The sequence below is a fragment of the Amblyomma americanum genome, chromosome 9, assembly GCF_052857255.1.
Source record: "Amblyomma americanum isolate KBUSLIRL-KWMA chromosome 9, ASM5285725v1, whole genome shotgun sequence".
NCBI lineage: Eukaryota > Metazoa > Arthropoda > Arachnida > Ixodida > Ixodidae > Amblyomma > Amblyomma americanum.
The window spans coordinates 110089938-110162026 of record NC_135505.1 but is presented as its reverse complement, the minus strand read 5'-3'; the positions used below and the strand labels follow the sequence as shown (position 1 = coordinate 110162026).

At 47.6% G+C, this 72089-nt stretch overlaps 1 protein-coding gene across 1 annotated transcript; it reads right to left on the bottom strand.

Annotated features, from left to right (window-relative positions):
- Positions 1–35483: 35483 nt before the first annotated feature.
- Positions 35484–45766, bottom strand: LOC144103591 (TNF receptor-associated factor 6-like). Its single transcript, XM_077636266.1, has 2 exons — positions 45479–45766; positions 35484–37191 (listed from the first exon to the last, which is right to left on the bottom strand). The coding sequence occupies exons 1-2, from the start codon at positions 45764–45766 to the stop codon at positions 36079–36081; spliced, it is 1401 nt and encodes a 466-aa protein (XP_077492392.1). The 3' UTR covers positions 35484–36078.
- Between the last annotated feature and the right edge of the window lie 26323 nt (positions 45767–72089).

Below are 72089 nucleotides of genomic sequence, written 5' to 3'. Positions count from 1 at the left end.
AGCGAACATGTGGGCATTTTTCTAAATTAAAAAACTGATATGCATATTACATACGGAGGGCTACACCTCTCTCAATAAAAAGGGAGCCTAACAGTAATAGCTAAAGAGATAACTTATGAGTATTAGTTAACGAGCCTGCTAGTTAGCACGCCTTAGCAGTATTCTGATGTGGAACACCACTCACAATACTATGCCAATAAAAGCGTTCCGCTAACTCATAAAGCCTATTTTTAAAAATTGTGGAAATTCTTAGGTGAAACAATGTATATATTGTGATGCGGACGTGAGGCAGGACCAAGGATCGCGAGAGGCAGGGGCCAAAATTAATCAAGGTAGCACAGAAACGACTGCGTTAGCGAGACTGCCAGCGGACCTCGCTCGAGCAAAGAGCGTGTAAGGTGTCCAATGGAGTTATGTACAGAAATACAGAACAGAGGCGATGCGGCAGCGCGGGCTGACAGCAAGTTTCGCATGTCACTCGACGACAGCGCGCTGACGCGGAAGTTCCCAAGGTGTACACACTTGCAGGTAAATGCCATGCGCCAAGCTGTGCAGAGTACAGCAAACCATGCAATACGCGAAAATTAATACCCCAAACCGGTGGAGTTGGCCAACGTCATCATCATTCCTGATTGTTTGACACAGTTACAAGGAACTATAGATAAAGGCCATGGAGGAAAAAAAAAACAGAGGGAGCTCTTCGATAGCCTTGAAGCCTAGTCATAAAATGTAACAAAGAGCATCGGTCCCCAATGTTATCACGCCACGTGATAGCGTGCGGTGATATCTATCCCCGCTGCACACGCGCATGTGCCGACCAGTGCGACAAACAGACTGCAGTTCAACCTCCTTGCTGCAGACGCCCGTGCCTTGGGCCGCCGCAGTAGTGTGCTGCGGGACAAATAAAGAACTATCAGTACAGTTGCTGTCTTAGCAGCACATTGCCGAGGCTTTTATAGCTGGTAAGTCTGTGCAGTTTTACTTCAGTACGAGTACTGTATCTGATGTAGTGTGCGTCTGAACATCTGGATTCTTTGCTTTAGAGACGGCCACTAAAGCACTCTCTCAAACTTTCTCACCTCTGTACTATTTGATTTACATTTTACCCGCCACATCTGCTATGGCTCAAAATAGTGCTCCAATAACTACAAATAAAGAACTAAAATGAACAACAACGGACGTTATGGTTTCCTATCTACTTTAAGCGAAACAAATGTGGGCAAGTTAAAATACCGGGTGGTTGTGCTATTCCTTTTGAGAACGAAATCTGACATTGTGTACACACTAGTCAAGAAAAAATAAAAACAATTATCACATATGTTGGCAGGCAGATAATCTTCACATGGCTGAAATGACTTCTCTCTTCGGAGTAGTCTAATTAGGCAAAACACGTTAATGTCGATTCCAATGAATATCAATCAGTCTTCCAATGTGGGGGTACATTTTAGAGCAACGGAATGCCATAGCGTTTCCTTTTTTAAGGAGGCTTTGCATTTATTTCTAATCTTGTGACTGCTTCTTATGCCCTTACCCAGCAAACTTATCAAACTCATTCAGGCTGCTGCGTCTTAGTGCAGAGTTAGCTGATTGTTACCTCTGCATGTTTCATCGAAAATTGAGTCGCGATAATAGTATACCTCCAATGATTTTCTTGTGCAGCTCTCTGGCTGCTGCATTCCGCTGTAACATAGAGTACGCTATCTGTTGGAGCTGGTGATGCACACTTCTATTGAAGAGGAGGCTACCTCTTTTTCCTGGTGATGCAGACAAGTAACGACTAGGAGGTTCTCCGATATTGCGAGCAAGTCACCGGGGGCGCATCAGATAGCGCATCAACCAGGTCACTTCAGTATCCTGGTGCTAATGTTTCTATTGAAATAAGCTCAAAGCTTGATATCTACACCGTTGAGCACTTTAAGCATGCGTTTAGCCCCTCTTTGCTGGTGAAATCGCGAGTGTTCGCGCTCCTCAATGCTGGTCTTAACTCATAGTAAACACTGTATCACTGTGTGGGATATTTTGGATATTCTAGAGAGACAAGCAATCACATCCTTAGAAAAAGGTCAGACCAAATGTTCATGTTATTATTATTATTATGTTCATGTTATAGCGCTGTAATTGAACTTTGCGCATGCTAGCCTCAGTTGCCGATATGACATAAACTCAACAGACCAGATAGAGTGCTTTCAACTTTAAAAAAGAAACTGCATGCAGCTATGATGTTTGTCGAAGTAAACGCCAGCATTCAGTTACGTTGAACAATTGACATATCTGCAATTCTAAGTTGCTGTAATGATTATAAGGACAATGATGATGATGATGAAGTGTATCAAACTAGACGATTCGAATCACATAGAAAGCCTGAATCTTTGCAATGTCAATTAAAATTATGGAGTAGTGTTGGCATGGCCGCCTATTGAACCCCATGGCAGAGCACGCTGGGGCACGCTGGGACGACGGCCTGAAAAGAGAGACACGGACGCAGACGCGACGTTGTGACAGGCCCTTCTATTCAGAGGTATAGGTATAACAGGTGTAGGTATAACCACGGTATAACAGGAGTGTGTTCTAAAAGTTTATTTTTTATCAACTACTGATCGGTGCTTGTAGTTCACGCCATTCAGAAATGTTCAAACTTCGCCCCCCACCATGAATAATTTTTTGCGGCAGAAATATTTCAGGACAGCATTGCGATTTTGGTGGTGAAATTGCAAGATTTTATTCAACAAATCTGAGATGGTCGAGCGTAACGTACGGGTCGGTTTGGCATGGAGTGATCCTTTTATCTCGACCTTAATGTGCACAACTATTGAGAGAACTTAAACTTTACCTAAGCTGAATTCTGAAGTCCTGTTTACAAAAACCTGCACTGTAGCACAAAACAATCCCAATAAAACATTCCTCGTTTCCATTGCGATACGTGAACTGCTTACCAGAGTTAAACAAGAAGTAGCTCGATGCATTCAAGTTCGTGGCAGCCAGGATTTCGGGCAATACGATAAATAAGCTGCCATTCGGTAAGCTTTTTTAACCATCGGACCACCGTGAAAAACTGAGTATTTACCGGAATATTAAGTGCTCAGTGTGACCAGTAGTGATTTTGAAACTGCTCTTCCTGCTAAATTTTATCAGACGGGAATGTTAGCGTTCTGCGGGAAATCATACACCTGTAAATGTTATTTGCCTAATGGGTCTGGCTCACCCACAAAGGCAACGTGAGCATGAAATGAAGCATGCGTATCGTGAACTATATGTTTTCTTGTTTATTTTCTCCACGACCGAAGCGGTTACCAGCGGCAGTTTACCTCCTGCTGCATTGCGTTTTCCGATAGAGACGCTGAAGTACATGCCACTAACAAAGCAAAAAAAAAAAAAGAACAAAGTGAACATAACGCGAAGTTACTTTTCACTGTAAACTTCTTTTAAAGGCTGCCTTATGAAGCACTCCTGCCGTTTCTTTTATTGTTACGCACCGTCTATCCTTCTCACTCGCATACACTTCGATTTTTCAAACATTTTCTGTTTTCTATTCGGTGCGGGTCACACAGGGCCACTTACAGAAATCTAGTTATACATGGTCAAACATATGAAGTAAAAAAGGGCTTAAAATAACCCAGATAGATATTCTTTCCTTAGGACAATGTTTCACTGGGCTTTTTTGCAATCCAATTTCTTAATAATAGAGCCGACTAACAGAAAATAACCCTACAAGACGCGCTTAGGAAAGAAATAGAATAGACGGACGAGGTTTTCCATGCTGGACAGGTTAAGCATTAACAAAGATATGCTTTAATAGATGCCAGAGGAAAGAAGTGGTTTCCATCCGAAATTTCTGCCAGCCGGGCTCACGGCAGCACTTCCCATTTAATCCGAAGCGTGTCCTTGAACACGTAGCCGTTGTCCCTGATAACGCGAAGATTAAACGACGGATATGGAAAAAAACCTGTTGGGTTTCTTGATATTGTAGGCTTTTGCACCTGTGTGCATGCAGGGTGTGGCTTAATTTCAACGAAGAATCGCGCCACACCTTCTCGTTGGTCTATAATCCCCAGCCGTATTTTGTGCTGGAATGGCCACTCAACAGCGTCGTCGTTGTCACCCTTCTGCAAGAGCATCCTTACATGAAGGTACATTGATTGACTATCCCTAACGAATTCCACTCCAGGCGATATGCAGTAGCCACACAGGTACACCTGGTCGGTCTCGTACGCAGCCCAGCCTTTCTTCAGCGCGTTTTCTTCCAGAGATTTCACTCCTTTGACGTCAATGATCACATGCTCTCCTTGTGGTTCATCGGACGGAAGCAATGTCTTAACGTGGTCCACAGTCTTTTCGCTAGTCTCTAGTGTTTCACCTTTCTTTTCATTAATTGATGCTGCAATTTGAGAGCAATTGTCGTATATCTCTCTCGTTCCGGCAGCCAACTCATGCTTGATTTTTTCTTCCACCGCCTTTAGATTTCTAGAAAAGTTATCATTCCACGTTATCAACTGCTTTTTCAACTGCTCGTTATCACTGGCGATTTCGTGCACACCTGTTGTGACACTTTCTTGAATTTGGGTCATTACTTGCAGAATTTTTCCTCTGATAACTTCTTTAAATGTGTTTATCCCGTGAGAAACTTCGTTCAATCTATCATCAAGGCATTTTACATCAGTAACCAACTGTCCTACATTGGTTCTCATTTCCACCGTCTCCTGCTGAATGACTCGTTGGAATGATGTTGAAGGAGCTGCGCCCTCCGTGTTGCTCATCTGATGGCCAGACTCTGGTGCAGGAGGCGTGGACGGTGTTGCACAGTCCGATCTCAGGTGTGCGCACACATCGCTGCAAAGTACAGAGGCCGAACACATGGGGCACCGCGCAGAGTGGTGTCGACATTCTTGCTGGGAATGCTGTGAGAGCAGGGAAGCCGCCACCACAGTTCCACAGCCATGTTTTGCGTTCCAGCATTTAACCTGCAATGAATAAAGCAAGAATGTTGAGAAAACTGTACTGGAAGTAATAATCTGGCGGCGGCTGTTCCCCATCTCATATTCCTAAACATTTTTTCCTGTTTAAGGTGGTGTCAGTTTCCTTTATTGAATTAAGTACTCGAGTGTTCCTGCGCTTTGAAAACGAGTAATTGCGGCAACAGTTATTTTTGTAGTCATTCAGAGGGCGTCATTGTCATCGCTCCTCATATGTGCCACTTGCAGGGAGATTCTGCTGAAGTTATCCAGTTTAGGAGTCAGTTTTCGGCGAGCTTTCAAGGAAGATTGGCTTAAATGGCGCATTGCAGAAGACAGCACTGATACATGAACCTTATTTGAAGAAATAACTTTTTTTTTCTCTGTCTGAAATTTCCTAACACGTTTTAGTCGTGCGCTATTCTCTTATGCCCGCCGTAGTGCAGGGAGGCGGTCAGCTGTAATCGCACCATCGGTAGAATGCACCTTATGCCCTTAGTCCCTTTCTGAGCCCATGCGGCATGCTGATGGCCCAAAGGTGGATGGAGTGATGCGAGAGGGTGGGAAGGAGGGAAAAGGTAAACGGAATGAGGCGCCAACTTTGCGGACGAGCATGCACACACCTCTCTATGTCCCTACGACATTGTACTCTTAAACAGATTGGGCGAGCGAGCTTTCATAGTCCCGTGCACTGGTGCTACCGTAGGCTGAATGAAGTCAGTCTTACGGATATAGCACAAGAATTCAGGTGGCAAAATTGATATAAGGCGCGCTGCGAGACATCTTATACGCCAGCAAGAGCGGCGCACTTGGGCTACTAGTACGAACTTTCGGCGGTTTGAAGAATTTGCCCAGGGAATAGTTAAACACTGAGTATTTTTATATATGAATAAAAGATAAAATTAGAATAGCTTATTGAAGACGAGGATAGTAACATTCCTATGCACGGAGCACTGGGGATATAACTTCTAGATTAAGATATGTGTAAGTTACATGTTAAACGAAGGAAAAGGTAGCTAACGAAAAGGCCGAAAGCACAAAATGCGAGCTGCCGGGTGACAATGAAAATGAACAAAAAAAATCTGGGGCTTTCGCTGCACAATCTGCACAGAATGGATGTTCTGAAGTTCGAATATTTTGCATGGTGGCTGATCCACAGGGACAGGCTAGAAAGCACATTCTTTTTTAAGGTTCTCACTCATACCACATCAGATATGCAACTCTGTTAAGTCCCACACAGCCTACAATTACTAAACAAATTCGTGCCTCCGTTTGTTAACAAAAATCTGCCATTTTCTACGCAGTCATTCCTTTACTGCTCCAAGGTTCACTGTTGGTGTGAAGCCCACGTGGTTGCATCTACCCATTGTAACACAAACAGCGTTGATAATTACTTTTATCCCTCGGACCTCTCATGATTGGAACCACCTTCCTGCTGATTTTTCTTATGACATGTGACTATGCATTTTTTGCAGGCTTTCTTCACCTAATTTTCACGTGATTCAGTGATGCCGCAGTTCCTAAAATTGTGTCCCTGTCCATTTGTTTCTGGTTTTTAGCCTTATTACGCGCTTAATAATGTCTACTTCTGGTTCGGACTTTTCTGCTATGAACATTTTCGCATGCACTATGGTTTCCGCTTTTTCAGAGCGCTTTTTGTGATTAATTTACACACACGCCTATGCTAAAATGCAAAGTTTCAGTGTGCTTGCAAGTAAGGAATAAACACATAAGACTAGGTATTCCAACGTTAATTTTTCGTAGACTGCTACTTCATGCTGGCTTTTTGTCATATGGCAGTTGATCGGTTTCATGCGTGTTCACTGGCACAGCTGACCATCAATTTCCATAACTTTCGTATAATGCATAAAGTACTGGTGGTCTATCCCTTAAGGCCGGAAAGTAGTAAACTGTATCAGAGATACATAAGGTCGCTATGTGTCCGATTAGAATAGCGTCCGCGACAACCTACACTTCTGAGAACTGACGCCAGCAATACAGTGCCATAGGCCAATCCTGATTGCTATTTACCAAATAGAAACGGTCCATTAGAAAATTTCTTCTTAAATACAAACACACGTAATAGCTTCCCAGTGGCGAGGTCTATAGTAAGGCAATTACGAATCTAACCGTAAATAATATATCCGCTTCCTCGATATCCTTGTCAACCTAATGATGAGTGGTATTACGATGTGTTCTTAAATGAAACCTAATTACAACGGGGGGGACCTGAATTCACTGTCATCGGTCAATTCTTGACGGCAATTAAGCGAATGTGTAGTGTGTAATTGATGAGTTAATGAATCAGAACAACGAAAGAAAAACGAAAATTGCGTTCAAAAGCGTCGAACTGCTAAGATTGGAAAGGCAATCTGTCCTGAGGCTAACTATCTGAGCATATCATCGCCCTAATACCCTAATAAAAGAATCATAAAATTGTTAAGAGTCGCATCAGGATCAGATGACGCAGCAAACGACACACGCTATCGCGTCAACTCATAAGCGACGCATAGGAGTCTCCCAATGTTCTTTTATTGTTTCTTTCATGGGAAGAATAAATGGCATTTTTCCGTTCCGTCCTTGTTTAGAGTTAGCCCCATTGGTGGCGACGGCATTGGTATTGCATCATTCTTCGATTCCGGAAGCAGCTGATAGTCCTGGCAACTGAGTCCCATGCCGAGTCCCTGCGCCGTGATTGGTGGCACGCATCTGCTTCCCGCAACACGGCGCTTCTAGGGAAGATGGTAGCCAGATGTCGAAGCTGCTTGTGTGGCCAGTTCCCATCTACGTTTAGGCGGGCGTGAGGTGTGAGTGAGGGTAGATACATTGTTTCGGAGGATTATAGTGTGAATATGGTTTGTTAGGTGGCGCACAATTCAGTTTTGGCACGCATTCCCAAGTCCCAAAATATCTTCACCGCACGAGTGCACCACTGCCTCAAGCAGAAGGCAGTACTGTTGGTCGATGAGATTGGTAACTTTTTCCCTGCAAATAGCCTGAACCTGTGATATACTGTGTGCTCATTTTCTTTTTTCGTAGTTTGTAAAAGCTGCGGTCGTACAATCAGAATACGCAAAGTTCGGGTGAAAAAATTAGCGCGATACTTAAGCTCCACCTTTTTGGGCATGGTGTTAAAAGGTAGGCAGTTTGTTTATAAGTTGTCCAATTGCCAATAACCGTGGAGAATAACAGGAGAAAAATGCAGGCTGACGCGCCCTCATGCGCACGGATGAAAGATTTTAACGAGGACGGCTTTCATAGCTAAGCACGAAGAGCTTTCAGTTGAACTCTGAAGAACAGAGGGGCATTTGATAAAGCCAACACATTGCAAGCATCAGGAGTAGGGCTCGACACGTGCGTCAGAAAGCGCACGTGCTGCTTCTCCTTAAACACGAGCGGTTACGTAACAGCTCTCCACCGGCGGTCTCTGCAATGTCTCCGCACTCCATGCGGAACTTCGAGATGAGACACTTCGGTGCCTCATCTCGGGGGGCACGACAGCAAAAAAGATAAAAAGACTGGTTCCGTATTGCAAAAGCAGACATCGATAGCTGCTTTTTTTTTCTTAAGGTCGTCAGCGCTTGACTAACGGAGCTGACCGTTCAATCTATTTCATCTAGCTCATCAAACATCCAGATGAGCCTGCTGTGAAAGTCAATTAAGACAGTGCGCGAGGCTACTTGTCGGATATTCTCAGATAAGTAAGTTCAGTAACAATCGTTGCGTTTTCTTTACAAGCTAAACAAAATAACATGACATATCAAAAAAAAAAACTATTGCGCACGACAATTCAACCTTGACTCTTAGATATCTGCATGTAGGTAAGATTAGGACTAGAGTATCATGCCGCAATAAAGGTAAGGGTGGCTTTAATAAAGCAGAAAGACCTGTATGTCTTTTTTTTTTAAACCTTTAAGAGCTGCAAGTAAACTTTATGGCTCTATATTGCGTCTTCTTTTGTACGCCCTCTATATCCTGGATTCATAATTCTTCAAAAATGAGAGCAACGTTCACTAACACCTTGTGACAGCTTTTACCTGCAACGGAAAGTCTGCCGGCCCATATTTTTTAAATCTACCTGGCTACTGCCAGCCGACCAATTGTTCATCGCCTCGTCACGGCCCTGCTCCGTGGAAAACCAAAGAGATCAGGCAGTTGCAGAGAAGGCTGTAGCTTGAAAGATCGTAGTCTGTCAGCCCTTTCCAAACTGCACTCGTTACCACGGCCACCGTTGGTGCCGGCGTAATCGGCGAGTGAAATTAAGCGGCACTGAGCATGGTTGTTCCTCCTTTCTCCTACAGCGTGTGTCGATGTATTAAGGCGAAAGCCTTTAATGGCTCATACTCGCGCGTCCGGTGTATGGCTGCCTTCAACGAAAAACTCAGCCACTAATCAGTATAGCAGAAAACGATTGGTAGCATCACATAGAGAGGACAAAATGTAATCCCCATGCCATGTTTGATGACTGTAGAGTGATTAGTAATAATTATAGCCATTTATAGCGGAAAGAAATAAAGAAAACGCCTAAATTCGTAGATATAGCACAGACGTCGATATAGCCACGCGAGAGGGTGACGTCACGAGATCGTCATGGTAACGGCGCGCGCGCTGGTGGCGCCACCTGTGCGACACCATCAGAGAAGCCAGAGAAGCAAACCGCAAGCACAAACAACGTCGTGTAGATCGAAAATGTCACTGGTATGGGATCCTACGAAGCTAGAATCCCAGTCGGCGAGGCCAAAGGCTTTCACCTTGCTGCACTTTAGATTGGCCAAAGTGCTCCCATAATAACTTTTTTCTTTCTTCGTCAGGTTGATTCTTCGCAAACAACAGAGCGAGAAGAACAAAGCACTCAACGAAAAACACAGCTTGCAGAAGGAATAAAATGAAGGCCAGGTTGCACTGTATCATATCTTTATCCATGAACATACTTGAACAAAACGGCCCAGGAACAGGGACAGGAAAGAGGAAGACGGGACAAGCGAGCTTTTTCAACACATGGAACAGCGCTCCACGTACATCAAATAAAGTTCAGTAACACGTCGAGTTGAGCGAGTTGGTAAAATCTGTCTTGTTATTGTTCCTGCGCTGTTTTTGTTCACGTATGTACCAACTTGCCGCGTTCCTTTTTATCCAGAATGGGATTGATTTCCGTGAAAGTGAGAAAAAAAAAACGATTAGTCTCGGTCGTGAGCAATGCCAAATGAAGAGATTACCCTTCCAAGAGGGGAAGATAAGCAGACATTTTGCTGTTGCGGTCTATACTAAGGTTAGGATATCACTAATTCAATCTCTGGCACAGGGGTCTGAAAGATTACGCAAAAGCGCCTATCCGGGGAAAGCTCTATTCAAGGCATGGTCATATTTTAGACTGCTACATGCGAAACCTGGGAATCCTGTCTAAACGGAGCGCAAGACGCGGAGAACACAATAACCAGGCAACAACGCGTTAACGCGGAACCCTGAAATAGGGCCGCACAGTAGAATGGAGTACAGCTTTTAATGCGGGAATGCATTTTACGCTGACATCTGCAACTACCATTGTGCGTCCACTAAGGCTGCAGATTATTCATGGGTGCTGTAATGATACTCAGAAGAATTTCAAATATTATCGTGTGTTGTTGACAGTATTCCTTCAAGCATTCATCAGGTGAAGCAGTACTAACTGCAAATGGATTTTTTTAACTACTACATGCAATAATGACATTGCGATGGCGAAAGATTACTAGTGTTGGATAGTTTCTTCGGAGTGCGCCCCCTGACAACGTTTTTGATAAGGACCGTTGAAAAACTTGCACCCGCAATCGACCCCACTTCTGTTGGCGCTTTCATATCAGAGACGCGAGCGCCATCTCTAGGGTTTCTACAGTACCACATTAGTTTTCTTGGTTTTATCTTCGCCACCGTTACGCCCATTGGCTGCGCTTGGTCACGTGAAGCGTTTGCTCCATTACTGGTCTACGGCAGTGTTCCTGTATACGCTCCCTCAGGGAGCATATACAGGAACGTTAGTATACGCTTGCTCGCTCCTCGCTTCCAGTGCGCCGGTGCGACATCTTCAAGCCGAGATCGTGCACGTATTGCAAAGTTCGCCTGCGCTTTAAGCCTGCGGTACGAGAGGCCAAGATGCTCGGGGTTGAGCTTTTGGCTGTAGATCCCGGCTGAAACTTAAAGCCGTTCTTTTCGCGGTTACGCGTGGGAAAGTCAGATAAATCCGACGTGCCGCTTACCCCCTCGTAGTTTTGGTTTCTCCCGCGTGTAATATGCGGTTGTGCAATGTAGACTGCAAACTTCCTTTTATTGACTTTATCAATAAAAGTTGAGTGTATACAAATAAAACTAGGCAAAATCTTGAAAAGCCCTAGATGCTTTTTCATTGTCTCCACATAAGTTTCTTTTTCGTTGCGGCATGCGCACTTCAAAGTTTTGTCTTCAGCCACTTACTCTGTTTTAATGTGTCGTGATGAAGATATGGTCGTCCTGGTGGTTGTGGCATTTTCCGTAGGTAAAGTGATCGGTACTGGGAGCACGGTAGCTTTACTTCATGAATACGTATCTGATACGCACGTGATAAGCTGTTTGCCAACGCGTCTTCAACGTGCCCGGCTAAGGTTATGGTTACAAATGCTACTAAGCCGTCTTGTTTCATTGATACAGAAGAGACGAAGGCGCAATTCACCTTTGTACTGATTATCAGTACGTTTCTGTACGCACGCTAGTCGCCGCCTGCTGACGCTCCTCAAGCTGGAAGTAGCGGACGACGTGCCCATCTCGCGCCCATGGGTCCGCTCTGCGCTCGGCTGCCATTATCTAAAAACGTATAGCAACGTTTTTAGATAACGTTGGATAAAACAAAGAAAACAAACGTGGCACTGTCAAAATCCTTGAGATGAAGGCGGCAGAGGAAGTGGGGACGATTTCCGGGGGCAAGATATATTCAAGTTTTCCAACTTTCGTTGCATAAAAACATTGGCAGCGGCGCCAAGGATTGCCGCCGCCACGCAGCCGCTCAAGCAACAATCGAGGTGGCGGCGCCATTGGCGCCACTCATCCGCGATGTGGCTGAAAATGGGGTATCTTGGGACAGCACGCATGCATTCCTGCAGTGGAATAATCTGGGCGTAGCACGTATTAGACTGCAAGTTTTTTGTAAGCAGTCAAAGTGACTCATTCCGTCTTTTCCTTCCTCTTCAAGTGTGTTGAGGTGTAAATTCTGTCCTGTACGTTTTTAAGACTTTTTCTTGCAAAAAAAAAAGGTGGGAATGATGGTCCAATACAAAAATAGACAGCCAGCTTAGTGACTCACCTCTCGTCTCAGGAGCTGCTCTGGAGGAAGGTCCCTCCACTCGACATCGTCTTCGTCGAGCCACTCCAAGCCGTCGAGCGGACAAACGTGGGAGCCATCTTGGTGACACTGCTCGTAGCAGGAGTCGCACAGCACGTGCATGCAAGAGGACAGCAACGCGGTTCTTTTGCGCACCAGTCCGCAGGCACTGCACACCCTGTTCGTCGGAATGGTCTTGACGAAACTCAGAGGTCTCCAGTCGAGGTCCGGGCTGAAGCCGACCAGCGTGTAATGGGCAGCTGCAGGAGGCATCGCTCTTCCCGCTCGCTCGCTGCTACGGCCCCTGAAAAAGTGCATTTTTCCGCCCTTCTTGTGCGGGTTGTTATCTCTTTTCTTTTGTAGGCGGTCCTCAAGGCGACTATCACAGCGACGATCGCTGCCTTTCATAAAACGCATCGCCTGCTGGACCCGTTTGGTTTTCGTTATCTTCCCTGCTGCATCCGCCAACTCCTTTAAAACGATAGCTTGCGGGTGTTTTTTTTTCTCAAGAAATTCAGCTAATAAAATAGTTCTCTTCACCGCGTAACAGGTAGAAAAGGAAATTTTGGAGCGGATTACGAATTGAAACACCCGGTTTGAATCGTCGTAGTTACTGAGTCAGTGGTAGCAAGGCCACCCTAGTTCCTATTTCAAATATTTCAGGGCACCTGGCGACGGGAGTTCAACTGATGTCTGAAACATAAGGTCCGTTCGGATCGCCTGCACTCGCTGCACCAGTTCTGTGAAGTTGTGAAGCGGTGCGGCTTTTGTGCCTGGAGCGTGCAGCGGCAGTTCGGCAGTGCAGCATGGCACTTACTGGTCTCAAAACGAATAGTCGGGTGCAGGCCTGGCCACCAGCTAGCCTTGAGTCGCCCACCTCCACGGCCGCCAACATCCCACACCGCGTGAAACATTTTCGAACGCAACATCGCAGCGAAGTGCTGCCATGAACCAGCCTGGATCGATGCATATGCACCTATCAGCAGCTGCTGCGAACGCACGTGTGTCTTTTACTCACCACAACAGAGCTGCGCGACAAAAAAAAATAGCGACGCGTCCACCGCGATTGTGACGGCCGGCGGGCGAGCACTTTCGCCACTTTCGTACTGTACGTGTTCGCGCGCCTGTCCACGAGTAATAGTTCACAGCACGCAGGCACACCAGCACAGAAGTATTGACATACACAGTGTTTGCCATCGCACGTGTGGGGTGGCTGGAGATTCGCGCGGTTCACTGCGCACGCAATGCGCAAGAGTCGCCGCAATTACTTAAGCCCGGGATACATGCGACGTTTTTTCCGAGCATGTTCGCGCGGCAGAAAACGTCGTGGCGGCGCGACGCCCGGCCGGAGATACATGGAGCGAAAAAGCGGCAGCCCGCCGCCGCGTATCTCTCAGGGCGAAAGCAATATGATCAAGTGTCAAATACCGTTCGATGAGGAGCTCTTTGAGAGCAGCGACGCTGACTCCTTATTCAGAATAACGAAATTGTTCAGTTTGACACCATTGTACTGATTGCAGCACGCGTGCATAGGTATCTAGAAGGTTTTGAATGCACGAATGCATGCGGTCGCGTACCTTTCGATGCCCGTTCAGCCGTGGCTACCATCGGCTGCGGTTTCCTTCGGCACCTTCGCTTCAGGGAGGAAAAGCGAGCATCTGGATCCAGGATTCGGTCGTGTTCTCCAACAAAAGTGACGTTTCATGTCTCCTGAAGCGTTTATTTTCAAGAAGCGTTTAATTTATATTTCCGTGCAATAAACACAGCAGAGCTCGTCGGCCATGGCGGCCAAACCGGAAAAGCGGGCTTTCTGCGCTGCTATTTACTTGCTTCGGCTGCCGCTTCCGGTCTCGTCGGACGCCGCGCGTCAATATCTGTCGGGGCCAGATCGGTGGCGGCGGGTGTTTTTTCAAGGCCGGGCGTCAAATGCGGCCGTCGGGGAAAATCCCTAAAACAACGCTCCATGTATCCCGGGCTTTACAGGCCTGTTCAAGAAGTCCCCAGTGATGCTCTGTACTAGTTGGACCCTACCGGGGCAGATAAACTTGAGTGCCTGAATTCGCCGCGCTCATGGCAACGCACAACCCATCGTCTGCTTCCAAGGGGGCTGCATCTCTCGATTTCGGCGCCGACCACTGAGGAGGTGCACAGTTTTCCTGAACTAGACATTCACAACGTATGCACTTTTCTGAAACGAATGGCGTCGTGCAGACAACGACATCTTCTACTGTTGAAACGAATGGCGAAGTTCCGCAACGCGAGAACCAGCTCATAACCGCCGCGGTGGCTCAGTAGTTAGGGCGCTCGGCTACTGATCCGGAGTTCCCGGGTTCGAACCCGACCGCTGCGGCTGCGTTTTTATTGAGGAAAAACGCTAAGGCGCCCGTGTGCTGTGCGATGTCAGTGCCCGTTAAAGATCCCCCGGTGGTCGAAATTGTTCCGGAGCCCTTCACTACGGCACCTCTCTTCCTTTCTTCTTTCTCTCCCTCCTTTATCCCTTCCCTTACTGCGCATTTCAGGTGTCCAATGATATACCAGACAGATACTGCGCCATTTCCTTTCCCCAAAAACCAATTATTATTATTATTATTATTATTACAGTGCAGGCGAATCGAACGGGACTTTAATCATACCTGCCCACGCACGAAGCGCCATAAGGCTGTGGCCGTGGCCGAATTGTATGAGTGCGTTTGCCTTGACCGAGGCGATGGCATAGGGCAGGACAACGCTGCGGCTCAGCAGGAGATCCGTACTAGGCGAAACGACGTAGTCGCCATCGGGAACTGGGGTGAGGGTTTCAGTGCAATGAAGGAGGTGGCTTGAGACGTCAGGCGAGCGTAGTATGCACTGAAAAGGCTGCACGAGGCATCGACGGACTCGGAACCGAGTTGTGGGAGCTCGGGTTGGAGGACACTGCGAGCAGTCGACGAGAGCTGAATGGTTGGAGAGGAAATCCATGCAGAGAATAGAGTCGTGGGTGCCGGTAAACAAAACAGTGAATTTAACCACGGTGCAGTGGCCGGCAGCAGTGATGCGAACAGTACATAGCCCGTCGACAGCAGGTGTGATTGCGTCCGCCACGCGCACACGAGACGTTGCAGGCGTGAGCACTTTGCGGAATGCGACGGCGAAGGGCAGAACTCACCACAGATACATGCGCACAGGTGTCAATGAGGCTGCGCACAGGAACACTGTCGACTGTGACGTCCAGCAATTTCGGTGGGGTGGTCAGTAGATGAGTTCTGCTTGAGGTCATTGATGCAGCGCCAATTCCGAGGGCTGCATCAGCTATTTTTCCAAAGTAAGGCGGTTGTAGACGCCAGGTGCCGAGAAACGAAGCGACTGCGGAGAGCGTAAGCGACAGCCTTGGGGCGACGGAGAGCGGTAATTACGGAAGGAGGGTTCACACTGTTTGCTGGGAGCGGGGCGAGAAGCGGCGCTGATAGTCGGGTCGGTAGTTGGAAAAGCCACCTCCGGGAGACGAAGATCAAAAGGCTGCGGTAATGTCGAGAAATGTGCCCAACGTGTCCTCAAACAGGTAGCCGTTGTCCCTGATAACGTGAAGATTAAACGACGGATAAGGAAACAAACCTGTTGGGTTACATGATGTTGTAGGCTTTTGTATCTGTACACATTCACGGGGTGGCTTAATTTCAACTAAGCTTTGCGCCAAACCTTCATGTGGTTGCATGACCCCCAGCCCTGTTTTGTGCTGGAATGGCAACTCAACAGCTTCGTATTTGTCGCCATTCTGCAGGAGCATGCTCACATGAAGGTGCACTGATTCACTATATATCCTTCGCGAATATCCCTCCAGGTGAAATGAAGTAGCCACACAGGTACACCTGCTCGCTCCCGTACCTACCCCAGCCTTTCTTCAGTGCTTTTTCTTTTACAGATTTCACTCCGTTGCCAAAGTTGAACTGGGAGCTGCTCGAAACAGTAAAGTTCATTGCAGCTTTGATTTTGAGCAAAACGACAAAGAAGCTCCCGTTCGGTAAGGGTCTTCATTTCATTGAACCACCATGAAAAACAGCATTGACCGGAAAATTAAGCGCTCAGTGTGATCAGCAGTAATTTTTGAAACTGCTCTTCCTGCCAAAGTTTCGCAGACACCAGTGTTCTCGCCCTGCGAAAAACCGTACACGTGTCAATGTTATTTCCCCACTTGGACAGGCTCACCCATAAATGCAAAGTTAGGAATAAATGAAGCGTGCATCTCGTAAAATCAATGTTTTTATTGATTTTCGTTACGACCAAAGGGATTACAAGCAGCAGGTTACCTCGTGCTGCACTGCGCTTTCCGGTACAGGCGCTGAAACACATCCTACACTGAAAGGCAAAAAATAAAAATGAACATAACGTGCATTCACTGCTTGCTGTAAGCCTATTTCCTCCAGTTGATAGTCCAAGTTGAAGGCTGCGGTTTGAAGCATCCCAGCCGTTAATTTCGTTATGCACCGTCTATCCTAACATGCTTTCAGTAACATATCCAAAAAACTTTTGAGTTTTCGGTCCATTGTGTCTCACGCAGTGGGAAGTTACAGAAGCCTATTAACGAACAGAAAACCGCATGAAGCCAAAAAAATTCTTGAAAACTAAACAAGATAAATTCTGTGCCTAAGACATTGCGTCAGGCATGTTTCTTGCAATTATTGCAATTTCGTTATCTTTGACACGACTAAAACAAAAGAAGCTTAGTAGACGCAATTCAGGAAAGAGAGAATAGACGGACGAGGTTGCCTATGCTAGATAGGCTAAACTTTAACAATAAAATTCTGTATTAGATGCCAGTGTAAAGGAATGGCTTCCATCCTACTTCTTCTGCCAGCGAGTCTCACGGCAGCACTTCCCATTGAATCCGAAGCGTATCCTCGAACACGTAGCCGTTGTCCCTGATAACGCGAAGATTAAACGACGGATGAAGAAAACAACATGTTCGGTCACTTGATGTTTTAGGCTTTTGTACCGCTCAGATACACGGCGTGGCTTGATTTCAATGAAGCGTTCAGCAAAACTGGCTTGTGGGTCTATGAGCCCCAGTCGTATTTTGTGCTGTAATGGCCACTCAACAGCATCGTCATTGTCACCCTTCTGCAATTTGAGAATCGTATTCAGGTGCACAGATTCGCCGTCCTTTCTTAGGTATAGTCCAGGTGACATGCAGTACCCACACAAGCACACCTGGTCGCTTACGTACTCAACCCAGCCTTGCGTCAGCGCTTCTGCTTCGAGCATTTTCACCCCTTTGACATCGAAGATGACATGCTCTCCTCGTGGTTCATCTCTTCGCAGCAATGTCTGAACGCGGTCCAGTTTCTTCTCGCTGTTGTCTAGAATTCTAAGTTTGATTTCACGAAATGATGCTACAATTTGTGAGCAATTGTCGTAGATCTCTCTCGTTGCGGTCGTCCACTCATCTTTCATTTTTTCTTCAATTGTTTTTAGGTTCTTCGAAAGGCTATCATTCCACGTTATCAACCGCTCTTTCAGCTGCTCGTCATCACTGCCGATTTTGCACACACCTGTTGTCACACTTTCTTCAACTTGGCTCGTTGCTTCGGTCAGTTTTCCTGTGTGCGCTTCTTTAAGAGTGTTTATCGCGTGGGACTTATTGTTCGGTCTATCTTCATGGCACTGAACATGAGATATTAACTGTCCTAGATGCGCTCTAGTCTCCTCCGCTGGTTCCTCAATGATTTGTTGGAATGATGTTGAAAGGGCTGCGTCTTCCGTGTTGTTGAGCCGATGGCCAGACTCGGGTGCAAGAGGCGTCGACGGTGTTGCACAGTCCGATCTCAGGTGTGCACACACATCGCTGCAAAGAACCGAGGCCGAACACTTGGGGCACCGTGCAGAGTGGTGTCGACATTCTCGCTGGAAATGCTCGGAGAGCAGGGAAGCAGCCAACACAGTCCCGCAGCCGTGCTTTGCGTTCCAGCATTTAACCTGAAAGGAATAAAGCAAGAATGTTACGAAAACTGTAGCGGTTGTAATAATCAGTCGGCAGCAGTTTGCGGTGCGATATTCCTAAACCTTGTTTGCTGTTGAAGGTCGCCTCAGTTTCATTTTTTGAACTGCCTTGTGGGATTTATACTCCTGTCACACGGGCATTTCGAGGGCCCTCGAACCGATAGTCGATCGACTCAAAGGCGATCGAGCGCTGCTGCACGGGATGTTTCAATGGCGATCGAGTCAATAGCCTATCGAGTCAACGCAGCAGTGCAGAACTCCATCGAGATTTCGAGGGCCTTCGAGCGCTGCCCAAGGTTGCTAGCGTTGCTTGGAGCGGCGCCAAGCGCACTTTCGTACACGACACATTCATGGTACAAAAGCATGAACAAACATTATTCGCCTAGACTTTAATGCAAGCAGTCTTTACAGTAATTCTAAAATTGTATCAGACTGGTTTCAAGCGCATTAAGCGCAATAATTTGGCGTTGCGGTATTTGCGTTGACAACATGGCGGCGCCCTGCCCGTCCGCTTCGCAGCGATAACAACTTCGTCGCTAATCCCTCAAAGCAATATCGTGTTCTAAGCTGTTGTATTCGCCTTCGATTTGCCCATTCTTAACCTCGCATAAACTTTCAAGAGACAAATAGCTTTTGCTTTTAAGATACCAAGGCGACTTCCCACGTGTTAAGCCAGACGAAGCAGCGCTCCGACGCAGTTGGACTGGCTTGGTTTTGGCTCGTCTTGTATTAGAATGGCTACAGCAGTGTCTGCATCTGTCCGTCGCGTACGCGGAATTAAAAGGATTTTAAACGACATGCGCGTATGCGTGTATTTAAGCATTTCGTATACATTTATCAAATATTTTTTTTGTAAAATCTGAAGTAGCGATTGTGGCGCGACACAAGCGTAGCGTGAGACACGAGAACCATTTCAATGGACATTAAGATTTGCCGTGTAGCAGCGACACAACTCCTTTGAGTTCGATAGTGATAGAGAATCTCGAAGACCCTCGACTCGATCCGCATTGAAACTGGCCGTGTGACAGGGGTATTAGTTACGAACCTGTTTCAAAGTGTGTGAGGTTGAATTGGGGAGATAAGTACGTTCTCTCCACTCAATAGCGGCTGACACGGTTCAAAGCCGCCCCAAACCCCACCCCGTGATCGCGTACGCTACCGAGCGCTCGCCGACCACGGCGGGACTTGCTCTGAAGGAACAAAGGAACGACACATTGGCTGACACAAACAGGCATTTATTGCTACAGAAACAATAACGCCAGCTAGCAACAAGGTACGCTAATGAATCGAGGACGTCCGACTCACCAGCAAGGTTCCGAGCGAATGTTCGCCCGTGCTAGGGCAAGGGATATATCCTCCGAAGGCAGGACGGGACGAGTACGGGAGCCTGTCTCCCCGTCGCTTCCTCGCCCCGCCGCCGATGAGCGGAGCCGCGATCGACACGTCCGCTCGGCCGACGATCCCAGCCGAAGCCCCCTCTCCCGCGCGCGGGCTTCGGCAGTCTCCCGCGCAGCGATGCTTGTGCCCTCTCTTGCCAGTTAATGTAACTGACAAGAGAATGCGCTCAGCCTCGAGGTGAGACTGCCGCTGCACGGTGCCTCGCGGGAAAGCAAACTCAGGGGGCGGCAGGGCAGGTCCCCACAAGTGTTAATTGAGTAACACTTCGCCCACGCATCGTGGGTTCGGGCCAGAGCAAGACGCGCCTGCGCTTTCGCTCCGAAGGAAGGTAGGCGCAGTTCTTTAAGAGCACCAGTGTTTATTACACAGGAAGCTGCATTACATAACACTGCACTGATTCCCAGACCTCAGTACAACCCATAGGCCAGCCGCAGAACCCGAAAGCGGGCCTGCGGAGTCGCGCGCGCAAAGCAAGGGCTACACACGCGCGAGACGGCACAGTCCAGGGCGATAGCATGACGCACGGCCAACCAGAGGGATAGATCGCGCGCGACACAACCCGAGGGAGGATGGGGAATGCGCGGAGCACATCTTGACGACGCAGGTCGCACATCGATGGTCCATCGCGCGTCGTCACCGGCAGTGGCCGGCGATGACGAAGAGCCAGCCAAATCAGACCCTCCCGAATCCGGAGCGCGTGAGCGCCGCACAGGCGGGCGACGGGACTCTGGAGGCTCGGGCCTGGACTGAAGCATGCATACTAGGTGCGCAAAGATACACCACCCGCGCTCTTGGTCCGCCGCAAAGTCTGGGGCACCCAGGGGGCGAAATATACGCACCTTTCTGCTGCCCGACTCGGTGGCGATCTCCCCGTTCATTTCCCGCTAAGGCCTCTCGCCGAAATTCGCTATCATGAAGCCCAGTCAGACGGAAGCAAAGGGTTGCGTTGGCGCAATTCAGCCTTGTTTTGAAGCTGTTTTTTAGCGCAAGGAAACTTGCGCTGGAAATAGATATGTATATATAAAAACGGGCCTTTCAAGTGGCTTACAAGTGACAAGTAACGAACCCAGATGCTCCTATGGGATGAGCCAAGCGCTCTACTCTCACCCACCGTAGTCATATTTGAACGGAAGAAGCCTCCGTCTGTGCAATATAAACTTGATATCAGCGAAACATTCGTGAATGTCTCAGCTGGCGGCAACGCCTATGTGGCCCATAGTCCTCCTAGCAAACCAAAAAACCACTTCGTTCGTATGAAAGACCAGCTGGAGGAGATAGGCTGCGCTTGCGTCGTATATGTAGGTGCCATTGACGATTGCAAAAGGCATTTCATAGAACAACAACACAACGTTAAAAAAATGGCCAGGCTTAGCTTGGTTAACCCAAGAATGCGTTGCATATCTCGATGGAGTTCCGTGCTGCTCTGTTGACTCGATAGGCTATTGACTCGATCGCCATTGAAACTGCCCGTGTAGCAGCGCTCGATCGCCTTTGAGTCGATAGACTATAGGTTCGAGGGCCCTCGAAATGCCCGTGTGACAGGGGTATAAGACGGTCCCGGCGAAGGAGCGCAGCTCTTTTATACATATGCCGTCACGTCAATCATAGCGCAGCGCCCCTAGCGGGAGTCAGGTTGTGGCTGCGGCCGCGCGCGACCGCGCCAATTGGGGCCCAGCTTTTCCTCCGTGACGTCACGCGCCGGCGCAGCGCCCCTAGCGGGAGGGGCGGGAGTCAGGTGGTGGCTGCGGCCGCGCGCGACCACGCGAGTTGGGGCCGAGCTTTTCCTCCGTGCCGTCACGCGCCGGCGCAGCACCCCTAGCGGGAGGAGCGGGAGTCAGGTGATGGCTGCGGCCGCGCGCGACCGCGCGAGTTGGGGCCAAGCTTTCCCTTCGGCTGTCGTGACGTCACGTCACGTGGTTTGGTGGCTGCCCGGCCGCGCCCAAGGGCTGAACTGAGTGATTGCAATATGCAACGCATAAAAGAAAGCGTGAGATATAACGCTTCATTAGACCTAGGAAGAGACACAAGGCTTACTACCCCTCTGAACCTGTGCAAAGGAGTCCACCAACATTTTGTTATTGTTCCTTTCGCGTGAAAAATAAATTGCATTTTTCCGGTCCTTGCTACCCGCTGCGGTGGCTGAGTGGATAAGGCGCTCGTCTACTGAGCCGGAGTACCCGGGTTCCAACCCGACCGCGGCGGCCGCGTTTCGATGGAGGCCAAACCCAAAAACTCTAGTGTGCTGCATGATGTCAGTGCACGCTAAAGATCCCCAGCTGGTCGAAATTTCTTCGGAGACCTCCACTACGGCACCTCTTTTCCTCTTTCTTTTACTCCCTTCCCTTGTTGCGCGGTTCCAGTGTCCACCAACATAAGATGGCCCCATCGGTCGCGAAGGACTTGGTATTCCACCGTTCTTATAGACCGGAAACAGCCGATAACCGTGGCAAACTGAGCCCCCATGCCGAATCACAGCGCCATGATTGGCGGCGCGCTATCTGCTTACCGCCACACGGCGCCTCTAAGGCAGCCGGTAGCCGGATGTCGAAACTGCGTCTGGCGCCGGTTCCGATCTACGTTCCAGTGCGCGTCAGGTATGAGTGAGACTGCACACATTCTTTTGAGGTACGAAATTGGGAATGTGTGTTATTAGATAGAACAGAACGCAGCTTTTGCACGCTTTCCCACGTACTCAAATGCCTTCATCGCTGGAGTGCAGCACTGCCTGCAGCGGAAGGGAGTACTATAGGTCGATAAGATTGGTGACTCTTTCTCTGCAATTAGCCTGGACCTGGGATACTTGTTTGTAAAATCTGCTGTTCCACAATCATAAAGGGCAAAATACTGGTGAAAAAATTAGGGCGATACTTAAACTCCCCCTGGAGTGTATAATGCGGTAACGTAGCGTTTTTTTTAAATATCCAAATTACCATTAACCGTGGACAATAAAAGAAGATAGATGCAGGCTGACGCGCTCTCATGCGCACGGTTGAGAGATGACGATGACGGCAGCTTCCAGAGTTAAGTACGAAGAGCTGGCAGTTGAACACTGAAGAAGAGGGGCATTTGACAAAGACAACACATTGCAAGCGTAAAGAGCACTGCCCGAAACGTATGTCAGAAACCGCACACCCTGCTCCTTGTTCGAAACGAGCGATGACGTCACAGCTCTCTAGCGACGTTCGGTGGGCTCTGCAACGAGAGCACACTTTCCGCTTCATTTTCGAGGACGCGCGACGCATCTTGGGATTTTTCGCTCGCAGCGCCGACCCCCGGCTTCTGCGGCATGGTATGCGTATGGCCCTCGTGTTACTATGGCAACCGGAAAAAGAGTACGTTTGTACCTCCACATTAACAGCCGCGGTGACACGAGTACCCAGTAGCTTTGTTTGCCAAAGTGCTGAACTACACCGTACTTCTGTACCGCACTACGTTGAGCCACGACAGTAAAAAGAAGAAAGGGTGCGCCTTATCGTGAAAAACAAGAAAAAATTCTTCAGGGCTCCATTAAAGGAGCTTCCCCTCCACCCTTAAACTATCTCATCTAGCTCGCCAAGCATGCATAACAGCGGGCTGTAACAGCCAATTATGACAGTACGTCAAGCTACTTGTCGGATATCGCAGATAAGAACGTTCAGCAACCATCGTTGCGTTTTCTTTACAAGCTAAACAAAAATTGGAGAACTCTTAGGATTCGCTTTTAGGAGTGCAATGCAAGAGTGTGTTGCCGCACTGCCGTGGAGTCTACGGAACACCATCGTCCGTTCGGCGCGACACCTTGTCCGGTATACAAATCGTTCTGCTACGTACGGTGAAACAGACGCGCAGAGCGGAAACCACGTAGAAGCGCTGCCAGGCGCCTAGCCGAAACGCGCAGGACTCAAGTTGCAGTCGTTGTTCGTCGACACATTGTTCTAGACAAACCCGATGCCACGAACGCCAGCACAGCTTCCGCGCCGAACGAATGGGCAGCAAGCCGCAAACTTCGTGGTGAACGCGCTTTGGATATGCGCTGCGTTGTCCGTCGCTCACCGCGTGATTCCTGCGTGCCCGCGCAACCCCACTGCGCCCGAACGACTGGAGCGGAAGGCGCTGCCGTTGCGCGCTATCTGTCGGGGCAGTGGCGTACATTGCTAGAAGGAAGAGGAGGAGGAGAGATTTTACGATCACGGCCAACGCCGCCGATGACACCGGCTTTTCTGCGACTCGAGCTCCTTAACGCTGTCGCATTAAAATAACATGACATATCCAAAAAACTACTCCGCGCAACTTAATTTTAACTGCTCGATATATCTGCATGTAGTTCAGATTACGACTAGCGGCTCAAAGCCACAATAAAGCAGAAATGACTGTCCCTCTATTGTTGAAACCTTCAAGAGCTCCGAATAACATTCACGGCTCCATATTGCGGCTTTTTTGTACATCCTGTATTTCCTAGATTCATAATGCTCTGAAAACGACAGCAGCGTTCATTCGCACCTTGTGACAGCTTTGAACTGCAAGTAAGCCAGCAATTTTTTTAATCTCTTTGGCTACCGCCACCCGACGAAGGGTTCATCGCCTTATCACGGTCCAGCTCCGTGGAAAACCAATGAGAGTAGACACTTGAGGAGAAAGCTGTAGCTTGAGAGATCGTAGTCTGTCAGCCCTTTCCCACGTGCGCTCGTAACAACTGCCAACATTGTGTGACGGCGCCATCGGCGAGTGAAATTATGCACAACTGAGCATGGTTATTCCTTCTTTCTCTTACTGCATGATGTGGACGTATTTCTTTCTACATTAGATGGTTCGCAGACAGCAAAGAGCGAAAAGGAGAAAGCAGTGAACGAAAAACAGCTTGCAGCAAATATAGAACGAAAAAGTTGCACCGTACCACGTGTTATCAAGAATGTTATTGTTTACTGGGAAAGAAAAAAAACAATGATTATCTTCGGTCGTGAGCAGTGCGAATGAAAATTACATATAATGCTTCCCCGCGGGGGAGATTTGGAGACATTTTACTGCTGCTGGCTATACTAAGGTTACGATATACAAAACTCGGTCCCTAGTATAGCTGTTGGAACGATCCCACAATCCAGCCTTTCGAGGGGGGAGGGGAGGTGGTAGGTACTAATTTCTGATTTACAAAGGTTTAAAGAGAAGCTGAAGCACTTTTCAAAAATACTGAGTTCCGTGCAATATTTTTTAGTTTTTAGTCCACTGAAAAAGACTATCCCATTCAAAAACGGCTGGAATAAGCGCAAAAAGTTGTTTTATAGACGGGAACGAGCGCCATTGCCTCAGGGCGCCGAGCGAGCGCCGCTGTTGCCCGAGATTGGTCGGGTCCGTGGTGACGTCATCCACGGGGATCTCCGGCCAGCATATCCGATCGGACTGCGAGGACGATAAATGTACAAAGTGTGGGGCGAGAGGAACCCTCGACCATATAATTTGGGAGTGCGCTTACTCCCCAGGCAGGGCGCAAAACATTAGCAGTAGGGAAGCCTGGGAAATCTTGCTGCGGAGCTCGGACCCTGAGCTCCAAATCACCGCCGTCCAACTGGCAGAAGAGGCCGCCGGCGAAACCAACCCGGCCAGCATCGAATGCGACCATCCCGTGCGGCTGGGCCGCTCCTAAGTCCTCTCCCCTGTAACGGTGGGTGAGACAGAGCGGCCCAGGCGGTGTGGTCTTTCTCTGTTGGACAATAAAAGTTTTCAACAACAACAACGGCCAGCACCGATGGCGTTGCGGCGTAAAGCGTTGCTTGAACTGGCTTAAGAACTACATTTTAGAAATTATGGATAATTCAAGCAGTGTTCAACAGTTTTAACTCACACGAATATGTTCGAGCCATCAGCGGCTTCAAAAAACGGCGGTGCGAACGATGCCGCGGAGGGCGCCAGCAGCGAAAGTCAAGCCGGGACATTAGTACGTGTTGGAAATCTCGACTGATAAGTATGTTTTGCGTAGTTGCATGCGCGTGCATATCTTTTGTGTAGGTTCATATGCAAGTGGCAATACAAAAAAAAAAGGAAATCGCGTCGAAACGTTGTTGTGTACCGCTGCAGCATACGAGCCAGGCCGCCAACTTCTCGTAACGCCTCTAAACGTGATCGAACTCAGATCACAGGCATGCCTACAGGAGTTGCACGAGTTAAAGAATTTCTGCGTTCATTTATTTATAGTGACGTGCCTAATTACCCCCGAAGGCTTCTTAGAACTAAAAACAATGCCAAACTGGAGGTGTTTGAGTGGATTAAATCCTGTACTACAGCGCATGGAGACGAGACGACTGAGAAATAAGTCGTGTGCGCTATTCCTTCTGCCGCATGTTCGGGCTACGGTCCAACCACGAAACATATGCACTTAACCCAGCACGTTTTTTTTTCACATGCTGAGGACGATTTTGAACAATAGCTATGGCTGTGTTTCGGAGATCCCAATGCTGCTCTTCAAGACAAGTGTTTTGCGAGATATAGTTGCGGCTGTTGCGGATCGAGATGACGAGCAGAATTACTTGTGGTCGATATATGCGTATCGCGGCTCGACGATTTGCCGTTCTGGCGCAAGGAAAAATTTGCATGAATTCCGGCACAATTGTTGACCGTCAGTCATGACCAAACATTCATGAATGCAAATGTTTGCAATGCTCAAGTATACTAGGTTGATATAATCGGTTTTTTGTTCAATTAGGAACAGCTACATGTTTAAAATCAGTTGCTGGGCGTGTTGGTACTTCATGCTAACATTCACAGCGCAAGACGAACACGGACACGAGGGGAGACACCACAAAGCGCCGACTTCAACAAAAGTTTATTGCTGTGCGAGCGACTATATATGGTGTACAGCGGGCATGCGCAGCAACGAAAAGGTACAATCATGAGCATCTGGTAGCGGCGCTACATCGCAAGCGACCACATCATTTTCTGCACACGACAAAAAAAAGGAAAAAACAAAAAGCTAAAAAACCTAAAAAGCAGTACGCGCACAAGAACGTCGAAGCCATAATACTCATTCCGAAATTGCAGAGATTGCAAAAAAAAGGGATCACTGTGTCAGCACTCCATCATTGCTGTTAAGTGATAAGGAGCGTCATATCTTGCGAATTTCGGAATGAGTATTATGGCTTCGACGTTCTTGTGCGCGTACTGCTTTTCAGATTTTTTAGCTTTTTGTTTTTTCTTTTTTTGTCGTGTGCAGAAAATGATGTGTTCGCTTGCGATGTGGCGCCGCTACCAGATGCTCATGAATGATTGTACCTTTTCGTTGCTGCGCATGTCCGCTGTACACCATATATAGTCGCTCGCACAGCAATAAACTTTTGTTGAAGTCGGCGCTTTGTGGTGTCTCCCCTCGTGTCCGTGTTCGGCGCTGTGAATGTTAGCTACATGTGCTGCGTGATGATGAAAGATTAAGGGGATTGCTAGTGCTGCCAGGAGGTGCAAGGAATAAGGGAAAAGCAAAATGGCACATGCGAAAATGCACACAGTGCCGAACGAGCTGAAAAGAGTTCAATACTGTGCCTCAGAAAGGCAGTGCTAAGGTGTCTTTAGCTCACCATGGATGTGAACCAGCTGTAAAAGGCAAAAGTTTACACAGAATTAAGAAAGTAATATAACTGAAAGGGAAAATTGATGCACATATTTTGTACGGGCATTTTCGGTATGCTGCGTGCCAGCAGTTTGCCTGGCTATCGTGTAAGAGGCTGGGGGAGAACAGCCGACGGATTCTTCCAACCAATGTGCTGAGCGCTGTTCGGAACAGTTACCTTGCCAAAACTGGTTTATATTCAGGCTTCAAGCATTAAACAATTCAATAGAACGCCCGAAACAGACAAAGCAAGCAGCACTGGCAGAAGATTAAGTTGATCGACCGTTCACCAAAGCGCGGGCCACAGCAGAGCAAACACAGCCGAACGGCCGGCCGACTCTCCGTGAATAGCGTCACTTCCGCCAGTGCTCCCTTTTTGCAGTCCCCCCACCCGGTGCTTCCGGAAGCGACGAGGGCGTGCAGGCGGCGGGTTTTAAGAAGCGATTGCAGCTCTTTCTTCGGACAGAATCGAGAAAAAACTTAAAACATGATTTTCAAGGTCCCTTCTTCCCAACGACATTGGTTCAGTCTATTTGAAAACTGTTTCAGCCTCGCTTTAACGTCCCAGAGCGACTAATGCTATGAGGGACGCCGTAGTGAAGGGCTCCGGAAATTTGGACCACCATGGGCTCCTTAACGGGCATTGGCATCGCACAGCACTCGGGCCTCCAGAATTTCGCCTCCATCGAAATTCGAACGCGCGGGCTGAGTACCGAGCCCGCATCTTTCGGGGCAGCAGCCGAGCGGCATAACACCTCAGCCACCGCGGAGCCTTGGGGTAGGTTCTATTCAACCCTCGGTCATCTTTTAGCTGTGCTAAATGCTATACGTGGACATCCCAAGTTAACCGAGATGCGTAGGCAAATTGGTACACATTTACGGATGAAACACAGCGGGACACACGGGACAAGAAAATAACGGGCGAACAATGCACTACTGCGGTCCCCCGCAATACGGCACGGTAGTACAGTGCAGTGGAGGGCAGCTTTTTGGCGAGCAATCAAAGCGACTGATTCCGTCTGTTCTTTTCTTGTCCCATGTGTTGCGCTGTGAATTCCTTCGTAGACATTGTAAGACTATCTATTGCGGAAAAAAGGGGTCGAGATGACGTTTCAAGACAAAAGGAAAAGGGTGGAAGTTTGGTGACTAACCTCTCGTCTCAGGAGCTGCTCTGGAGGAGGGTCCCTCCACTCGACATCGTCTTCGTCGAGCCACTCATGGCCGTCGAGCGGACAAACGTGGGAGCCTTCTTGGTCACACTGCTCGTAGCAGGGGTCGCACAGCACGTGCATGCACGACAGCAACGCGGTCCTCTTGCGCACTAATCCGCAAGCACTGCACACCCTGTTCGTCGGAATGGTCTTCACGAAACTCAGAGGTCTCCAGTCCAGTTCAGGGCTGAAGCCGACCAGAGTGTATTGGGAAGCTGCAGAAGGCATCGCTCGTCACGCTTGGTCGCTGCCACACCGAATTAAAAACTGCAATTTTCCGCCCCTCGACGTGCTGGCTGTTACCTGTTTCCTTTTGTAGGTGGTCTTTATGGCGGCTATCACAGCGGCATCGGCTGCCTTTAGCGGAACGTATCGGCTGCTGCGGCTTTTTGACTTCCGTTACCTTTCGTGCTGCAACTTCCAACTTCTTTAGAGCCGTACCTACTCCATTTTTTTTTTATTTTCGCAGGGAATGAAGCGAATAAAAAATTCTGTTCATCGCGTAAGGGAAGAAATAAATTTGAAACGGATCATTAATTGCGACACCCTGCTTGAATCATCGCAGGCAATGAGTGCGGGATAGAAAACAAAGGCTAGACCGCCGCGGTGGCTGAGTGGTTCTGGCGCTCGACTGCTGGCCCGAAAGACGTGGGTTCAATCCTGGCCGCGGCGGTCGAGTTTCGATGGAGGCGAAATTCTAGAGGGCCATGTACTGTGCGATGTAAGTGCACGTTAAAGAACCCCAGTTGGTCGAAATTGCCGGAGTCCTTCACTACGGCGTCCCTAATAGCCTGAGTCTCCTTGGGACGTTAAATCGCCATAAACGAAACCAAAACTAAGGCTAGTTTCGGTTTCAACTACTCCACATCTGGTGACTGCAGGTGAATTCATGCTTAAAACTGAACAATTCCTGCTCACCCGCGAAGCGCTATAAGGCTGCGGCCGTGGCCAAATTGTCGGAGTGGTCGGGATAAGAAGCCGTCTATATTTAGACGACCGTGTCTCGAATCTCGCTCGGGAATGAAGTGTTTTTCTGCTGCATACAGCGTTGTCATGACGACCGCACGGCGCTCTATTTACCTTCCCTACGTTCACCCTGGGAGGAATATGCCCTGACGTCTCTATTTTCTGGACAGTGCTGTACATGGAAGTTTTCAGCCCCTTACTAAGTGCCTGTGGCGTTGTAACTTTGACCGGTCATGTTTCCCGGTTAAAACTGTGCCGCCGAGGTGCGCGTCCACTGGTTGCATCCCGTCCGTGCCACGGTTCTGAATCGAGCGAACTGTGGAACTTTAAGTTTACGACGATTTCCATTTGTGCGGAAAATTCGAGGAGCCACCGGCTCCCTTCTGGCTGGCCGTCCGTCGAGCGGCAGCCGAGATTCGGCTGCTGGCTGGGCCGCTCTCTCGCACGCACACAAACCAGCTGTTTCAGGGAAGACTAAGCAGCTTTCAGAAATAGGCTCTCTGGGAAAATATATCGCTTTTCCTGCATAGTATTACCAGTGTTCGCGGAAACTGGAAAGCCGGTGTATTGTGTTAGTGGGCTCGCTAACTAATTTCTGATAATTAACTTTTTAGTCATCACATCTCGGCAACTGGTTGCAATTATCGATTTCTAGCCGGTCATTAGTAGCAGCCACATCGGTTTTGACAATTTAGAAAACACGATCATACCAGACGCTCTGGAGCAACGAATTCTGGCTACATCGTGCCAAAATACATGCGTTGCCGAAAAGCATGCAGGCAAAGCAACCATTCCGGTCTACGTCACTAATCTAAAAAGCCTAATTATGTCGAGTCGAAAAGACCAGCGCGGAAGCAGACAGGGACATGAGAAGAAAAAACACTGACGACAGGACGAGCGCTGACTAACAACTCTTTATTGTCCAGGAATACCCAGCACAATATATGCCAAAACACCACGTGACAGTCAGGGGGCCAAAGATTACAACCTAATCCACAGTCATCGAGGGGCGGCCAACACATGCTTGAACAAGAAGGAAAAACCACAAAAAGTGAAAAAATGGGGTGAAACTTTATGAAGCGAGCATATCAAAAGTACTTTCACCAGCAAAATACCAAGGCAAAAACAAGTGACAAACAACATCGTGGCCAAAGGGCGGTGTCGAGAACACTTTAACAACAACAAAGAGCGAGCCTAAAAGGGCCCAAGCAAGCGAAGCAAAAGCAGAGACAGAAATCTAAAAACAGATAAAACGTCATGCAACCCTTCAGATGCCACAAACAACTAAAACCAAATGAAAACAACCTAAAAAGCAAAAACTTGTCAACGCCAATAAGGTAAGAGGTAAAAAACAGTCTGCATGTAAAAACACAATTTGGACAATTACCACTTATGAGCCGCACCAAAAAACCTGAGGAGAAGAATGCGCACGGGCTAGCATAGGAGAATTTATGAGCAAACGGGAAGTGGCAGGCGAACACGTAAAATCAGTAATCTTTAGGCATGGTCAAGGAAGCGCATTTCTTTCTCGTGCAGTGAAATTGAGGGCGTGCTTACGCAACTGTCCCCTGCCTTAGCAATAAAGTAGGCCTCAATGACCTCACTTTCTGTTTTGTTTTTTGATGTTGCTAAGAACCTTGTGTTCTCTAATATAGGTTTACACTTGTGGCGAGGCTGGTTGCAGTGGTCTGCTAGATTACTTCCAGACCCTCTATCTACGTTGAGGAAGTGCTCCCTGGCCCTGACATTAAAGAATCTTCCCGTCTGGCCTATGTACACACAACCGCACGTTAGGGGTATCTGATAGACAACCCCTGTCCGGCAGTGTGTGTAACGTTGCCCGTACTCGTAGTGCAGGTCGCCTGTCTTGCCTTATTGTTCAAGACACATATCCTCGATAGCTTGCACGGTGCGGAAAAGACGACCTGGACGTTATACCGTCCTGCTACCTTTCTCACGTTGTGGGACATCTTGTGAAGGTAGGACCATTGTTCCACCATGGGACGAAAACTGAACCGGGCCTCACCGCCGGCGTGTTTCGCGTTACCTGCCCCACAGGTGGGGACTTCGTTCCGTCTCGTGTGCTCCGAGGCACGCACTTTACGCGATATAAATCGAACATAAATGAAGAACTTGTGTTTATGGATGCCATGCCGGCTGGTCCACCCTTTGTCGGTTTCCACGCGAGAGAGCACGTTGAAGTTCGTCGTTTCCTGCTTTTGCTTCCAGGCTCTAAAGCGGGTTCATTCGGCCTTCACAAGGGAAAACGATCTCGCTTATCGCCTTTCTTCACTAGGGACAGCTCCGTGTCAGATGATACCACCCGCCGAATGAAATGCGACATCTTACGGTCTTTTTAAGAGCGTTAGCTTTTACTCATCACGTTGCGAGATTTTGTGGGGTCTGATACCACCCTGATATCGCAGCGCGATCTGTGGCAGCAACTAGAAAACAGCACGTCTCGCATTCCGACTTACAGCACCATCTAGAATGTACACGTTCGTTCTGTTATATAAACTCGGACAACAAGGGGCACCCATCTGGGGACAGTTGTGTACTGAATTTGGTACTCAAATAAAACCTCATGGTTTGTGGCATCGAAATAAAACACAAATAAATAAGACGTAAATATTGTATACATACAATTACTAATTGAAGCGTTACCATACTGCACATAAATCCGAATTTTAGGCCCACCTTGACCCCACAAACGAAGCAAGTTCCGTTTGGGACGTATCTTGAAGGGGTGCAACTCGACAACGAGTAGACGGGCATCGCAATTTCTCTAATAGATGGCGCTAGGCGTCGATCGCTCTATAAGGTGGGAAAGTTATGTCACTTTTCCGAAGCGCTCAGGGTTTTCTGCACTAGCTCCGCTGGGTACGGAAAGACTTTCGTTTTACGCATGGCCAATAAAGCTAACGCTCGTTACTTCAACGTCTTCCAGACGGTGGTGGCCTTTCGTAGCGGGAGCTACACTGAGCTACCAGTCGAGCATTTCGCGGTACATGGGCGAGAGCAGTTGTACGCACGCGCCGTTACCATGGTAACCGAAGAAGAGCGGAGTGCGGCAGGCGCTTCGCCGTCACCGCGGCCGCGCGCCTGCTCCACCGTCAAAGCCGAGAGTGACGTCACGCGGAGGAGCAGTTCTGCGCATGCGCCGACACCATGGTAGCCAGACAGACCCCACTGCTGCGCCGCGTTCTTCGTCGCCACCTCGCCTTAAGCTGGAACCGCATGGCGCGTTTTCCGCGAGCGAAAAACGCGACGCGCGGTAGACGCCCGCGTTGCCGTCAACGCGCGAGCACCCGCACGAAAAAAGGGAAGCGGCGCCTTCGCGGCGCGTTTTCCGGGTTGCCAGACAACGTAACTCCCAACGATATGAATTGTCCCTGCTACCGCATATGTAATATGCACTTAAACTTACACAACACTGCAATAGAAATAATCTTAGTGTAATTATATAACGACATTTTTTTCCGAAGTATATTTATCAAACTTAATTTTAAGCAGGAAGAGTGTGTGCGAAACTGCGACTATGTACTTTCTGCATGCCAAGAGGCCGCTGCTTGTTTACAACTCGACATATAAATGGAGTGTCGGGCGCTTACTACAGGGCAGAAGAGGCGATTGCTACTGTTAAGAGGGATGCTGATTCTGAAGCAAGACTGCTTTCTCCATTTTCGATTAACACGATGCGCGCACGAAACAGTTGCACGTGTTTTTCACGTGCGCGCCGGTTCTGCAGAGCGAAAAGAAAAATGCGCCGAAGAGGCTCCGTCGAGATGCGCAGAGAGTAGGGCCATCTAGTGGCAAAACCAAAAACCAAAAATGCCACGTGACCAAATACCACGTGACTTACTTGAAATCTGATTGGCGGATGCGCCCCGGACGCGCCGCGCGAGGCGTTTTTTTCTACTCCGAGCAGCAGGACGCGGCGGCGCGATTTCGTGCTGGGCACGCGTCAAAACGACGCGCGCGTCCCAGCATCCGCGCGTCAATCGCGCCTGAATCGCGCCATGCGGTTCCGCCTTTACGCCGCTCTATCACCCGAAACACGCGTCGCATGCGCAGGAATGCGTATAAAAGGTGGAAATGTAGTTGGCATCTGTGTCACAACGCTTGATATGCACGCAGAGGAGAGTCCAGTCGCTGCTAAATGGCTGTATAGACAAGAGAAGATTAACTATTCCGATCCTGAGGTTGCCGCGTTGCAGTTGGCTTGAACCAAATAAGAACGCTGGAGTCTGTGTGTACGTGAAACAAGGTATCACCGCTGACAGACATCTCCATTCGTTCGCGGCGAATAATGGAGAAGCCTGCTGGTTCTGCTTCTTGGAAGCGGCATTATCCTCCAATGAGTCTACGTGGCAGACGATTGGTGTGGCTGCCACGTGTATACCAGACTACGGCACGGTTTCACAGTTGTGCGTGACTTTGAGTGATTTCAACAGGACACAGGACTCTCTTACTGTATGAAAGGAACGGTTGACTTTAAGATAGCTTCGGGCACTCACGTCTAGACTACACAATGGGGAACTACTATAGCGCTTGTATACTAAAGAGGCTCTACCAAATCGAAATACGGTATCGACAAAATTGAGACCGCTGCATGCTACTTTCTTAACTTCAAACTTAAAGATGCAAGACGGCAAGTGACGACAAACTGAAGTGCTTGTCTAGGGCATAAACATCGTGTCATTCCAGGTGCCTCACGCTGTGAAGGAGTAGCGTTCGAAGACGAGACAGTTTGCGGCGCGAGAGTTTCTATCAAATTTTTTGCAGCTGCAAAAAAATAATTCAAAACGGCCATCGCGGATGTTTTTGCGCTAACTACCTCAGGGTAAAATAATCTGGGTGGTTTTGGTTGAAATGTGCTTTTCTGCTACTTGAGTATTTTTTCTTATTTGACGTACTCAGTTTCATCAGCTGTAACAAATTTTACAGGTAATAGAAATTTAGAGAAAAGTACGGTCGTTTTCTGATTTCAGGCAGAAATTTTGTATTTAAAAAGTAACAAATTCGTATCAAATTTCACACTTTATACACATTTTAAAAATATTCAATGTGCAACGACATACTTCACTCTGATTGCATAGAAAGAAAGAATCTCTGCAACGTCCTTAAAAATATGGATCGTGCCCTAAAATTTAATTCTTATGAATTACAGCGCAGTGCCCTGTTTCACGCCATTGCGCAATGTTCAAACAGCGCTCCACTCAAAAATAAATTTTTTCGGCTAAATTATTTCAGGCTGAAATTGCGCTGAGGTGAGTTTTCATGAATGTTTTTATCAACAAATCTGAGATGGGCGAGCGTAACGTACGGGTTGTTTTGGCAAGGAGTTATGCTTATATCTTTACCATAACGTGGAATAAGTGACGGCACCTGCGCAACTATTGAGAGAACTTTAACTTTTCCTGAGGTGAATTCTCAAGCCCTGTTATGGAAAACCTGCTCTGTAGAACCAAGCAATAACAACAAATCATCCTCGTTTCCATTGCGGATACGCAAACTGCTTACCAAAGTTGAACAAGAAGCAGCTCGAAGCAGTCAAGTTCGTTGCAGCCAGGATTTGGGGCAATGCGATAAATGAGCGGCCATTCGGTAAGCTTCATGATCCATTGGACCACCGTGTGATGACCGGAATACTGTTTATGTTTATTGGGGTCTAACGTCCCAAAGCAACTGGGGCTATGAGAGACGCCTTAGTGGAGGCTTCCGGAAATTTCGACTATCTGGGGTTCTTGAACGTGCACTCACATCGCACAGCACACGGGCCTCTAGAATTTCGCCTCCATCGAAATTCGGCCGCCGCGGCCGGGATCGAACCCGCGTCTTTCGGGCCAGCAGCCGAGCGCCATAACCACTCAGCCACCGCGGCAATGACCGGAATACTAAGCGCTCAGTATGACCAGTAGTCATTTTGAAGCTGCTGTTCCTGCTAAATTTTGTCAGAAGGGAATGTTCGCGGTCTGCGAAAAACCGTACACGTGTAAATGTTATTTCCCCAATAGGACACGCTCACCCACAAAGACAAGGTCAGGAATAAATGAAGCATGCATCTCGTTAAGTCAATGTTTTCTTGTTTTATTTCCTTCACGACCGAAGGGGTTAAAAGTGGCAGGTTACCTCTAGCGGCATTGAGCTTTCCGATACAGACGTTGAAATACATTGAATACGAAAAGCCAAAAGAAAATAAAGAATGACGTAATGTGGATTTACTGCTTGCTGTAAGCTTATTTCCTCCAGTTCGTAGTCCAGGTTCGCGACTGCGTTATGAAGCACTCAGGCCGTTTTTTTTTTTTACACACAGTCTGCCCTTCTCACTCAAATCCACTACTATTTGTCAGAAACATTTTCTGCTTTCTGTCCGGTGCGGCTTACTCAGGAGCAATTACAGAGGTTTAGTTATCCACAGTCAACCGCAAGCAGAAAAAAGAGCTTAAAAAATAACCGTGATAAAGATTTTTGCTAAGGACATTGCGTCACGTGTCTTTCTTGCAATTAATGCCACTTCTTCATGATAGAGCCGACTAAAAAAAAATAAGCTTACTAGGCGCTGTTCACATTAGAAATAAAATGCACGAACCTCTAACTGCTTAGGCTAATAATTACCAACAAAATGCTGTAATAAATGCCAGAGGAAAGGAGTGACTTCCATCCGAAGCCTTCTGCCAGCGAGGCTCACGGCAGCACTTCCCATTTAATCCGAAGTGTGTCCTCGAACACGCAGCCGTAGTTCCTGAGAGCGCGAAGATTAAACGACGGAAGAGCCAAACAAAATGCTTTGTTACTTGATGTTGTAGGCTTTTGTACACTTTCAGGTTCACGGCGTGGCTTAATTTCAACGTAGCAACGCGCCACGCCTTCTCCTGGGTGTATGAACCCCATCCGTATTTTGTGCTGGAATGGCCACTCAACAGCGTCGTCGCTGTCACCCTTCTGCAAGCGCATCCTCAAGTGCAGGTGCACTGATTCACTATCCTTCATGAATGCCACTCCAGGTGACATGCAGTAGCCACACAGGTACACCTGCTCGCTATCGTACCTAGCCCCGCCTTTCCTCAGCGCCTCTGCCTCGAGCGATTTCACTCCTTTGACATCGAAGATCACATGCTCTCCTCGTGGTTCATCTCTTCGAAGCAATGTCTTAATGTGGTCCAGAGTCTTCTCCCTATTACCCAGAGTTTCAGCTTTCGTTTCATGAACTGATGCTACAATTTGGGAGCAATTGTCGTAGATCTCTCTTGTTGCGGCCGCCCATTCATCTTTAATCAATTTTTTCAGTGAGACTACTTCGCTCGAAAGGTTATCATTGCGCGTTATCAAGTGCTCTTTCAACCGCTCGTTATCACTGGCGATTTCGCGCACACCTTTTGTCACACTTTCTTCAATGCGGCTCGTTGCTTGCATCAGTTCTCCTCTGATAACTTCTTTAAAAGTGTTTATCCCGTAAGACATTTTGTTCAGTCTAACTCCGTTGTGTTGAACATCAGTAACCAGCCGCCCTAGATGCACTGTCATTTCCTCCGCCTGCTCCTCCATCACTCGTTGGAAACATGTTGAAAGTGCTGCGTCTTCCGTGTTGTTGAGCTGATGGCCAGACTCGGGTGCAAGAGCCGTCGACGGTGTTGCGCAGTCCGATCTCAGGTGTGCGCACACATCGCTGCAAAGAACCGAGGCCGAACACTTGGGGCACCGTGCAGAGTGGTGTCGACATTCTCGCTGGAAATGCTCGGAGAGCAGGGAAGCAGCCACCACAGTCCCGCAGCCGTGTTTTGCGTTCCAGCATTTAACCTGAAAGGAATAAAGCAAGATTGATACGAAAACTGTAGCGGTTGTAATAATCTGGCGGCAGCAGTTTAGGGTGCGATATTCCTAAACCTTGTTTGCTGTTGAAGGTGGTCTCAGTTTACTTTTTCTAACTGCCTAGAGGTACTTACTTAGTATTCGAGTGTTGCTGCGTGAGGAAATTTAGTAGTAGCGGCAACAGGTGTGTTTGCAGGAAAGTTTCTGAGGGCGTCATATATGCCACTTGCATGGAGATTCTGCTGAAGTGATTCAGCCTAGCAGTGTTTTCTGCGAGGTTTAACGAAAAGTTCACTTAAATGGCGCATTGCAGAAGACAGCACGCAAGCATAAACGTTACATATAGGATGAACGGACTTCCTTGCCATTTCTGAAATTTCCTTACTCGGTTAAGTCGCGCTAATGTCCGTCCTAGTTCCGGCAGGCTTTCGGCTGCAATCGTACCTACGCTAAAGGACTCCTTTTAACCTTAGCCCCTTGTTGAGTCCTTGTGGCATTGTTCATGGCCCGAAGGAGGATAGAGTCGTGTGTGAGGTTGAGGAGGAGGGAAAAGATGAAGGTGTTAACGCGAAAACAGTGTGAACGAGTGTGCACACACTTGTCTGTCTCATACCGACGTTGTACTTTTAAACAGAATGGGCGAGCAAGCTTTCAAAGGTCTGTGTACTGACGCTGCCGTGGGCTGCATGAACTCAGTCTTTGAGATATAACACAGCAATCCGGTGTTTTAAACTGATATAAGGAGCGCTACAAGGCATCTTAGACGCCGATAAGAGCGGCGGACTTGCGCTCCGAGTACGAAACTTTCGGTGACTCAAAAAATTTGCTGGAGCAATGGTAAAACCTCGAATATTTTTAGATATGATTAAATGATGAATTATAATATCTCACTGAAATTGAGAATATTAAATTTTCTAAACAAGGATCATTGGGGGATAACACTTCTAGACTAAGATGTGTCAGTGACATGTTAAGCTAAACAACAGACAGCTCACAAAAAATACCGAGAGCACACAATCTGAGCAGCCGTGTTGGACCCGTGTGACATAGTGATAATGCACAAAAATAAATTCTAAGTTTGTGAGAAACAATCTCCATAGATTGCATTTCAACAGTTCGATCATTTTGCTTGGCGGCCGATCTAAAGGGACTAGCTACAAAGCATATTCTTTGTCAACGTTGCCCACTCAAAACATTTCCGACGCAACTGAATTTATCCCTACGCAGCCTGCCATTACTAAAAAATATTCTTGTTAGCTCTCGTTAAAAAAACATGTGTCGTTCTTTAGGCTATATTTCCTTTATTCCTCCAGCTACCGCTTTTCGTGTGAAGCCCACAAGGCTGCATCTCGCCATTGTAGCGCAAACGCCGTTTATAATTTTTTATTTCAAACGAATGCTGATAGCAACCACCTCCCCAGACGTTCCTTATGACACGATTATTTTTCTTGCAAACTTAGTTCCCTTATTTGTGTGCGTGCGTGCGAGTGTGAGTATGAGTGTGTGAGTGTGAGAGTGAGCGTGCGAGTGTGAGTGTGAGTGTGTGTGTGTGATTCAGTGATGCCGCAGTTCCTAAAATTGTATTCCTATACTTTTCTTCCGGTTCTTACCGCTCTGTGCGCTTAATAAAATCGAATTCTGGTTCGGGAATTTCTGCTATATGCTTAATGGCATGCATTATTGTCGCCGTTTTTCTCAGAAAGTTTTTTGCGGCCAATTATCCGACTTCCTATGTGAGAATAGAAAGCTTGAGGATGCTTGAATGTAAAAAGTAAATAAACAAGATTCTCACTATACCTACGTTGATTATTTTTGCACTCCTACTTGTGGACTGGCTTTTTGCCGTCTTATAGTTGGCCGATCTCATGCGTCTTCAATGGCACTTATTGGCACACTGATTTCGAAAAATATTTGCAGGCACACTTTCCCAGGAACCTAATATACGTAGCTGATCATAAATCACCCTAACGTTCGTACAATGCATCAAGCGCTGATAGTTTAGCCCTTAAAGCCGAAAAGTAGTGAACTGTATCACTGATATACAACGGTCGCTATGTTTCCGATTAAAACACTGTTTATCACACTCTACACCTGCAAGAACTGACGTGTACGCAATAGTGCTAGGGACCGAAGCCGCAAACGGTTCATAAATAAATATTCTCCTTAAATATAAATACACGTAACGGCTGCACAGAGGCGCGGTCTATAGTCGGGAGATTACGAAATCTAGTCGTAAATAATATCTCGGCTTCCTCGGTATCCTGGTCGACCTAAGGATGAATGGCATAACGACGTGTGCTTAAAGAAAACCTAACCACAACGGGGGAGGGGGGTCTGAATTCGCTACCATCAGGCCCAGTCAGACGGAAGCAAATCGATGCCTTGGCGCCATTCAGCCTTGTTTTGGAGCTGTTTTTTAGCCCAAGGAAACGAGCGCTGGAAATATCTATAGGTATATATATAAACTGACCTTCCCAGTGTCTTGCAAGAGACGAGTACCGAACCCAGATGCTCCTATGGCACGAGCCATGAGCTCTAGCCTCTCCACCGTAGTCATACTTTAACGGGCGAAGCCTCCGTTTACAATAAAACCTTGATATCAGCGAAATATTCGTGAGTGTCTCAGCTGACGGCAACGTCTAAGTGGCACATGGTCCTTCTAGCAAACCAAAAAACAACTTCTTCCGATTGAAAGACCAGCTAGAGGCGATACGCTGCGCTAGCGTCGTTTATGAAATTTTCTGCAAAGTCTGCGGCGCAGCATTTGCTGGTGCCATCGAAGATTGCGAAAGACATTTTAAAGAACACCAACGCCACGTGAAACAAGAAAGAGCGAATTATTACGCTCTATTGGTGCTAAGACGAGACAGAAGGCTTGCGGCTTACTCCGAAGCTGCGCACAGGAGTAATCCAACGTTTTGTTATTGTCTCTCTCACGTGAACATTAAATTGTATTTCTCCAGTCCTTCGCTCCCGCTGTGGTGGCTCAGCGGATATGCGGCTCCTCTACTGAGCCAGAGTACCCGTGTTCGAACTCGAGCGCAGCGGCCGCGTTTCGATGAAGGCCCAACCCAACTGAGCGATGTTAGTGCAGAATAATGTTCCCCAGGTGGTCCAAATTACTCCGGAGACCTCCACTACAGCACCTCTTTCTCTCTTTCTTTCGCTTCCTCCTTCCTCCCTTCCCTTACGGCGCGGTTCCGGTGTCCACCGGCATATGTGAGATAAGTACTGCACGATTTCCTTTCTTCAAAAACCAATTTCTTTTCCTTCCTTGATTAGAGTTGGCCCCATTGATCGCGAGGGACTTGTTATTCCACCGTTCTTATAGGCCGGAAGCAGCTGATAATCGTGGAAACTGAGCCCCGATGCCGAATCACCGCGCCATGATTGGCCGCACGCTATCTGCTTCCCGCAACAAGGCGCCTCTGGGGCATACGGTAGCCAGATGTCGAAGCGGTATCTGGCCCCGGTTTCTATCTACGTTCCAGCGCACTTGAGGTATGAGTGAGGCTGCATGCATTCTTTTGAAAGACGAAACTGGGAATGTGGGTTTTTAGGAGGCACAGAATGCAGTTATGGCACGCTTTCCCACGTGCCAAAATACATTTATCGCAGGAGTGCACGACTGCCTCAAGCGGAAGAGAGTACTATTCGTCGATAAAATTGGTAACTCTTTCCCTGCAATTATCCTGGACCTGGGATACACTGCATGCTCTTTTTCTCTTTTCGTTGTTTCTAAAAGCTGCTGTCGCACAATCATAATGTGCAAAATTCGGGTGAAAAAATTAGGGCGATACTTATTCTCCCCTTGGAGGGTATAATGCGGTAACGTGCGCGGTTTGTTTTTTAAATTGCCAAATTACCAGTAACCATGGACAATAAAAGGGAAGAAATGCAGGCTGACGCGCTCTCATGCGCACGATTGAGAGATGACGACGACGGCAGCTTCCAGAGTTAAGTACGAAGAGCTGTCAGTTGAACACTGACGAAAAGGAGCATTTGACAAAGACAACACATTGCAAGCGTAAAGAGCACTGCCCGAAACGTATGTCAGATACCGCACACCCTGCTCCTTGTTCAACACGAGCGATGACGTCACATCCCTCCAGCGCCGCACGGTTGGACTCTGCAACGAGAGCTCACTTTCCGCTTCATTTTCAAGGACGCGCGACGCATCTTGGGATTTTTCGCACGCAGCGCCGACCCCCGGTTTCTGCGACACGGTATGCATAATGCCTTTGCGTTACTAGGGCAACCTGAAAAAGAGTACCTTTGTACCTCCACATTAACAGCCGTGGCGACACGAGTATCCAGTAGCTTTGTTTGCCAAAATGCTGCACCACACTGTACTTCTGTACCGCACTGCGTTGGGCCACGACAGCAGAAATAAGATAAGGCTCGCTTCATTGTAAAAGAAAACAGAAAAAAATAGAAAGGCCACGCCTCATCGTGAAAAACAAGAAAAAAATCCTAAATTATTCAGGGCTTCATTAATGGAGCTTTCCCTCCACCCTTCAATCTATCTCATCAAGCTCGCCAAGCATTCAGATCATCAGGATGTAACAGCCAATTAACACAGTACATCAAGCTTGTTGTCGGATATCGCAGGTAAGAACGTTCAGAAACCATCGTTGCGTTTACTTTACAAACTAAACTAAAATTGGAGAACGCTTAAGCTTTGGTTTTAAGAGTGGAACCCGACAGCGTGTTGCAGGGCTGCCGGGGAGTCCACGGAACGCCATCGACCATTCGGCGCGACGCCTCGCCCGTCAGACAAATCTCACTGCTACGTACGGTGAAACAGACGCACGGAGCGGCAAACCACGTAGAAGCGCTGCCCTGCGCCTAGCCGAAACGCGCGGGACTCAAGTTGCAGTGCTAGTTCGTCGGCACATCGTTCTCGATAAACCCGTTGCCACGAACGCCAGAATAGCTTCCGTTGCGAGCGAACGGGGAGCAAGTCGCGCGCTTCGTGGTGAACGCGCCTTGGATGTGCGCTGCGTTGTTCGCCGCTTACCGCGTGATTCCAGCGTGCCCGCACAGCCCCACTGCGCCCGAACGAGGCGATCGGGAGGCTCTGCGAGGAGGAGGAGACGGAGAAGGTGGAATTTTTCGATCACGGCCGACGCCAACGACACCGGCTTTTGGAGACACAAGCTTCTTAACGCTGTCGCGTTAAAATAACATCACATATCCAAAACACTATTGCGCACGACAATTCAACTTTAACTGCTAGACATATCTGCATGTAGTTAAGATTACGACCAAAGTCTCTGGGCCACAATAAAGGCAAGGGCGCCTTCAATAAAGCAGAAATGCCTGTCCACCTTTTGTTGAAACCTTGAAGACATCCGAGTAACTTTCATCGCTCCATATTGTGGCTTCTTTTGTACATTATGTATATCCTGGATTCATAATGCTCCGAAAACGACAGCAGCGTTCATTCACACCTTGTGACCGCTTTGAACTGCAAGAGAAAGTAAGCCAGCCATTTTTTATTTTATCTGGCTACCGCCAGCCGACCAAGTGTTCACCGCCTTCTCACGGCCATCTCTGTGTAAAACCAACAATAGTAGGCACTTGCAGAGAAAGCTGTAGCTTGAGAGATCGTAGTCTGTCAGCCCCCTTCTACGTGCGCTCGTTACCACTGCCACCCTTGGTGCCGGCGCCATCGGCGTGTGAAATTATGCGCAACTGAGCATGATTATTCCTTCTTTCTCTTACTGCATGGTGTGGACGTATTTCTTTCTTGGTTAGATGGTTTGCTCGCAGACAACAAAGAGCGAAAAGGACAAAGCACTGAACGAAAAACACATCTCGCAGGAAACATAGAACGAAGACAAAGTTGCCCTGTAGCACTTGTTTCAATAATGCTATCGTTTACTGGAAAACAGAAAAACATTGATTAACTTTGGTCGTGAGGAACGCGAAGAAAATTACATATCAGCCTTCCCCGAGGGTTAGATATTCAGACATTTTACTGCTGCGGGTTGTACTAAGGTTAGATATACAAAACCATGTCCCCAGTATTGCTGTTGGAACGATCCTACAATCCAGCCTTTCGAGGGGGATGGGAGCTGGTAGGTTGTTTTTTGATTTATAGGGGTAAAGGGAAGCTGAAGCACTTTTCAAAAATAATGAGTTCCTGGTGTATAGTTTTTAGTCCACTGAAAAAAAATGTCACTCAGAAAGGGCGGAAATAAAGGAAAAAAGCTGTTTTTTAGAAGAAAACGCGCAGCCGTCGCCTCAGTGCGCCGAGCTAACGGTGCTGTTGCCCGCGATTGGGTCTGGTCGCATCATGACGTCATCCACGAGCTAAAAAAAATTTGTGAGTTCATTTATAGTGACGTGCCTAATTACACCCGAAGGCTTTTTAGAACTACTACACAATGCCAAACTTAATGAATTGGAGTGGATTAACTGCTGTACTACAGCGCGTGGAGACGAGACGACTAAGATATATGTCGTGCGCGCTATTCCTTCTGCCGCATGTGCGGGATACGGTCCAACCACGAAACATATGCACTTACCCCAGCACGTTTTTTTTCACATGCTGAACACGATTTTGAACAATAAAATAGCTATGGCTATGCTTCGGAGATCCCAATGCTGCTCATCAAAAGTAGTGAGTTGCGAGTTATAGTTGCTGCTTTTGCCTATGGCGATGACGAGCAGAATTACTTGTGGTGGATATATGCGTACCACGGCTCGACGATTTGCCGTTCCGGTGCCATTGTCGATTGCCAGTCATGACCAAGCGTTCATGACTGCAAATGTTTGTATTGGTCAAGTATAGCGGGTTGATATACTCGGTTTTTGTTCAATTAGGTACAGCTGCATGGGCTGCGCTCCGATGTAAGATTAAGGGGATTGCTTTTGCTGCCAGGAGGTGCAAGAAATTAGGAAAAATCAGACAGGAACACTGTGCCAAACAGGCTGAAAAGAGTTCAAGACTGCCTCAGAAAGGCAGTGCTAGAAGTGTCTTTAGCTGAGCATGAATGTGAACCAGTTTGAAGAGGCAAAAGTTTAGACAAAAGTAAGAATGTAATATAACGAAAAGTGAAAAATTGATGCACTTATTTTGTACGGTCATTTTCGGTATGATGAGTACCATCACTTTCTCTGGTTAACGGGTTAATGTGTAAGATGCTGGGGGATAACAACCGACGGTTTCTACAAAGCAATGTGGTGAGCGCTGTTCGAAAGATTTACCTTGCGAAAACTGGTTCGTATTCAGGCTTCAGGCATTAAACAGAACGCACGAACCAGAGAAAGTAAACGGCACGGGCAGAAGATTACGTTTATCGGCCGTTCCCCAAAGCGCAAGCCACAGGGGAGCAGACACACCCGAACGGCCGGCTGACTCTCCCTGAAAAGCGTCAGTTAATAATAATAATAATTGGTTTTTGGGGACAGGAAATGGTGCAGTATCTATCATATATCGTTGGACACCTGAACCGCACTGTAATGGAAGGGAGAAGGAGGGAGTTAAAGAAGAAAGTCCCCCACCCGGCGCTTCCGGAAGCGACGAGGGCGTGCCGGCGGCGGGCTTTTAAGAAGCGATTGCAGCTCTTTCTGCGTACAGAATCAAGAACAAACTTAAACACATGATTTTGAAGGTCCATTCTTCTCAACGAAAGCGCTTCATTTGATTTGAAAACCATTTCAGCTTCCCTTTAACGTCCCAAATTTGACCAATGCTGCGAGGGACGCCGTAATGAAGGGCTCCGGAAATTTGGACCACCGTGGGTTCCTTAACGGGCCCTGAGATCGCACAGCACTCGGGCCTTCAGAATTTCGCCTCCATCAACATTCGAATGCCGGGACCGGGTTCTAACCCGCGTCTTTCGGGGCAGCAGCCGATCGGCAAAACACCTCCGCCACCGCGCCGGCCAAGGGGAGTAGGTTCTCGTCAATCCTCGGTCATCGTATAGTCTGCTAAATGCTCCATGTGGACATCCCAAGTTAACGGAGATACCTATGCAGTTCGGTACATATTTACGGGCGAAACAGAGCGCGAAACGCGGGACAAGAAAATAACAGGCGAAGAATTCAGTACTGCGGCACCCCGCATTATGGCATTGTAGTACAGTAGAGGGCAGGTGTTTGGTGAGCAGTCAAAGCGAGTGGTTCCATCTGTTCCTTTCTTTTCCCGTGTGTTTCACTGTGCATTCTTTCATAGACATTGTAAGACTTTCTCTTGCCGAAAGAAAGGGAGGAATTGACGAATGAGGACAATATAAAGGAAAAGGGTGGAAGTTTAGTGGCCAACCTGTTGTCTCAGGAGCCGCTCCGGAGGAGGGTCCCTCCAGTAGACTTGTTCTTCTTTGTGCCACTCATGGCCGTCGAGCGGACAAACGTGGGAGCCTTCTTGGTCACATTGCTCGTAGCAGGAGTCGCACAGCACGTGCGCGCAAGACAGCAACGCGGTCTTCCTGCGCACCAGTCCGCAGGCGCTGCACACCCTTTTCGTCTGAATGGGCTTCACGAAACTCAGAGGTCTCCAGTCGAGGTCCGGGCTGAAGCCGACCAGAGTGTATTGGGAAGCTGCAGGCGGCATCGCTCTTCACGCTCGATCGATTTCACACCGAATGAAAAACTGGAATTTTCCACCCCTCGACGTGCTGGCTGTTATCTGTTTTCTTTTGTGGGCGGTCTTAAGGGCGGCTATCACAGCGGCATCGGCTGCCTTTCGCGGAACGTATCGCCTGCTGCGGCCGTTTGAATTTAGTTATCTTTAATGCTGCAACTGCCAGCTCCTTTAAAACCGTAGCTCAGCCGTTTATTTTTTATTTCCGCAAGGAACCAAGCGAACAAAAACAAAAATTGCTGTTGGCCTAGCTCTGTTAGGCCATGATATACGTAGTGAAACCTAAGCGACTACTGGATCGGAAGAGTTAATATACGAATCCCATGCTTTCACTACATGCGCCTTTATTCATGATGAAGCCCTGAGCCGCGAGTATATGCTGCCCCGCAAGAGCTGCCTAGCTGGCTTTCCTATCTGGATGCATGTGTGTGGCTCCCAGACATTGATGTTTTGAAAGGAGGGGTCATGCAGGGCTAAGGTGGCCTGGTGTTTTTCGGCGTACACGTGCTGAAGCTTTTCTTATCGGCACTATTTCCATGCAATAAAGAAAAAAAACAGAGCCGTCATAGGGGAACGGTAGTTTCTCCGCTTCGAACGCCAGAAGCCGTGGTTCGGTTTCCAGCCTTGACACATGTTCTTTTTTTTATTCAGCGAATGTGCGGGGGTTTCAGTGTCTCCTATAGATAGCGCTGCCGAATACGCTGGTTAGCACGTAAAGGCAGGTAAAAGAAAGGGCGGGTAAGGGCAGCTCCGCGGCGAAGCGGGTGGTGTGACGTCATGCCAGATGGCGCAGCGAGCGCGCGGCGTCTGCCAGCGACAGCCGTTGCTAGGCAACGACGCTGTGCCTCCTCAGGAGTGCCACAGCGAAATCGCAAGTTCCTGGCCATTGTGGCTGTCGCTACAAGATTGTCTTCATCGCGTAAAGGTCGAAATTAAACTTTGGTGCGGAATACTAATTGAGACACCCTGTTTGAATATTGCATCGCAGGCACTGAGTCCCGGGTAGGAAATTAAGGCCAGTTTCGGTTTCAACTACTCCGAATCTGGCGACTGGTTGCGAACTGATGCGTAAAACTGATCGATTCCTGTCCACGCACGTAGCGCGATAACCCAGCAGCGGTGGCCCAATTTTCGTTGGAAGCGTTGGAGGAGGAGGAAAAAGTTTTTTAAAATGAGGATGAGTTGGGCAAGTTTATGGGTGGGACCCTCATTCCAGGGCTCCACTGGCTTGAGCTGCACTGCGGACCTGCTGTATGAGAGCCCAATGGTTCTCCAGGTAATCACTGGTCCGCAGCGCTTACCACCGCTCAAAAGACGTGTTTCCCGCCTGTAGTGTGTTTTGTTAGGCCCGAAATCCCACGAAATGTGTAAGAGTGTAGGGCGGGCCTGGCACCAGGGACAGGTGTCGGAGTATAATGTCGAGTGTATGAAATGTAGTCTACAGAAGTTTGGAAATCTGGTCGTCTATATCTGTCGCCAAGAGACGACATATCAGGGTGGCTAATTTCCTATCAGGTGGAGGTTAGTGTGTGTTTGAAGACGCTGAAACTCGAGGCGTTCGCTGCAGCCGGAAGGGGTAAAAGCGGACACGGCTTGTGGCCCCGCTCTGTTGATGATTCCTCAAGCTTGATCAGGTGCCCTCTCATTTCCCTCCAGTCCCTCGTGGTCTGGGGTCCAGGTGATTTGGTGGTGCTTGGTGAGGGATGTAGTGCCCATGAGTGGACTGCCGTGCTTGGGAACTCGGCCTCTCAGGAAGTTTGGACATTCGTGTTGCGAGTCTGTGATCACATGAGCGCTTTGGCCTTGGGACTCGTAATGCCTAAAGGTAATGGGCACGGTGGTTGTATACGCGGCCGCTGCTTTTTCGGCTCCTACGGAAGCAGTGAATAGAGTGGAGAAGCGGTGGTCCACTGCCGCCACTGCGTGCTTGTCATGGTCCGGACATGGCTCGGCGTCAACATGAACCACGTTCGGGGAATTGGCTAGGCGTCGGCATAGGTAGGATACTCGCGCTCGTCGTCTGCCTGTGTGAACGTCTTTAAGCACATGTTTCGGTACCGGTACCACGCTGATGTATTTCGTGTGCTGTTTTTCTAGAGAGAATGGAGCATCTAGTGCGCGGATGTCCGCAACTGTGACTACTCGTCGAACGATATCTCGTCCAGCTTGGGTGTTCTGAAGCCTTAGTGTTTGAGATGCAGACATTATTTTGCGTTAGTTCCGCAAAGGTGTTGAAGTACCTACTGTGGCAGACGCTCCGTGGAGATGTTTTAAGGGAGTTTAAGAGCCGTCTTGTATACCCCCCTTATGATGGTGTCAAGTTGATGCTCCTGTCCCTTTGCTAGCTTGTGAAAGGGTAGTCCCAACCATAGGGGGTAAGGGGGGGGGGGGAAGAGATCATTGTCTTTAATATAATTTTGAAGGCGGCTGTGGATGACCCGTACATAGAGGGTGACGGCGCCTAGCCGGGCTTGGGAATTATGATAATTTCGGCATCACGCCAATGTTGAGGTACTATGTCCTTCTCCCAATGTGCAGCATTGGAGAAGCAGGTGATGGTTTTTATAAGCGCATGACTGAGGTTACGAAGAATAACGTTGGTGATTTTCGAAGTGATCGGCATAAGTGTCCGGCATAAATTGTTGGAGTGGCCGGCATTAGAAGCTGCCTCATTTTTGACGGTGGTGGTTCGAATCTCGCCCAGGAATCTCTTTTTCTGCTGGAGCCGCCGCGGTGGCTGAGTGGTTATGGCACTCGGCTGCCGGCCCGAAAGGCGCGGGTTCGATCCCGGCCGCGGCGGTCGAATTTCGATAGAGGCGAAATTCTAGAGGTCCGTGTACTGTGCGATGTCAGTGCACGTTAATGAACCCCAGCTGGTCGAAATTTCCGGAGCGCTTTACTACGGCGTGTCTCATAGCCTGATTTGCTTTGGGACGTTAAACCGCTATAACTCAAACCAAACCAATTTTTTTCTGCTGGTTATACGCTTGTCCTGACCACGATATGACGCTCTATTTGGCTTGCCTACGGCCACTATGGAATAAATTTCCGCTTACGTCTTTTTTTTGCTGCACAGTGCTGCACATGGAAGTTTCCACCCGCTGACTAAGTGTCCGTGCCGTTGTAACTTTGAGTGCTAATGTTTCCCTTTTAAAACTTTGCCGCCGAGGTGCGCGTCCGCCGGTTGCTTCCCGTCCGTGTGGCGGATCTGAATCAAGTGAACGATCGCACTTTGAGTGTAAGACGATTTCAGTTTGGATTGAAGAACTCGAGGAACCACCGGCTTCCTTCTTGCTGGCCGACCGTCGAGTGGCAGTCGAGATTCCGCTGCTGGCTGGGCCGCTATCGGGCATGCACGTACACATGCCAGGTGTTTTAGGGAAGACCTTAAGCAGTTCTCAGAAATAGGCTTTTTGGGGTGAAACTATGGCCTTTCCGGCATTATATAACCAGTGTTGGCGGACACTGGAAAGCCGGCGTATTGTGTTTAATAAGCTGGTTAACTAATTTCTGACAATTACCTTTTTAGCCATCCCACACAACTAGGCAACTATTTGGAATTATAGATTTGTACGCGTTCAATAGTAATAGCCATATCGCTTTTTACAATTTGGAAAACACGATTATACTAGACTCTATGGACCAACCAATTCTGGCTATATCGTTCTAAGGCACATGCGTTTTTGTAAAGCATGCAGGCAAACCAACCTCTCCAGTACTCGTAACTAACCCAAAAAGGCTAATTTTTTCGAGTCACAGTGCCAAATGTAATCGCGTTTTTTAAATGCTCAAAATTGATATAGCTATTACTTACTTATAGTTTAGAACAACTTCTATTTGGGCTAGATGGTTCATTTAGATCCAAAAAGGAAAATAGTAGCGCCGGAAAAACACGCACAGTAGAAGAACGACGTAGAACGAGCGCTAACTTCATCTGACTGTATTCCTTGAAAAGGGAGCAGGTATACAGAAAATCTAGGCATGCGCAAACAGAAATCTCACGTGCGATCAACAAAGCCGTTTAAGATATGAAATCTCAGCTTTAACAAGGTTCAAAGATGGATCACTGACACACCCACTTACTCTTCTTCTGATGTGATAGGCCTCTAAGACGTCTCGTGCCTTACTATCACCACTCCTGGCCAGAATACATGCTGCCGGCTACAGCCGGTACTTACGACCGGCTACAAATCTAATTCCAACTAGGCGTCTACTGTAAATGTTAAACACTTAATTATCAAAAATTAGTTAACCAGCCCACGACTTAAGACGAGTCACCCGTTCAGTGGTGTCAGCCTACATTGGTAATACCGCACTGAAACAGCCACATTTTTAGCTCCGAAAACCTTTTTCTGAGATTTGCTTATTCTTTCCTGAAACAAATGGTATACACTCAAAAGCAGTGGCCTCTATGCACGCGATCTGGGACTAGACTACCGAGTGCAGGACAGCATGTACTGTAACCCAGCGTGCAGGTAAGCATTACCGCCTGCAAAAAAACGGAAGTGAAGGCCTGGTAGGAGAAAGCGTAATCTTACTGACCCATTAGCGTCCAGTGCACTTCATCTAGAAGACAAAAATATTTTTTTTTACCTTAGGAGTGTTAGGTATGTTCACGCTGAACACACTGTCACCAGGTGCCCTGTCTACCAGGCCTACGTCTAGCATCTTGTCTTAGTTCCGTCGATGCAGAATAATTTTCGGGAAACTTTTGCCATACCGTGAGCAGGCTGGCAGCATTTGCCGATCTTTGCGTTTTACTTTATGCCGCTTATCAGCGCAGTGTGACGTCGCGTAAAAGATGAGTAGACCTGTAAATAGCCGCAAAGCACCGAAGCGTGACCTTGTGGTAGAGCATCCGCCTCGCATTCGGAAGGTGCTGGGTTCGATACCCAGTGCCGCCGGGTACCCACCGGTTTTCAATGGCTACAAGACTTCCCCGGCCTGGTGCTCGGCTCTTCTGGTGAGGTGATTGGGAAAATGGTCTTGACCACAGTTGCTCTGACGGATGAGGGATAAGTTCCGCCGTCATCAACGTTAAATCCGCCTTGCGGTAGAATCCCATTTGTGGCCCTTATATATATATATATATATATATATATATATATACACACGCTGAGAGAGAGAGAAGGCAAATGAAATGAGGGGCTCGTTTCGCAAACATATGAAGGAAGCCAACAGTCACCGAAACCAAGGTGCGCAAGGGAATGTTTGTATATTTTTATTTGTAGTGCCAATCAATTGGTTCAAAGAAAATTACTTAAAAGCAGCAGAACAAAAATTGGCTGTGGTTTAGCTCTGGTTAACCCTAGCTGAATGGCGAAAGCTTCGTTTCCTTGGCACGTCGTCTACGCTGCGTCTCATTCCGACGCTCTCGAGAATTCAAAGCGGTCTCTTCCGCAGTTGAAGAGCCAATACGGGACGTGGCACTTCTTCTAGCCGCATCTTCGTTACGACGCTTCTCGAGTCTTGCGGCGCGTTCTTCTGGCGTCTCTTGAGCGCGTTGTCTCTTCCTCGCTTCGTTCTGTCGCTGTTGCGTATCTTTCGCGCTCCCCATAACGACTACAAATGCACGCCGTTTAGCTAAACGTTGTTCCCGCTCTTCATCCGTTTCTTCCGCACGCCGCTCTTCTTAGCTGCAGCACATCGTTGCAGCTTCACCTAATGCGCATCATCCGACATACCGTGGAGGATTCGCTGGGACGACTGCGACGAGCCGAGTTGGGGAGCCGCTTTTCCACAGCTGGTATGACGTCACGTACAGCGAGCGCCCCTCGCGGCAGCGGCGTGCAGCTGCAGCATGGAGGATTCGCTGGGACGATCGACACCAGCCGAGTCGGGGCCCCGCTTTTCCACAGCTGGTATGACGTCACGCATAGGTCAAGCTTAAGGTCAATGGTGGATTCTCCGACACGGCGGCCAAGAGCGGAAACCTCGTGCAGTATTGCTTTCGCAATAAAAAAATGCCACCGGTGGGATCCGAACCCACGACCTCCGAATATCGCATCCGGTGCTCTACCAACTGAGCTACGGTGACTGCTGTACAATCTGCTGCTCTCGTGGGTATTTATGTTTTGCGTGTAAGCGATGCTTGAAAGTTTTCACCACCGCCACCCTCGTCCATAGCGGTGGACGTAGCACATTCTGTAATACCGCCGGTGTGCCGTAGAACGTCATCTAACGGCATTCATCTAATGGGTGTTCAGTCACTTTGTGGTTTTAAATACGCATCACGGGAATAGGAAAGTAATTAACAGGAAATTAATAAAGCAGAGTGGAGGGAAATTGAATGTTCGAATGATTATAAATTCACGGATTCTTTCCGTGTAGGGGGCAACCGTAAAGGCAAAATCGCCTGACAGAGACCTTGCGCCCCTACAGTTCAAGGCAGCATGACGTGTCATTCACACACATATTTGACAAATCAATCTAACACACAGCAGGCAGCAAAAATTCTTAAAAGCATTCCTGTTTCTTGAACATGATAGAGCTTGAAAAGGCAGAAGATGCAAAAGGAATAAGCATTATGTAACAAAAGATTGGCTTAGATCAGAAGTCTACAAAGAAAAGTAAACCATAGAATTCACCGGTCAGAAAATAAATATCATATGCAGTCAACAAATCAGTACATAGAAAGATTTCAGAAACGAACAATGTTTAGAGACACTAAAGCTTTGCGGTGATGGTATGATGGTACGCATAGCTTTATTGGGTTAACGCCTTTATATTCGGAAATGGTGATTTTCGACTTTGCATTCATAGATGCGTGGGAGTCTTTCATGCTACCCCTGTCTCAGAGGGGCAGCTGTTCAGCGATGACCTGCGATGACCTGCGATGACAGGTGATGTCATCGGTGTTGCTCGCGGCGCCCACGTTCCACCTGCTTGTCGACTTCTCGCTACCAATCATTAATTCCGTTGCCACGTGCCAAGGCGCGCAGTTGGCTCACAATCCAGTGGGCAGGTTGTGACGACGCCACAAGGTCACGTGACCTTCGCTGCGCACCTATGTTGCTTATCTGGGGAGCTTTCACTCACAATGCCGACACCGGTCCTGCGTAGCGGAGCCTCTAACGCCATTGAGTTAGAACTTCATGCGAGAAAGCGTTCATAGAGGTAGCATTTACCATCGATGATGATTTTGATGTTTGTACTGTCATGTAGGCTTTCTCTGCAAGACAAGTTTTATTTGCTTGCCAAATTTTTATCTAGGGTTTAATATTTATTTATTCATAACCCTTACAAATATAGCTATAAACTCTCTTTAAATATAAATTAACAATTTGTTTACACTAGTCACCTTGTATTTACTATTAAATTCTATCAAGAATTGTTAATAAAATGTTGGTAGAATGTTGCTTTTTCGTATGTACAGGCTTCCTCGTTTTAATGATATAGCGAGAGCGTCGACCAAACTGCTGGTCAGCGCCTTACAACGGCGACAAGCGTACAGACAAGAGTTCGCGTCCGCCCGCGAAGAGAGAGCGTCGTCTGCTACGCGGCTGCGATCACGAGGACACAAGCCCTGACACAATATGTGTTCGAAAAAAACAGGCGGCCAGTACAGCACATGTGCTTGACTAATATGCGGCGCTGACACTTGCTGTCCCCCTTTCTTTTCCTATTACGGCACGCCGCACCGGCGAACTAGAGTTAAGAAGAAATAAAAGGAACGAAATACAGCAGCACTTGGAAATTGTTGCATGGAGTCCGAACCCTCTGATTTGAGCAGCCCTCTGCGAGGTTCGAACATGATAAAAGGGCCTCCAACCAGCTCTTTAATCAGTTCTTCAGTGCCTAGGCGGTATAAAAAAAAAGCATCGCAGCTTTCAAACGTTTCAGTGTCACATCTTAGTCATGCACATGGGCTCTGCTGCTGGCCGGTTTTTTGCGAACAGATATTGTGGCAGGGCGTATGTGCTCGTGATAAGAACAGCGTAGCAGACGATGCTCTCTCTTCGTGCGCAAACTCTCGCCGCGTTGCATGCATATCACCGTTATATGGCGCTTATAAGCAGTTTGGTCGAGGCTCGCTATATTATTAAAAATCAGGAGGGCTGTACACCTGTCAGTAAAAAGTTACTAATAAATAATTTAATATTGTATGCACCTGTGTTAATACAAAGCTAGTAGAATTCTGTTTCTCTGTATATAGACCTGTCAATACAACGTTACTAGGAAAATCTTGGTGCAGTTTGACACATTGAAAGCAGTAAAACAACAAATTGCAGGGTGTTTAAGGTCATTAAAACTATCTTGTTCCCATAGCCATGACGAACTTTTACCTGAGTGCTTGGAGAAATCAGTTTTAGATATGTAACAACTTCCATTTGATTTGATTTATGGGGGTTTACAGTCCCAAAGTGACTCATGCTATCAGGGACGCCATAGTGAAAGGTTCCAAAAATTTCGAGCACCTGGGTTTCTTTAACGTGCACTGAAATTGCATAGTACACAGGAATCTGGAATTTCGCCTCCATCGAAATTCGACCGCCGCGGCCGTTAACGAACCAACGTCTTTCGGCCAGCAGCCAAGCGCCATAACCACTCAGCGACCATGGCGGCCTTATGTAACAACTTCGCTATATCGAAAGGCGTCCAACATTATTCGTAGCAAATGCATTTGGAATCAAATCAGACTATGCAAAACCAGTTTAAATCAGAAGATATTCTATTTTAATAATTTTTCTTACATTATTCTATGCACTGTTGTGATTAGAAATATACTACAAAGCAAAAAAACAATTTTGGTCGTGCGAATAAACGCTTAAAATAATAACGTACTGTAGCCGAGCACTGCAAAGCTGTTAAAACAACCTTGAACAAGAAATAAAGATTATCAGTCACATTCGCTTTGCTGAGCATTCTCTATTAACTTCTGTTGATAGGAAGTTGATAAAATTTATTGTGCTGCATTCTATGTGCTGCTGTCAGTAGAAATATACTAGACACCGAGGCAACGTTTTCTTCAATGGATGAATACCTAAGTTAATCAGGTAACCTAGCCTAACATATCAAGGTGACTAAGACAACTTTGAATGCGAAAAAAATATGAGCCGTCACATTCTCCTAGCCGTGCATATTCTATTAACATTTGATGACAAAATTGATAGAATGTTCATAAGCTTTCTATTTCTGCTGTCGGTAGAAATATACTAGAAAGCACGAGAATGTTTTGATCATGCGAATAAGTGCTTAAATTAATCAAGTAGTCTAGCCTAACATATCTACGTGACCAAAACAACCTTGAACGCGAAACAAACAGCAGTCACATTCACCTGAAGGAGCATATTCTGTTAACATTTGTTGCCAGATTGTTGGTACAATTTTCTTAATGCTTCCTGTGTACTGCTGTCAGTACAAACACACTGGACCTCGGGAGAAGGGGTTTATTTTGCTAATGAACTCCGATATTTTGGTTATTTTGCGAGTTACGAGCACTGAGCAGTTTGCTTTGCCTGCAAGCTTCCCGAAAGCGCATGCATTTCGGCGCAATTTAGCGAAAATGAGGGTATTTTTCGAAATTAAAAAAACTGATATGCATAATAATTACGGAGAGCTACACCTCTCTCAATAAAAAGGGAGACTAACATTATTAGCTAACGAGATAACTTATGAGTATTAGTTAACGAGCCTGCTAGTTAGCACGCCTTAGCAGTATTCCGATGTGGAACACCACTCACAATGCAATGCCAATAAAAGCGTTCCGCTAAATCATTAAGCCTATTTTTAAAAATTGTGCAAATTTTTAGGTGAAACGTAATGTATATATTGTGGTGCGGACGTGAGGCAGGAGCGAGGATCGCGAAAGGCAGGGGCCAAAATTAATCAAGGTAGCACACAAATGACTGCGTTAGCGAGACTGCCAGCAAACCTCGCTCGGGCAAAGAGCGTGCAAGGTGTCCAATGGTGTGTTGTAGACACACACAAAACAGAGGCGATGCGGCAGCGCTGCCGTGCTTACAACAAGTTTCGCATGTCACTCGACGACGGCGCGCTGACGCGCAAGTTCCCAAGGTGTACACACGTGCACTAAATGCCATGCGCTAAGCAGTGCCCCGTGCAATACACCAAACAACGCGTGAAAATTAATACCCCAAACCGGTGGAGTTGGCCAACATCATCATCATTCCTGATTGGTTCACGCAGTTACGAGGAACTATAGGTAAAGGCCATGGAGGAAAAAAAATAAACCAAGGAGGGAGCTCTCTTCGATAGCCTTGAAGCCTAGTCATAAAATGTATCAAAGAGCATCGGTCCCCAATGTTATCACGCCACGTGATAGCGTGCGGTGATATCTATCCCCGCTGCGCACGCGCCGTTCCCAAGGTTTGGTTGGTCTATGGGAGTTTAACGTCCCAAAAGCGACTCAGGCTATGAAAGACGCCGTAGTGGAGGGCTCCGGAAATTTCGACCCCCTGGGGTTCTTTAACGTGCCCTGATATCGCACAGCACACGGACCTCTAGAATTTCGCCTCCATCGAAATTCGACCACGGCGGCCGGGATCGACCCCGCGTCTTTCGGGACAGCAGCCAAGCGCCATAGCCACTCAGCCACCGCTGCGACTTTGTTCCCAAGGTGTGCACACGTGCAGTAAATGCCATGCGCCAAGCTGTGCAGAGTACAGTAAATCATGCAATACTCGAAAATTAAAACCCCAAACCTGTGGAGTTGGCCAACATCATCATCATTCCTGATTGTTTGACCCACTTACGAGGAACTATAGGTAAAGGCCATGGAGGAAAAAAATAAACCAAGGAGGGAGCTCTCTTCGATAGCCTTGAAGCCTAGTCATAAAATGTAACAAAGAGCATCGGTCCCCAATGTTATCACGCTACGTTATAGCGTGCGGTGATATCTATCCCCGCTGCACACGCGCATGTGCCGACCAGTGCGACAAACAGACTGCAGTTCAACCTCCTTGCTGCAGACGCCCGTGCCATGGGCCGCCGCAGTAGTGTGCTGCGGGACAAATAAATAACTATCAGTACAGTTGCTCTCTTAGCAGCACATTGCCGAGGCTTTTATCGCTGGTAGGTCTGTGCAGCTTTACTTTAGAACGAGTACTGTATCAGATGCAGTGTGCGTCTGAACACCTGGATTCTTTGCTTTAGAGATGGCCACTCAAGCACTCTCTCAAACTCGCTCACCTCTGTACTATTTGATCTTACATTTTACCCGCCACATCTGCTATAGCTCAAAATGGTGCTTCAATATCTGCAATTAAAGAACTAAAATGAACAACAAGGTACGTTATATTTTCCTATCTACTTTAAGCGAAACAAATGTGGGCAAGTTAATATACCGGTTGGTTGTGCTACCGCTTTTGAAAACGAAATCTGTCTGACATTGTGTACATACTAGTCAAGGAAAAATAGAAATAATTATCACATATGTTGGTAGGCAGATAATCTTCACATGGCAGTAATGACTTATATCTCCTTGAAGTAGTCTAATTAGGCAAAACATGTTAATGTCGATTCCAATGAATATCGACCAGTCTTACAATGTGGGGGTACATTTTAGAGCAACAGCATGTCGTAGCGTTTCCTTTTTGAAGGAGGCTTTGCATTTATTTCTAATCTTGTGACTGCTTCTTATGCCCTTACCCAGCAAACTTATCAAACTCATTCAGGCTGCTGCGTCTTAGTGCAGAGTTAGCTGATTGTTACCTCTGCATGTTTTATCGAAAAATGAGTCGCGATAATAGTATACCTCCAATGATTTTCTTGTACAGCTCTCCTGCTGCTGCATTCCGCTGTAACATACAGTACGCTATCTGTTGGAGCTGGTGATGCACACTTCTATTGAAGAGGAGGCTACCTCTTTTTCCTGGTGATGCAGACAAGTAACGACTAGGAGGTTCTCCGATATTGCGAGCAAGTCGCCGGGGGTGCACCAGATAGCGCATCAACCAGGTCACTTCAGTATCCTGGTGCTAATGTTTCTATTGAAATGAGCTCGAAGCTTGATATCTACGCCATTGAGCACTTTAGGCATGCGTTTAGCCCCTCTTTGCTGGTGAAATCGCGAGTGCTTGCGCTCCTCAATGCTGGTCTTAACTCATAGTAAACACTATCACTGTGTGGGATATTTTGGATTTTCTAGAGAGACAAGCAATCACATCCTTAGAAAAAGGTCAGACCAAATGTTCATGTTATAGCGCTGTAATTGCACTTTGCGCATGCTAGCCTCAGTTGCCGATATGACATAAACTCAACCGACCAGATAGAGTGCTTTCAACTTTAAAAAAAAAACTGCATGCAGCTATGATGTTTGTCGAAGTAAACGACAGCATTCAGTTACGTTGAACAATTGACATATCTGCAACTCTAAGTTGGTGTAATGATTATAAGGACAATGATGATGATGATGAAGTGTATCAAACTAGACGATTCGAATCACATGGAAAGCCGGAATCTTTGCAATGTCAATTAAAAATTACGGAGTTGTGTTGGCATGGCCGCCTATTGACCCCCACGCCCGAGCACGCTGGGACGGCGGCCTGAAAAGAGAGACACTGACGCAGACGCGACGTTGACAGCCTATTCTATTCAGATGTATAAGTATAACAGGTATACGTATAACCACGTTATAACAGGAGTGTGTTCTAAAATTCTATTTTTATCAACTACTGATCGGTGCTTGTAGTTCACGCCATTCAGAAATGTTCAAACCTCGCCCCCCTCATGAATATTTTTTTTTGCGACAAAAATATTTCAGGACAGCATTGCGATCGTGGTGGTGAGTTTTCAGGATTTTTTCAACAAATCTGAGATGGTCGAACGTAACGTACTGGTCGGTTTGGCAAGGAGTGATCGTTATATCTCGACCTTAATGTGCACAACTATTGAGAGAACTTTAACTTTTCCTAAGGTGAAATCTGAAGTCCTGCTTAAAAAACCTGCACTGTAGCACAAAACAATTACAATAAAACATTCCTCGTTTCCACTGCGGATACGCGAACTGCTTACCAGAGTTAAAAAGAAGTAGCTCGATGCAGTCAAGTTCGTGAAAGCTAGGATTTCGGGCAATACGATAAATAAGCTGCCATTCGGTAAGCTTTTTTAACCATCGGACCACCGTGAAAAACTGAGCATTTACCGGAATATTAAGTGCTCAGTATGACTAGTAGTGATTTTGAAACTGCTCTTCCTGCTAAATTTTATCAGACGGGAATGTTAGCGTTCTGCGGGAAATCATACACCTGTAAATGTTATTTGCCTAATGGGTCTGGCTCACCCACAAAGGCAACGTGAGCATGAAATGAAGCATGCGTCTCGTGAACTATATGTTTTTTTTGTTTATTTTCTCCACGACCGAAGCGGTTACCAGCGGCAGGTTAGCTCCTGCTGCATTGCGTGTTCCGATAGTGACGCTGAAGTACATGCCACTGACAAAGCAAAAAAAAAAGAACAAAGTGAACATAATGTGAAGTTACTTTTCACTGTATACTTCTTCTAAAGGCTGCCTTATGAAGCACTCCTGCCGTTTCTTCTTTCGTTACGCACCGTCTATCCTTCTCACTCGCATACACTTCGATTTTTCAAACATTTTCTGCTTTCTATTCGGTGCGGGTCCCACAGGGCCACTTACAGAAATCTAGTTATACATGGTCAAACATATGAATTAAAAAAGGGCTTAAAATAACCCAGATAGATATTCTTTACTTAGGACAATGTGTCGCTTGGCTTTTTTGCAATCCAATTTCTTCATAATAGAGCCGACTAACAGAAAAGAACCCTACAAGACGCGCTTAGGAAAGAAATAGAATAGACGGACGAGGTTTTTCATGCTGGATAGGTTAAGCATTAACAAAGAAATGCTTTCATTGATGCCAGAGGAAAGGAGTAGCTTCCATCCGAAGCCTTCTGCCAGCGAGGCTCACGGCAGCACTTCCCATTTAATCCGAAGCGTGTCCTTGAACACGTAGCCGTTGTCCCTGATAACGCGAAGATTAAACGACGGATATGGGAAAAAACCTGTTGGGTTACTTGATGTTGTAGGCTTATGCACCTGTGTGCATTCAGGGTGTGGCTTAATTTCAACGAAGAATCGCGCCACGCCTTCTCGTTGGTCTATTATCCCCAGCCGTATTTTGTGCTGGAATGGCCACTCAGCAGCGTCGTCGTTGTCACCCTTCTGCAAGAGCATCCTTACATGAAGGTGCATTGATTGACTATCCCTAACGAATTCCACTCCAGGTACCATGCAGTAGCCACACAGGTACACCTGGTTGGTCTCGTACGCAGCCCAGCCTATCTTCAGCGCTTTTTCTTCGAGAGATTTCACTCCTTTGACATCAATGATCACATGCTCTCCTTGTGGTTCATCGGAGGGAAGCAATGTCTTAACGCGGTTCACAGTCTTTTCGCTAGTCTCTAGTGTTTCATCTTTCTTTTCATGAATATATGCTGCAATTTGCGAGCAATTGTCGTGTATCTCTCTCGTTCCGGCAGCCAACTCATGCTTGATTTTTTCTTCCACCGCCTTTAGATTTCTAGAAAAGTTATCATTCCACGTTATCAACTGCTTTTTCAACTGCTCGTTATCACTGGCGATTTTGTGCACACCTGTTGTGACACTTTCTTGAATTTGGGTCATTACTTGCAGAACTTTTCCTCTGATAACTTCTTTAAATGTGTTTATCCCGTGAGAAACTTCGTTCAATCTATCATCAAGGCATTTTACATCAGTAACCAACTGTCCTACATTGGTTCTCATTTCCACCGTCTCCTGCTGAATGACTCGTTGGAATGATGTTGAAGGAGCTGCGCCCTCTGTGTTCCTAATCTGATGGCCAGACTCGGGTGCAGGAGGCGTCGACGGTGTTGCACAGTCCGATCTCAGGTGTGCGCACACATCGTTGCAAAGTACAGAGGCCGAACACATGGGGCACAGCGCAGAGTGGTGTCGACATTCTTGCTGGGAATGCTGGGAGAGCAGGGAAGCCGCCACCACAGTTCCACAGCCGTGTTTTGCGTTCCAGCATTTAACCTGCAATGAATAAAGCAATAATGCTAAGAAAACTGTACCGGAAGTAATAATCTGGCGGTGGCTGTTTCCCATCTCATATTCCTAAACCTTTTTTCCTGTTTAAGGTAGTGTCAGTTTCCTTTATTTAATTTAGGATTAAAGTCGTGGTGCGTTTGTAAAATGAGTAATTGCGGCAACAGGTATTTTGCAGGCTATCCGGGGGCATCATTGTCACCGCCCCTCATATGCGCCACTTGCAGGGAGATTCTGCTGAAGTGATCTAGATTAGGAGTCAGTTTTCGGCGAGGTTTCACGAAAGGTTGGCTTAAATGGCGCATTGCTGGAGACAGCACTTATGAATAAACCTTATTTGAAGAAATAACAAAATTTCTTACTCTGTCTGAAATTCCCTTACTCGGTTTAGTCGTGCGCTGTTCTCTTATGCGAGTCGCAGTTCAGGGAGGCGTTCGGCTGTAATCGCACCGTCGATAAAATGCTCCTTATGCCCTTAGCCACTTTCTGAGCCGATGCGGCATGCTGATGGCCCAAAGGTTGATGGAGGGATGGGAGAAGGTGAGAAGGAGGAAAAAGGTAAAGGGAATAAGGCGTCAACTTTGCGAACGAGCATGGACACACCTCTCTATGTCACTACTACCTTGTACTCTTAAACAGAATGGGCGAGCGAGCTTTCATAGTCCCTTGCAATGGCGCTACCGTAGGCTGAATGAAGTCAATCTTACGGATATAACACAAGGATTCAGGTGACAAAACTTATATAAGGCGCGCTGCGAGGCATCTTAGACGCCAGGAAGAGCGGCGAAATTGGGCTATGAATAAGAAACTTTCGGCGATTTGAAGAATTTGCCCAAGGAATGGTTAAACACTGAGTATTTTTATACATGAATAAAAGATAAAATTATAATAGCTTATTGAAGACGAGGATAATAACATTCCAATGCATGGAACACTGGGGATATAACTTCTAGATAAAGATGTGCGTAAGTTACATGTTAAACGAAGGAAAAGGTAGCTAACGAAAAGGCCGAAAGCACAAAATGTGAGCTGCAGGGTGACAATGACAATGAACAAAAAAAATCCTGGGCTTTCGCGGCACAATCTGCACCGAATGGATGTTCTGAAGTTCGAATATTTTGCATGGTGGCTGATCCACAGCTACAGGCTAGAAAGCACATTCTTTTTTAAGGTTCCCACTCATAACACATCAGATATTACACTCAGTTAAGCCCTACACAGCCTACCATTATTAAAAAAATTTGTGCTTCCGTTTGTTAACAAAAATCTGCCATTTTCTACGCAGTAATTCCTTTACTGCTCCAAGGTTCACTGTTGGTGTGAAGCTCACGTGGTTGGATCTACCTATTGTAACACAAACAGCGTTGATAATTACTGTTATCCCTCGGACCTCTGTTGATGGGAACCACCTTCCTGCTGATTTTTTTTATGACATGTGACTATGCATTTTTTGCAGGCTTTCTTCACCTAATTTTCACGTGATTCAGTGATGCCGCAGTTCCTAAAATTGTGTCCCTGTCCCTTTTCTGGTTCATAGCCTCTACACGCGCTTAATAAAATCTACTTCTGGTTCGGACTTTTCTGCTATGAATGTCTTCCCATGCAGTATGGTTTCCGATTTTTCAGAGCGCTTTTTGTGCTTAATTTGCCCACTCGCCTATGCAAAAATGCAAAGTTTCAGATGCTTGCACTTAAGAATTAAATCCATAAGACTCGTTATTCCAATGTCAATTTTTCGTACACTGCTACTTACATGCTGGCTTTTGTCATCTGGCAGTTGATCGGTTTCATGCGTGTTCATTGGCACCTACTGGCACGCTGATTTCGAAAAATACCTGGAGGCCTACTTGCCCTAAGAAGAGCATATTGCACATAGCTGACCATGAATTTACCTAACTTTTGTACAATGCAGAAAGTACTGGTAGTCTATCCGTTAAGGCCGGAAAGTAGTAAACTGTATCAGAGATACACAAGGTCGCTATGTGTCCGATTAGAACAGCGTCCGCCACACCCTACACCTCTGAGAACTGACGCCAGCAATGCAGTGCTATAGGCCAATCCTGACCGCTATTTACCAAATGGAAATGGTCCATTAGGAAATTTCTTCTTAAATACAAACACACGTAATGGCTTCCCAGTGGCGCGGTCTATAGTAAGGCAATTACGAGTCTGATCGTAAATAATATATCCGCTTCCTCGATATCCTTGTCAACCTAATGATGAATGGTATTACGATGTGTTCTTAAAGCAAACCTAACTACATCGGGGAGGACCTGAATTCACTGTCATCGGTCAATTATTGACGGTAATTAAAAGAATGTGTAGTGTGTAATTGATGAGTTAATGAATCAGAACAACGAAAAAAAGAACGAAAAATGCGTTCAAAAGTGTCGAACTGCTAAGAATGGAAAGGCAATGTTTCCTGAGGCTAATTATCTGCGTATATCATCGCCCTAATACCCTAATAAAAGAATCATAAAATTGTTAAGAGTCGCATCAGCATCAGATGACGCAGCAAACGACACACGTTATCGCGTCAACACATATTAAGCGTAACATAGGAGTCTCCCAATGTTCTTTTATTGTTTCCAAAAATGGCATTTTTCCGCTCCGTCCTTGTTTAGAGTTACCCCCTTTGGTGGCGACGGCATTGGTATTGCATCATTCTTCGATTCCGGAAGCAGCTGATAGTCCTGGCAACTGAGTCCCATGCCGAGTGCCCGCGCCGTGATTGGTGACACGCATCTGCTTCCAGCAACACGGCGCCTCTAGGGAAGACGGTAGCCAGAAGTCGAGGCGGCTTCTGTGGCCGGTTCCCATCTACGTTTCGGCGGGCGTGAGGTGTGAGTGAGGGTAGATCCATTGTTTCGGAGTATTATAGTGTGAATATGGTTTGTTAGGTGGCGCACAATTCAGTTTTGGCACTCATTCCCACGTTCCAAAATACCTTCACCGCACGAGTGCACCACTGCCTCAAGCAGAAGGCAGTACTGTTGGTCGATGAGATTGGTAACTTTTTCCCTGCAAATAGCCTGAACCTGTGAGATACTGTGTCCTCATTTTCTCTTTTCGTAGTTTGTAAAAGCTGCTGTCGTACAATCATAATGCGCAAAGTTCGAGCGAGAAAATTAGCGCGATACTTAAGCTCCACCTTTTTGTGAATGATGCTACAAGGTAGGCAGTTTGTTCATAAGTTGGCAAATTGCAAATAACCGTGGACAATAAAAGGGGAGAAATGCAGGCTGACGCGCTCTCATGAGCACGGATGAAAAATGATAAGGAGGACGGCTTCCATGGATAAGCACGAAGAGCTTTCAGTTGAAGGCTGAAGAACAGGAGCATTTGACAAAGACAACACATTGCAAGCATAAGGAGTACTGCCCCACACGTGCTTCAGAAAGCGCACGTGCTGCTCCTCCTTCAACACGAGCAGTTACGTCACAGCTCTCCACCGGCGGTCGGTGCAATGTCTCCGCACTGCATTGTACTTCGGTGCCTCATCTCTTTGGGCATGACAGCAAAAAAGATAATAAGACTAGTTCCGTATTGCAAAAGCAGACATCGATAGCTGCTTTTTTTTTCTCTTAAGGTCGTCAGCGCTTGACTAACAGAGCCGACCCTTCAACCTACAATATATCTCATCCAGCTCATCAAACATCCAGATGAGAGGGCTGTGAAAGTCAATTAAGACAGTGCGTGAGGCTACTTGTCGGATATTCGCAGATAAGTTCAGCAACAATCGTTGCGTTTTCTTTACAAGCTAAACAAAATAATATGACATATCCAAAAAAAAACAATTGCGCACGACAATTTAACCTTGACTCCTAGATATCTGCATGTAGGTAAGATCAGGACTAGAGTCTCAATGCCGCAATAAAGGTAAGGATGGCTTTAATAAACCAGAAATATTTGTCTCCCTTTTTTTAAACCTTTAAAAGCTGCAAGTAACCTTTATGGCTCTATATTGCGTCTTCTTTTGTACGCTCTCTATATCCTGGATTCATAATGCTCCGAAAACGAGAGCAACGTTCACTAACACCTTGTGACTGCTTTTACCTGCAACGGAAAGTATGCCTGCCTTTTTTTTTTAATCTACCTGGCTACTGCCAGCCGACCAATTGTTCATCGCCTCGTCACGGCCCTGCTCCGTGGAAAACCAAAGAGATTAGGCAGGTGCAGAGAAAGCTGTAGCTTGAGAGATCGTAGTCTGTCACCCCTTTCCAAAGTGTACTCGTTATCACGGCCACCATTGGTGCTGGCCTCACCGGCGAGTGAAATTAAGCGACACTGAGCATGGTTGTTCCTCCTTTCTCCTACAGCATGTGTCGATGTATTAAGGCGAAAGCCTTTAATGGCTCGTACTCGCGCGTCCGGTGTAAGGCTGCCTTCAACGAAAAGGCGGCAACTAATCAGTATAGCAGAAAACGATTGGTAGCACCACATAGAGAAGACAAAATGTAACCCCACGCCAAGTTTGATGACTGTAGAGTGGTTAGTTAATTAATTATAGCCAATTATAGCGAAAAAATACAAAGAAAACGCCTTAATTCGTAGATATAGCACGGTCGTCGATATAGCCATGGTAGAAGGTGACGTCACACCCGAAGTCGTCATGGTAACGGCGCGCGCGCTGGTCGCGCCACCAGCGCGCCACCACCAGAGAATTAGGCCAGAAAGAAGCCAGAGAAGAAGAACAAGGCCAGAGAGGCAGACCGCCGGCCCAAACAACGTCGTCTAGATTGAAAGTGTCACTGGTATGGGATACTGCAGAGCTAGAATCCCAGTCGGCGAGGCCAAAGGTAATCGCCCAGCCGCACTTTAGAATGACCAAAGTGCTCCCACAAAACGTTTTTTCTTTCTTGTTCAGATTGCTTCCTCGCAGACAACAGAGCGAAAAGAACAAAGCAGTGAACGAAAAACAGAGCTTGCAGGAAGAATAAAATGAAGGCCAGGTTTCACTGTATCATATTTTTATCCATGAACATACTTGAACAAAAACGGGGACAGGAAAGAGTGAGTCGGGACAAGCGTGGTTTTTTAAACACACGAAACAGGGCTCAATGTAAATCAAATAAAGTTCAGTAACACGTCGAGTTAAGCAAAGTCGGTACAATCTCAAGACTGCAAACGGCGCGAAAAACGGGACAATATAGAGAGAACCAACACACACAGCACCGAACTTACAACTGAGTGTATTTCATGCCAGAGCGCAATAAATACAGGAAGTAAACATGAAAAACTAAAAGAGCACTATAATATAAGATTGATACTATTGCAGGTCAATATCTAAAAAGGCTATCTCTTTTGTCGATAAGCGAAGAGACGGCACGCTCAAGCACTTGTCACCACTCGTATGTATGACGAAAGCTTCGTATAGTTCTCGTTTTTGTTTGCTTGCGTACGTGCGCAACACTTTGCTTTTGTTGAACTGGGGAGTGCATTTGCAAGTTGTCACATGCCTGGCGAGTGTGGTCCCTCTGCCTACACTGACATCATTAGCGTGCTCTCTTAATCTGTCATTTAAGCAGCGGCCAGTCTGGCCAAAATAAGTGGCACCGCATGACAGGAATTTCATTGATCACCTTGCTTTGGCTGTCAACATATTGCGTCACGTGCTTAGTGCTGCAGGATCCCCGCTTTTTCTCTGCCCCGTTTACTTTCCTGCACAACCTGCGCAATTTGTTGGGTGCCGAAAACACTACACGCACATCGCCTCGTCCCGCAATCTTTTTCAGCCGATGGCTGACGCCATGGACATAAAGGATGGCCGCTGCCTTGACCAAACTTCGCTCAGGCTGCTTGGAGCCGGCAGGTCTACGCAGTTCATTCAAAAGATGGTGGGCAATGCTGTTGTTGAATTCCTTCGGATAACCAGCAGCACTCAGTCTTTGAGCTTGCGCCTCTACACTTTAGAAAATGCGGTGGTGACAGGACCTGTTGAGGGCATTCCTTAGAGCATCCACAGCTATTCCACGTTTCACCACTTTGGAGTGCGCCGAAGAATAGGGTAGAAAGCCCTTCTGCGAACGTGGAGCGTACATGAAACAGAGGTTCCTGTCTTCCAAAATGAGCCTTGTATCAAGGAACTGCAGCTGGTTCTCCTCAGGCACTTATTTGGTGAGTTCAAAGTCACCCAAAATGCTTGTTAACAGGGTATGAAGGTCCTCAACTTCCCTCGAGAAGCCGCCACTTGAGTGCCTGAAGATTATCAAGTAGTCGTCAACGAACCGAAACACCCGCTCGACATTTCTGTCATGAAGGGCCTCGTTCAATCTTCAGTCCGCTCGTGCAAGCAAAAGGTAACTTAGCAAGGGCGCAACACAGGATCCTATGCAGACCCGCTTTCGCTGGACGTACAGCTCTCCCTCAAACTCAACGAGGTAGACCGCAGGTAGGAGGACAGCAGCTCGAGAAAGGCTTCGGTGCGGACGCCGCAAAAATGTTGAAACCGAATGTCTCCTTCCTCTTCAACGCATTCTCTGACATCACACAGGGCGTCGTGTGGCAGTGAGTAATACATATCCTTCAGGTCAACCGAAAAAGCACCTACTCCCTTCAGAGACTTGCTTCTGAGGAAGTCTGTGACTTCACGGCTACCTCGAACGAGAAACGGGTCGTTCACATTTAGCATCAATAACGACCGTTGCAAGAATAGTCCGACCGAGTGCTGCCATGTGTCGTGCTCAGAAACTATCACCCTGAAGGGGCACTCAGCTCTAGGACATGTATATGCTCCCTCAGGGAGTATATACAGGAACGCTAGTCTATCCTTGCTCGCGCACCGCATCCTGCGCGCCGGGTACGGCTGCTTCAAGCCGCGCTCGTGCACGTATTGCAAAGGTGCGCTTTACGCCTGCGGTACGAGAGGCCAGGATGCTCGGGGTTGAGCACTTGGCTTTAGATCTCGGCTGAAACTTAAAGGCGTTCTTTCCGCGATTACACGCGGGAAAGTCAGATAAACCCGACGTGCCGCTTACCCCCTCGTAATTTGCGATTCACCCGTGTGTACTAAGCGGCTGTGCAAAGTAGAGTGCAAACTTCCCTCCTGATTAGATCACTAAAAATTGAGTGTCTTCAAATAAAACAAAGGAAAAGCTTGAAAAGACACTACGTGCTTTTGAAGCGAAAAGCTTCAGTACGCTAGTCTACACCGCGCTTCGCGCGAGTAGGCGTTCGTCGGAGCACGAGTGACGTCACGAACGGCGCCGGTGGCCGCCACCGACTCCGTCGCCTGATGGCGCGTTCACATTTGGACATTCGGCGCCGAGAGCAGGCGAAATCCGCTGCCGCCGAAAAGCTGCGTCGTTCACACTTCCCGGCTACCGCTTCTCCGCGCATCGTCCGTGCGCTGTCTGCTCACGGCGTACACAGATATAGCTAAATGCAGCTAATTTGCCGGACGTTACACCATTTCTAGCATTCTCGCTTTTATAAAGATAAGATTAGACTAGTGGCCCCATCTCGTGGGTAGGACGGGAACCACTGTTGTCAACAAACCGACGCCTCTCTCAAGGCTAAAAAAAATTGTCACCAAAAATAAAAGGACAAAACAAATTTTTCACTCACACTTTTGTCTTGGGCGAGGTGAGACGAAGCGAAAGAGCTCCGGCGCTTTTATGGCCATTTGAACGCGCTGAAAAAGGCGGTAACAGCGACGAACTCAGTTCGAAGTGAGGCGTCCCGCATCGAAGGACGAAGCCACGTTTGTCGCCGAACTTCGTACTCGCCTTCCTATTGCCTGTCGAGATTCGAGACATTTTTTTCCTGCGGCAGAATTCGGTCCTGTACCGATTGGGTTTTCCGCTCGGTTCATATTTTAACAGCGCAATAAAACAACGGGACACAACGAATGTTGTGTCCCGTTGTTTTATTGCGCTGTTCAAATATGAATCAATACCAACTCGCCCAGTTCGCAGCTTTCCGCTCGGTATTTCGGCGGAATCTCTGCCGCGGCAGCTAATTCCGCTGGCTCTCGCAGCCGAATGTCCAAGTGTGAACTCGCCATGACCTTTCGTTTCTCTCTCTCTCTCGCTCATTAGTCACTACGGCACATGTGCCACTAGTAGCATCGAGCCACTGGTGTTTCTCCGCTGCGCAGCGCCGCACCTTTAATCGAAAATCCAACTTTGTTTCCTTTGTCTTCTTTCCCTCCCTCCTTTACCTCTACCTTTACGGCGCGGTTCGGTTGCCAACCGAGATATGAGATACTGTTACTGTGCCATTTCGTTTCCTCAGAAACCAAACGAAACAAGTGAGCCGACGGCGTTCATGGAATTCATTGGCGTTGAGAACATTGCAAAAGCCGTTCATTTTCACGAAAGGAAAGGCGCTCAACCGGCTCCGTGCGTCAGTGGAGACCTCAATCTCGCTTTCGCTTTGTATATCCTGGATTAGCTCAGCAAATCCACCTTATTTTTTATTTTTTCTTGCGACATACGCACTTCAAAACTTTTGCTTCAGCCACTCCTCCTGTTTTAATGACTCGTGATGAAAATATGGTCGTCCTGGTGGTTGAGGCATTTTCTGTAGGTAAAGTGATCGGTACTGGGAGCACGGTAGCTTTACTTCTTGAATGCGTATCTGATACGCACGTGATAAGCTGTCTAGCAACGCGTCTTCAAAGTGCCCGGATAAGGTTATGGTTACATATGCTACTAAGCCGTCTTGTTTCATTAATACAGAAGAGACGAAGACGCAATTTACCTTTGTGATGATCATCAGTACATTTCTCTACGCACGCTAATCACCGTCTGCTGACGCTCCTCAAGCTGGAAGTAGCAGACGACGCGCCCATCGGTCCGCTCTGCGCCCGGCTGCCATTATTTAAAAACGTTGAACAACGTTTTTAGATAACGTTGGATAAAACAAGTAAAATATACGTGGCACTGTCAAAATCTCAGAGATGACGCTCACGTCTCTTTTAGATTACAGCGGCAACCGAAGTGGGGCCGATTCACGGGGGCAAGTTATAGGCAAGTTTTTCAACTGTCCTTATCTAAAAACGTTGGCCTCGGCGCCAAGGATTGCCGCCGCCACGCAGCAGCTCAAGCAGCAATAGAGGTGGCGGCGCCATTTTCACCACTCATCCGCGAGGTGGCCGAAAAGCCGGTATCTTAATTGGGGCAGCACGCATGCACTCCTGCAGTGGAATAATATAGGCCTAGCACGTATTAAACCGCAACTGTGAATTCTTCCCTAGACATTTTTGAGACTTTTTCTTGCAAAAGAAAGGGGGAACGATGGTCCAAGACAAAAATAGGCAGGCAGCTTTGCGACTCACCTCTCGTCTCAGGAGCTGCTCAGGAGGAAGATCCCTCCACTCGACGTCGTCTTCGTCGAGCCACTCATGGCCGTCGAGCGGACAAACGTGCAAGCCTTCTTGATGACACTGCTCGTAGCAGGAGTCGCACAGCACGTGCATGCAAGAGGACAGCAACGCGGTCCTTCTGCGCACCAGTCCGCAGGCACTGCACACCCTGTTCGTAGGAATGGTCTTCACGAAACTCAGAGGTCTCCAGTCGAAGTCCGGGCTGAAGCCGACCAGCGTGTATTGGGCAGCTGCAGGAGGCATCGCTCTTCATGCTCGCTCGCTGCCACGCAGCCTGAAAAAGTGAATTTTTCCGCCCTTCCTGTGCTGGCTCTTATCTCTTTTCTTTTGTAGGCGGTCCTCAGGGCGGCTATCACAGCGATGATCGCTGCCTTTCATGGAACGCATCGCCTGCTGGGCCCGTTCGGTTTTCGTTATCTTCAGTGCTGCATCCGCCAACTCCTATAAAACGCGGGTGTTTTTTTTTTTCTCAAGAAATTCAGCTAATAAAATAGTTCTCTTCAATACGTAACGATAGAAAAGGAATTTTGGAGCGGATTACGAATTGAGACACCCGGTTTGAATCGTCGCATTTACTGAGTGAGTGGTGCGAAGCTCACTCTAGTTTCTATTTCAACTACTTCAGCGCACCTGGCGACTGGAGGTCAACTGATGTCTGAAACATAAGGTCCGTTCGGATCGCCTGCACTCGCTGCACCAGTTCTGTGAAGTTCTGAAGCGGTGCGGCTTTTGTGCCGCCAGCGTGCAGCGCCAGTTCCGGCAGTGCAGCTTGGCACTTACTCGTCTCAAAACGAATAGTAGTGTGCAGGCCTGGCCGCCTGCTAGCCTCGCGTCGCGTCGCCCACCTCAACAGCCGCCAACATCCCGCACCGCGTGGAAAATTTTTGAACACAACATCGCAGCGATGTGCTGCCATGAACCAGCCTCGGTTGATGCATGTGCACCTCACAGCAGCTGGCGCGAAATGCACGTGTGTTGTTTTTCTCATCACAACAGAGCTGCGCGACAAAAAAAAAATAGCGACGCTTCCACCGCAATTGGGACGACCGGCGGGCGAACACTTTCGCCACTTTCGTACTGTGTTCGCGCGCCTGTCCACGATTAATAGTTCACAGCACGCAGGCACACCAGCACAGTGTTATTGACATACACAGTGTTTGCCATCGCACGTGTGGGGTGGCTGGAGATTCGCGCGGTTCACTGCGCTCGCAATGCACAAGAGTCGCCGCAAGTACTTAAGCCCGGGATACATGCGACGTTTTTTCCGACGATGTTCGCGCGGCAGAAAACATCGTGGCGGCGCGACGCCCGACCGCGGAGATACATGGAGCGAAAAACCGGCAGCCCGCCGCCGCGTATCTCTCAGGGCGAAAGAAATATGATCAACAAGTGGCAAATACCGTTCGGCGAGGAGCTCTTCGAGAGCAGCGACGCTGACTCCTCTGTCAGAACAACGAAATTGTTCAATTAGACACCACTGTACTGATTGCAGCACGCGTGCATAGATATCTACAAGGTTTTGCGTGCTCGAAAGCATGCGGTCGCGTGCCTTTCGATGCCCGCTCAGCCGTGGCTACCATCGGCTGCGGTTTTCTTCGCCACCTTCGCTTCAGGGAGAAAAAGTGGTCATTTCGATCCAAAATTCGGTCGTGTTCTCCAAAAAAGTGACATTTCATGTCTCGTGAAGGGTTTATTTTCACGATAATAACATTTCCGTGCAATAAACACAGCAATGTTCATCGGCCATGGCGGCAATGTTGGCGGCGGCGGTGGCGGCCAAACCGGAAAAGCGGGCTTTCTGCGCTGCTATTGGCTTGCTTCGGCTGCCGTTTCCGGTCTCGTCGGATGCCGCGCGTCAATATCTGGCGGAGCCATATCGGCGGCGGCGGGTGTTTTTTTCGAGGCCGGGCGTCAAATGCGCGCCGTTTGGCGAAACTCGCCCAAACAACGCTCCA

Bases quoted from the DNA above. Each gene is read 5' to 3' on its own strand.
- LOC144103591 (XM_077636266.1), bottom strand. From the start codon at position 45,766: ATGCCGCCTGCAGCTTCCCAATACACTCTGGTCGGCTTCAGCCCGGAC. The intron at 37,192-45,478 runs GTTGGCCACTAA...TATTCCTTTCAG, and splicing joins AGCGGCTCCTGAGACAACAG to GTTAAATGCTGGAACGCAAA.